Raw genomic sequence first — 72,089 nt, 5'->3', positions numbered from 1 at the left:
TCATGGCAGGGAGTATATGAGAGATATTACAAGGGGTATGGCATGTTGTTTGGGGTAACCGACTATTTAAAAATGCTAGTAAAAGAAAGAACTCTGATATATTTGCATGGTTACATAATTAGTCAGGTTATCTAGTTCAACTAATTGAAAAAATTGATAAGTAAATAAAATAGAAGCCAAAATACATGGGCTTATGTGTTAGTCTTCAGATCAATCCCTGTGTTCCTTTTGAGCCCTTGGAGCCTTGAGGCTGGATTCACACCTATGCATTTTTAGTGCATTTTGCATTTTGCAGATTTTCACTACAGAACGTGTTCCATAGGAAACCATTTTAAATGGACTGTAGTGCAAATCTGCAAAATGCAAAAAGCGGCAAAAATGCGTAGGTGTGAATCCAGCCTGAATCCTAAATCCAAACTGTCCAAGTTAACATTTGCCCCTTTACAAGTCACATAATGGGTAAAAGCGCAAATATATATTTTTTAATGATTAAAATGCGTTTCCATGTGTCATGCATAGGGCAGACTATTCACTTAAATGAGTTGCCCTATGCATGTGTGGCCCATTTTTACACATGAAGTTTGCCACAATTTCAGCACAAGAATTGCAGCAAAATTGCACTGCATTTGGGGTGCCATTAGGAATGAATGGCACCAAAATGCACAGCGCACATTTTTCTGCAATTTTTGTGCGAATTGGAATCACAGGCAGAATTGTGATGATTCTACCTGTGATTTTGAATTGCTAAGTGTGAGCAGGGCTTAAGCTTTTCTGCTCTGTAAGTGCTAAGCTCTACTTTTACTTATTTACCTGTCAAATACAAGAAATTCAGCGGGCAGTAGAGTAGCATTTTACAGTCATATGGCAGGGCTTAATATTAATTTGGAAAAAAGTAGAGGCGCAATGTATTCCTGGTCTTAGTATCCATGGTTACTCCATAGAAGCACTAGGGTCAATTTATTCTTTACACAATTTTTTTAAAATTTTGGATAAGTGGTTCATAAGGTCAAGGAAGGAAAAGAGAGGTTCCCCACGGCTCTGTTCAACATTCATGTCCCCTGAACACAATAAACCAGATGCAGGCTCCTTCATGAGTTACCTCATCCTCCAATGCAGTTTAGGAGAAAGCAGAAGTTTTTGTGATAGTAAAGTCTCGTTCTTTTTCTATAAAAATAACAAACATGTTATACTTACCTGCTCTGTGCAGTGGATTTGCACAGAGCAGCATGGATTCTCTTATTTTCAGGTCCCTCTTCTGTTCTCCTGGCTCCTTCCTCCTGTTGAGTGCCCCCACAGCAATTAGCTTGCTATGGGGGCACCCGAGCCGAGTCACAGCTCCCTGTGCCCATTCAGACACAGAGCTGCGGCCCAGCCCTGCCTCCTCTCTCTCCTGATTGGCTAACTGACTTCGACAACAACGGGAGCCAATAGCGCCGCTGCTGTGTCTCAGCCAATCAGGAGGGAGAGTCTTGGACGACCTAGACACTCGTTGACATCGCTGGACAAAGATGGGACTCAAGTAAGTATTGGGGGGGCTGCTGCACACAGAAGAGTCATGTGGAGGAGCCGATCCCCTCCATTTCCCTCTTGCAGCCGCCGAATGCCTGCGGGAGGGAAAGGAAGAGAAGCGGTCATTTAACGGCTACATGGAGGAATAGATTCCTCTACATGCTGCCGCCCCAGCCGCCCTCCTATCCAGGTGTACAGGGGGGCCGCAAGGCCCCCTGGAGCATGGGACTGGGTCACAATAGAAACCCCTTATATGTACGCCGTGGGTGTTCAAGTGTCTTGGAGCTGCGATAAAGCCTTAGGACCCATTAACATCATAACTTTGCATTAGCGCACATGCATTAGGACACACGTTAATGTGCCAGCAATTGCCTAGCACACCAAAAAGAGTAAATTCATTATTTCTGGCGGAGCACAGAAAAATATGTTAGTGCATTGTCACATGCTGCACTGCAACAGATTCCTGTCAGCACAATATATTGGAGTGCCATTCAGAATGAGTTGATACAGACAGGTCACATGGAAACCTGGATCTAAGTGGATATCACCAGATTCTGTGTGCACCAGTTTTAGTAACTCTCCCCCATTATGTACAGGTGTCTGTGATCTTTCATGGACAAACTTTATTTTGGAAAGTACATGGATCTACATTAAGACATTTGGTTAGTTATAGCCATGTTTCTGGTTAGATTTATTTATGCTATAAAGCTTTAATAAACCAATATATCTGTAAATCTAACCCATGCAAATAATATAAAGTATAGCCATTGGCTTTGTATGTAATACACGAGCCTGATACTTTTTAGCAAATGTTTGTGTGTATGTGGCTGAATGAAAAAAGTATGTTTAAACCCTATACTAACTCAAAGGTCTTAAGTAGCTGAATGAGAAAAGTATGTTTAAACCCTATACTAACTCAAAGGTCTTACTGTATTAAATCTTAGACTCATCTGTCATGAAAAGGATTGCACAAAACACCGCCTATGACATTTAGTATGAGCCAAGAACACAATAAATAATGCATTACCATTTTTCAGTTAGGCTACTTTCACACTGAAATCGACCGGCTTTGGTGTCAAAGCACCACTAGTTGTAGCAGCGCTTTACCGTTGCTTTTCGGCTGCTATTGGGGCGCTTTTCAATGGGCCAGAGCATTTTGGGAGTGCTGTAAACACTGATCCCAATACGCCCCAAAAATGCTGCTTGCGTAATTTTTTTTCCCGTCCCACAAGCGCACCGCCCCAGTGTGAAAGCACTCGGGCTTTCACACTGGGGAGGCATGACGGGAGCTTTTCAGGTGCTTTACATGTGCTATTTTTAGCGCTAAAACGCCTGAAAAGCACCTCAGTGTGAAAGGGGTCTTATAGTCACTGATTTTGTAAGTAATATCTGAGGCTGATACCTTTTAGCAAATGTTTGTATTAATTGGCTGAACGAGAAAGTATGTGTATAAGCCCTATATATGATTATCGGTTAAAATAAGTATTGAACATGTCACCATTTATCTAGGTAAATATATTTCTAAAGGTGCTATTGACATGAAATGTTCACTGTATGTCGGTAACAACCCATGCAATCCATACATACAGAAAACAAAAAAAATAAGTTCAGAAATTAAGACTACAGAGGCTACATTGTCTCTCTGGTCACTGAGAAGGCATTTGATACTTGGGAGGGGCCTTCCCTGTGGGAGACTCTTCAAAGAATAGGGTTCCCCTTGGTTTCCATTCAATGGCTACAGGTAGTTTATCATTTCCCGACAGATACCATTGGTTGGGAGGTCTTCATCACCCTTATTGCAATCGTATTGTGGTGCCCGACAGGGCTATCCTCTCTCCCTGGCTCTTTTTGCCATTGCTATGTAGCTGAAGCTCTTTTTGTATTGCCCCTTATAAAGGGCCTGAGGCTGGCATGGCTGGAGGAGAGGTAGCCCTGTATGCAAACAATCTCCTATTGTTTCTTAATTATGCTGGCCCCTCACTGCTTGGCGCGCTGCAGGTTTTAAACTCATTCTTTATTGGTGACTGGACTCAGAGTGAATTGGTCGAAGTCCCTTCTATTTGCTATTGACTCTAAGGCTAATGCCGTGTACACACGACCGGACTTAGGTCCGACAGACTTTCGACGGAGTTCTGACGGAGTTCTGACAGAGTTCTGACGGACTTTCCGAATGAACGGACTTGGCCACACACAATCACACCAAAGTCCGACGGATACAAACGTGATGACGTACGACTGGACTAGAATAAGGAAGTTCATAGCCAGTAGCCAATAGCTGCCCTCACGTCGGTTTTTGTCCGTCAGGCTAGCACACACACGAGTGGATTTCTCAGTAGGAACTGGGTCTGGCGGAGTTCTGTCGGAAAAATTTGAAACATGTTCCATTTCTAAAGTCTGTCAGACTTTTGCAAATCAAAAGTCCGCTGCAGCCCACACACGATCGAATGATCTGCCGGAATCATTCCGTCGGAATTTTGATGTTGAAAAGTCTGGTCGTGTGTATGCGGCATTAGAGTAGCATGGTATATAATCTACAGTTGCAATGGGTGGATGAATTTACATACCTTGGGGTGCAGATCTCCAGAGATGTTAACAGCTACATTCCACTGAACTTGTCTCTGCTTGTTAAACAGGTTAGGGCTAAATTGAAAGCATGGGAGAACCTTGCTTTGTCCCTCGTAGTACATGTCAATCTCATAAAAATTAAAATTCTCCCCAAATTCAGCTACTTGTTTCATAATTCCCTGCAGTGCATTTCTAAGTCCTTCTTTAAACAACAAATTAGTTTATTTTTGTCCTTTTTATGGGGGACCCCATCCTCCCAGATTTAAACTATCCATATTGATGTGCCCCATCTCTCAGGATGGTTTATCGCTTCTGGTCTGCCACAAATATTACATAGCGGCCCAGTTGGTTACTGTTGCCTGGTGGCTAAAACTGGATTTGTCCAGCCCATCTACTGTTCTGGAGGTTGCAGTGGTGGGATCAGTGGGGGCCCTAACGTGTTTAACATTTTGAGGCCCTAAAGCTCCTTATGATCCAACGCCACTCTGTCAAATATAACAGACATAAAGGTTTGTGAAATGCTGTTGATGCTCTCTGAGTACAATATCAACCAAATGACCCAAACATAAATCAGCTGTCACTTTAGGAATCTGACAAAATAGGACCCTAATAACGCCAGACTTTTCCTGAGTGTTTTGGATCTAATCAGTGTGGGTCATTGGAAAACTTGTAATACTTTCCATCCATCATTGTTTCGCTATTTGGGATATATCTAATGCCGTGTACACACGATCAAACAATCGGGTGGAAAAGTCCGGCAAACTCAAGTCCGCCGGACAATCCCCCCGTGTGTAGCCTCTGGCAGACTTTTTTGACCCGAAAGTACGGCAGACTTAGAAAGTAGTTTTGCACTCCAATCTTCCCGCCGGACTCGCATTTCGGCGGACAATCCGGCCGTGTGCACAGTCCGCCGTACCTTTGAAATGAACAGACTTTTCCCGCCCGGAGAAAAGTCCGCTCATTCGAACGGGTCTCCAGGTAGGCGGGGCCCGCGAAGGAGACGTCGCTGGCCCCGCCACCTGGTATGGACTTAAGGGGGAACCCCAACGCCGAAAAAAAAAATCGGCGTGGGGGTCCCCCAGGTCCACATCAGACCCTTGTCCGAGCATGCTACCCGGCCGGCCAGGAAAGGGGGGGCAAGCGAGCGCCCCCCCCCCTCCTGAGCCATACCAGGCCGCGTGCCCTCAACATGGGGGGTGCCTCGGGGAAGGGGGGCCGCGCGCCCCCTCACCCCAAAGCACCTTGTCCCCATGTTGATGAGGACAAGGGCCTCTTCCCGACAACCCTGGCCGTTGGTTGTCGGGTCTGTGGGCGGGGGGCTTATCGGAATCCGGGAGCCCCCTTTAATAAGGGGGCCCCTGGATACCAACCCCCCACCCTATGTGAATGAGTATGGGGTACAATGTACCCCTACCCATTCACCTGTAAAATAAAGTACAAAAAAAAAACACAACACACAAGATAAAATAGTTTATTGCACAGCTCCGGGGGTCTTCCGGGGTCTTCTCGCCGCTCCTCCGCTATTTTCTTCTAGCTCTTTTGCTAGCGGAGGAGCCCGGCATTCTTCTTCGTCGCCACGGCCTTTTCTTCCGACTTCGGGGGTCTTGTCCCCCTCTTCGGTTCTTCTGCCGGGCCACCGCGCCTTCTTATAGCTCTTTTACAGGCGGTGGCGCGGTCTTCTGTCGCCGCCGCCGCCTTCCATTCTTCTTCTTCTTCTCCTTCTTCTTCTCCTGGAGATGTTGACTCAACGCTCTCTCCGGCCACAATGCCAGGGACGCGCTGCGCGGCGACTTATATAGGGACAAGGGGTCATCGGTTGATGTCACATGGGTTGATGTCACACGGGGACCCCACCCCCTTACGATGTCACAGTCCCGGAGGATGCTGGGACTGTCGCCATGTGACATCAACCCATGTGACATCAACCCATGTGACATCAACCAATGACCCCGCCCCTTGTCCATATATAAGTCGCCGCGCAGCGCGTCCCTGGCATTGCGGCCGGAGAGAGCGTTGAGTCAACATCTCCAGGAGAAGAAGAAGAAGAAGAAGAACGGAAGGCGGCGGCGGCGACAGAAGACCGGGCCACCACCTGTAAAAGAGCTATAAGAAGGCGCGGTGGCCCAGCAGAAGAACCGAAGAGGGGGACAAGACCCCCGAAGTCGGAAGAAGAGGCCGTGGCGATGAAGAAGAATGCCGGGCTCCTCCGCTAGCAAAAGAGCTAGAAGAAAATAGCGGAGGAGCGGCGAGAATACCCGGAAGACCCCAGCGCAGCGCGTCCCTGGCATTGCGGCCGGAGAGAGCGTCGAGTCAACATCTCCAGGAGAAGAAGAAGAAGAACGGAAGGCAGCGGCAGCGGCGGCGACAGAAGACCGAGGCCGCGGCAATGAAAAAGAATGCCGGGCTCCTCCGCTAGCAAAAGAGCTAGAAGAAGATAGCGGAGGAGTCTGGCGAGAAGACCCCGGAAGACCCCCGGAGCTGTGCAATAAACTATTTTATCGTGTGTTGTGTTTTTTTTTTGTACTTTATTTTACAGGTGAATGGGTAGGGGTACATTGTACCCCATACTCATTCACATAGAGTGGGGGGCCGGTATCCGGGGGCCCCATTATTAAAGGGGGCTCCCGGATTCCGATAAGCCCCCCACCTGCAGACCCCGACAACCAACGGCCAGGGTTGTCGGGAAGAGGCCCTTGTCCTCATCAACATGAGGACAAGGTGCTTTGGGGTGGAGGGGCACGCGGCTCCCCCTTCCCCAAGGCACCCCCCATGTTGAGGACAAGCGGCCTGGTACGGCTCAGGAGGGGGGGTGTCACGTACCTAGTGGTGAGCCCGGAATGCAGAAGGAGACCTCTCTTGCGTCCCCGACTCACGGCCCCTGATGATGGTGACAGGAGGCACGGGAGTCAAAGGTAGCACAAGTGCCTGGCAGGATCAACAGCCGGTGGATGGATCAGGCTGACTTCAGGAACTGTAGCTGGATAAGCAGGCCCCAGTGGCAGCGGACAGGAACCAGTAGACAACAGGAGACCAACAGGAACAGGTGGATCACTCAGGGGAGGCATGCAGAAGAGTCAGGCAAGCCAGGTCAAACCAGACAGTCGGTACAGGAACAGATGCAGCAGACAGAGGCAGGAACGTGGAACAGGCCGGGTCGGTAACGGATGAGCACGGATGGACCAGAGGATGAGACAGGTGCAGAGTCGTAGACAAGCCGGAGGTCAGAGGCAGGCAAAAGGCAGGGAAGGTCACAGGTCAGGCCGGGTCAATACACAAACAGATCAGATTCAGGTAATAGTCTCAGGAACGCTGTAGACCAAGCAGCAAGATCTGAAGGGAGAACTGGGTTTAAATAGCCCGCCTGGCGCCGGTAACCGTGTGCGCGCGCACACGCGAACGCGTGCACCCGCGCGACCGCGTTCGCTCACAACCCCGCGACCGTGAACATGCGCACCAGGCACCCGCAGGCGCGCACAGACAGGTGACGGACCACTGTCCCCAGCCAGCCTTTCCTGACAGGGGGGCTGCTCGCTCGCCCCCCTTTCCTGGCCGGCCGGGCAGCGTGCTCGGACAAGAGTCTCATGTTGACCCCCACGCTGATTTTTTTTCGCCGTTGGGGTTCCCCTTTAAGTCCATACCAGGTGGCGGGGCCAGCAACGGCTCCTTCGTGGGCCCCGCCTACCTGGAGACACGCTCGAAATGAGCGGACTTTCCTCCGCATGTGTGGGCGAGTCCGTTCATTTCAAAAGTAGGGCGGATAGTATGGCGGACTTAGTACGCCGTATTAGTCCACTGAAAAAGTGCCGTGCGTGGGCAAGTAGCCCGTTTGGAAAGTCCGACGGACAGTCTGGCGGTAAGTCCGCCAGACTAAGTCCGTCGGATAGTCAGCTACGTGTGTACGCGGCATAAGGAGGACATCACTTTCAACTGTGTTTGACTGTTACATTGTGACATTCCACTGGAATCATCTACATAGTAATACCCATTCAGTGTCATACAATTGCAAGGCTATATGTAACATGCCCTATGGACTGTATTCAGTTGTTATTTATCTGATTATGTTTGTTATATTTGATTAGCTCTACGCAACTATGGCATTCAGTGTTGCCTCTTTTCCCCTCTTTATCGTCAAAGTCTAGGTTTATTGGTCTATTATTGGGTTGATATCCCTGCGGGGAACTTAGTACATGTGTAGCGTACAATTAGCCCAGAAGGGACAAGTACTGCTCTGAGCGCTAAGATAATTTACCCATAAGACCACCCTGGCTCGGGTAAATGGGAATTTTTGTGCTCCATGTTTAAATGCGGTTATCTTAGATTTTAACCACTTGCTTACTGGGCAATTAAACACCCCTCCTGCCCAGACCAATTTTCAGCTTTCATTGCTGTCACACTTTGAATGACAATTGCACGGTCATACAAACACTGTACCCAAATTACATTTTTTTCCCACAAATAGAGCTTTTTTTTGGTGGTATTTGATCACCTCTGCGGTTTTTATTTTTTGTTAAATTTTTTTAAAAAGACCGATTAAAAAAAATAAAATACATTTTTTTTTTTTTTTTATAAAATTTTGCAAACAGGTCATTTTTCTCCTTCATTGATGTACGCTGATGAGGCTGCACTGATGGGCTGCACTGATGGGCATCGATAGGGCAGAACTGGTCAGCACTGGTGTGCACTGAGAGGTGGCGCTGATGGGTGGCACTGATAGGTGGCATTGGTGGGCACTGAGAAGTGGCACTAATAGGTGGCACTGATAGGTGGCAGTGATGGGCACTGATGGGTGGCAACAATGGGCACTGATCGGCACTGGTAGGTAACACTGAAAGGCAGCACTGCTAGGTGGCACTGATGAGGCATTGATTGGCACCACTGGTGGGCATAGATAGGTGGCACTTGTGGGCATTGATAGGTGACACTGGTGGGCACTGGCAGGTGGCACTGGCAGGCACAGAGGAGGCAGAGGAGGAGGAAGATGGGCCTCCTTCCTCTTCGGGACCGATGTCCCTTGAGCATAAGCCGGTGATTGGCTTATGATTGCCGGGCTTTTGTTTACACACGTGATCAGCTGTCATTGGCTGACAGCTGATCATGTGCTAAGGGGACGGGATCGGCCCCTTACCCGGATCGGGATCAGCCGAGTCTTGGTTGAATCAGTGATCACAGCACACGCCTGGCATGCCCTGCAGGGGGAGTGCGGGGAGCACGCAAAGGGGAGGCCTTCCTCTGATGGCCTCCCAGAAATACAAGTCCGTGCTGTAGCCGTCATTAGGCTATGGCGCTGACGTCAAGTCGTTAAGCAGCTCCTGTGTGTAAATTATTTTAAGGTGACAACGTTGTCTCTTTGATATATATTTTTTATATTTTTATGGTGCTTAGAGGGTGGATTTTCACCATTTCATAATTTTTTTCACAATTAAAGAATTTTTGGCATACGAATACCATGGTTTGTCCTCCTTTCAACTACTTTCCCATCCCCTGTTTGTTGTCCTATCTTTTTTGCTAATTGTCAGCCAAGTTTGGGAGGTACCCCGTCTATACAAGACGAATTGGTCCCTATTGCCTTAATATAACAGTAGTCTGAGATCCATCTTTTATATACATTTCCAAGTGAACTAGGATAGCGCAAGTCTTTTTGGCATTGCAACGGCCAGGGCGGTCGGATGCACACAGGTTCTTTCAGTTACATAGTTACATAGTAGGTGAGGTTGATAAAAGGCTTACAAGTCCATCAAGTCCAACCTATGTGTGTGATTATACAGTGGTGTGAAAAAGTATTTGCCCCCTTCCTCATTTCCTGTTCCTTTGCATGTTTGTCACACTTAAGTGTTTCGGAACATCAAACCAATTTAAACAATAGTCAAGGACAACACAAGTAAACACAAAATGCAATTTGTAAATGAAGGTGTTTATTATTAAAGGTGAAAAAAAATCCAAACCATCATGGCCCTGTGTGAAAAAGTGATTGCCCCCTAAACCTAATAACTGGTTGGGCCACCCTTAGCAGCAACAACTGCAACCAAGCGTTTGCGATAACGTGCAATGAGGCTTTTACAGCGTCCTGGAGGAATTTTGGCCCACTCATCTTTGCAGAATTGTCCTAATTCAGTTACATTAGAGGGTTTTCGAGCATGAACGGCCTTTTTAAGGTCATACCACAACATCTCAATAGGATTCAGGTCAGGACTTTGGCTAGGCCACTCCAAAGTCTTCATTTTGTTTTTCTTCAGCCATTCGGTGGTGGACTTGCTGGTGTGTTTAGGATCATTGTCCTGCTGCAGAACCCAAGTTCGTTTCAGCTTGAGTACACGAACAGATGGTCGGACATTCTCCTTCAGGATCTCTTGGTAGACAGCAGAATTCATAGTTCCTTTTATCACGGCAAGTCTTCCAGGTCCTGAAGCAGCAAAACAGCCCCAGACCATCACACTACCACCACCATATTTTACTGTTGGTATAATGTTCTTTTTATGAAATGCAGTGTTCCTTCTACGCCAGATATACTTGGACACACACCTTCCAAAGAGTTCCACTTTTGTCTCATCGGTCCACAGAATGTTGTCCCAAAAGTCTTGGGGATCATCAAGATGTGTTGTGGAGAAATTGAGATGAGCTTTGATGTTCTTTTTGCTCAGCAGTGGTTTTCTCCTTGGAACTCTGCCATGCAGGCCATTTTTGCCCAGTCTTTTCCTGATGGTGGAGGCATGAACGCTGACCTTAACTGAGGCAAGTGAGGCCTGCAGTTCCTTGGACGTTGTTGTGGGGTCTTTTGTGACCTCTTGGATGAGTCGTCGCTGCGCTCTTGGGGTAATTTTTGGCGGCCGGCCACTCCTGGGAAGGTTCACCACTGTTCCATGTCTTCGCCATTTGTGGGTAATGGCTCTCACTGTAGTTCGCTGGATTCCCAAAGCTTTGGAAATGGCTTTATAACCCTTTCCAGACTGATAGATCTCAATTACTTTCTTTCTCAATTGTTCCTGAATTTCTTTGGGTCTCGGCATGCTGTGTAGCTTTTAAGGATCTTCTGGTGGACCTTACTGTGTCAAGCAGCTCCTATTTAAGTGATGCCTTGATTGTGAACAGGTGTGGCAATAATCAGGCCTGGGTGTGGCTAGAGAAATTGAACTCAGGTGTGGACAACCACAGTTATAGTATGTTTTAACAAGGGGGGCAATCACTTTTTCACACAGGGCCATGATGGTTTGGATTTTTTTTCACCTTTGATAATAAACACCTTCATTTACAAATTGCATTTTGTGTTTACTTGTGTTGTCCTTGACTATTGTTTAAATTGGTTTGATGTTCCGAAACACTTACCGTATATACTCGAGTATAGGCCGACCCGAATATAAGCCGAGGCCCCCAATTTACCCCCAAAAAAACTGGCAAACTTATTGACTCGTGTATAAGCCGAGGGTGAGACATGCCTGTCCATCCCTGTGTGTGTGTCCGTCCATCCCTGTGTGTCCGTCCATCCCTGTGTGTCCGTCCATCCCTGTGTGTCCGTCCATCCATCCCTGTGTGTGTGTGTGTCCATCCATCCATCCATCCCTGTGTGTGTGTGTCTCCATCCATCCATCCATCCATCCCTGTGTGTGTGTGTCTCCATCCATCCATCCCTGTGTGTGTGTGTCTCCATCCATCCATCCATCCCTGTGTGTGTGTGTATCCATCCATCCGTGTGTGTGTGTGTGTGTGTGTGTGTGTGTGTGTGTGTGTGTGTGTGTCCAGCCTACCTGTGTCCCGAGCCTTTGTCCCGAGCCTCCGTCCCGTGCCTTGCCTCCTTGCCTCCTTGCCTCCGTGCCGTGCCTTGCCTCCGTCCCGTGTCGTGCCTTGCCTTGCCTCCGTCCCGTCCCGTGCCGTGCCGTGCCTTGCCTTGCCTCCGTCCCGTGCCCTCTTCGTCGGCGCCTCGGCGGCCATTGTAAAATTCAAAAGCCGCGCCTCCGCCTTCGCCTGTGATAGGCGGAACACTGAATTTCCCAGCAGCCTGTGTTCCGCCTATCACGGACATCGTATCATCCTCGTCCGTAGTACGAGGATGATACGATGTCCGTGATAGGCGGAACACAGGCTGCTGGGAAATTCAGTGTTCCGCCTATCACAGGCAAGGGCGGAGCCGGAGGCGCGGCTTTTGAATTATAGAATGGCCGCTGTCTGTCTGCTCGACACGCTGATCGAGCGGGCAGACAGCGATGACTCGAGTATAAGCCGAGGGGGGCACTTTCAGCCTCAAAAAAGAGGCTGAAAATCTCGGCTTATACTCGAGTATATACGGTAAGTGTGACAAACATGCAAAGGAACAGGAAATGAGGAAGGGGGCAAACACTTTTTCACACCACTGTATATCAGTATTACATTGTTAATCCCTGTATGTTGTGGTTGTCCACGTGCTTATCTCATAGTTTTTGGAAATTGATGCTCCCCCCTGAAACCACCACCTGTGGAAGGGAATTACAGATCCTTGCTGCTCTTACAGTAAAGAACCCTCTACGCAGTTTAAGGTTAAACCTCTTTTCTTCTAATTTTAATGCGTCGTCATGTGTCTTATTAAATCCCCTACTGCAGAAAAGTTTTATCCCTATTGTGAGGTCGCCAGTATGGTATTTGTAAATTGAAGTCATATCCCCTCTCAAGCATCTCTTCTCCAGAGAGAATAAGTTCAGTGCTCGTAACCTTTCTTCAGAAATAATATCCTCCAGTTCCTTTATTCATTTTATTGCCCTTCTCTGTACTCGTTCCATTTCCAGTAGAGGTCGACCGATATGGGTTTTTCTCTGGCCGATGCCGATGCCGATATTTAGAAATCTTGGCGGCCGATAGCCGATATACGATGCCGATTTTTTTGGGCTGATATGTTAGGCCGATTATTATTTTTTTTTTAATCCCCCTTGATCTCATAAAATCTAACACACCTTTCCCACTGGGACATTTTTCAGGCGCTTTTGGGCTAAAAATAGCGCCTGTAAAGTGCCTGCAAAATGGCTCCCCTGCAGTCTGTGTGAAAGACAGAGTGCTTTCACACTGAGTGCCCGTTCACACAGGGGCGACACGACTTGCAGCGCGACTCACAGACGCGACCTGCACACGACTTCAGCAGCGACTTGCAAAACAACGACTGTATAGAAGTCAATGCAAGTCGCCTGAAGTCGCCCCAAAAATAGTACAGGAACCTTTTTCTTAGTCGGAGCGACTTGAGTCGCTCCTATTAGAATGGTTCCATAGTACAGAACGGAGCTTGACTTGTCAGGCAACTAAGTCGCCTGACAAGTCGCGGTAGTGTGAACGGGCACTAAGGCGATGCGCTGGCAGGATCTTAAAAAAAGTCCTGCAAGCAGCACGTTTGGAGTGGTGTATACCGCTCCTCCACCACTCCTGCCCATTGATATGAATGGGCACCACTGCCGAAGCGCATGCAATGCGATTTGGCAGCGGTGCTTCACGGGTGCATTTAACCTCTTCCTCGGCCGCTAGCTGGGTTTTATGTGCCCCACTAGCAGCCAAATAGCGCCGCTAAAATTATGGTAAAGAGCCGCTAAAACTTGCAGCGTTTTACCATCAACGCCTGCCCGCTCCAGTGTGAAAGCAGCCCTTATAAGTGATACAGAAAATTTCTTACATTTAAACATTTAATAAACAAAACAAACCTCCAATCAGTTTACTTGTATGTATGATTTAGATTAAAAAAAAAAATGGTAGTCAAAACTTTTGGACGAAACAAAAAAATGGGCTAACTTTACTGTTTTTAAAATATTTTTTTTTTAACCACTTGAGACCCGCGCTATAGCCGAATGACGGCTACAGCGCGGATCTCCTTTTCCGGGACTACGTCTATTGACGTAGTCCCGTGCACGAGCGGCCTGCGCGCCCCCTGAGGGGCGCGCGCGGCACGCTCTGTGATCGGCGAGTCTGATCACCGATCCGTGCAAGGGGTCAATCCCGACTCCGTTATATCACATGATCAGCTGTCACTGGCTGACAGCTGATCACGTGATATAACGGAGCCGGTAATCGGCTATTATTCCTCCTCGCGCTGACAGCGCGAGGAGAAAAAAAAAAGCCGATCACCACATCAGTCCCGATCACGGCCAGCCCTGCCAGTGCCCACCTGCCCCCTGCCAGTGCCCACCTGCCCCCTCATAACTATTCATAATAAAAAATTTGTGCCCCCGTCAGTGCCACCCAGCAGTGCCCATAGTGCCACCCAGCAGTGCCCACAGTGCCACCCAGCAGTGCCCACAGTGCCACCCAGCAGTGCCACCCAGCAGTGCCCACAGTGCCACCCAGCAGTGCCCACAATCTGCCTCAACAAAGGTGCTGCACCCCAGTGCCACATATCCGTGCCCATCAGTGTCATCTACCAGTGCCTATCAGTGCCCAGCAGTGCTGCCCATCAGTGCCCAGCAGTGCCACCTATCAGAGCCACCTATCAGTGCCACCTATCAGTGCCCATCAGTCCCATCTATCAGTGGTACCTATCAGTGCCACCCATCCGTGCCACCCATCCGTGCCACCCATCTGTGCCACCCATCCGTTCCCATCTTTGCCCATCAGTGCCGCCTTATCTGTGCCCATCGGTGCCGCCTTATCTGTGCATATTAGTGCCGCCTTAACTATGCCTATCTGTGCCCACCAGTGCAGCCTATTAGTGCCCACCAATGCAGCCTATCAGTGCCCACCAATGCAGCCCATCAGTGCCCACCAGTGCAGCCTATCAGTACCGCCTCATCAGCGCACTTCAATGAAGGAGAAAAATGACCTGTTTGCAAAATTTTATAACAAACTATTAAACATGATTTTTTTTTTTTTGCATCTTTTTTTGTTTGTTTAGCAAAAAATAAAACTCCCAGCTGTGATTAAATACCACCAAAAGAAAGCTCTATTTGTGGGAAAAAAATGATAAAAATTTCATTTGGGTACAGTGTTGTATGCCCGCGCAATTGTCATTCAAAGTGCATCAGCGCTGAAAGCTGAAAATTGGTCTGGGACTGAGGGGGGTTTAAGTGCCCAGTAAGCAAGTGGTTAAATAGTGTATTTTTTTCCCAAAAAAATGCATTTGAAAGACCTGCAAATGGCGTGTGACATAAAATATTGCAACAACCGCTATTTTATTCCCTAGGATCTCTGCTAAAAAAATATATATATATAATTTTTGGGGGGTCTAAGTGATTTTCTGGCAGAAAATACAGGACTTTTACTTGTAAGCAACAAGTGTCAGAAAAGATTTAGTCTTTAAATGGTTAAACTGAGAACTTCTACACACAGAGATGACTTCATTCATTCAAGTGTAAACATTGTATCTTTTTGTTCTTTTCTTGGCAGGCTGCCCAGAGAGGAGGAAAGTCGTTTCTATGACGACTCAGGCAACTTACACTGACTTCTATTACAGAAGTCTTTCCAAGTCCTGCTGTTCTAAATCAGACTTTTTATCAGCACAATCGTCCGATGCCGATTAATTAAAAAACGGCAAATATCGGCCGATATATCGGCCGACCTCTAATTTCCAGTGCATCCTTCCTGAGGACTGGTGCCCAGAACTGGACAGCATACTGCAGGTGAGGCTGGACCAGAGTCTTGTACAGTGGGAGAATTAAAGCTTTGTCTCTTGAGTTAATCTCCTTTTTAATGCATACCAATATTCTGTTTGCTTTGTTAGCAGCAGCTTGGCACTGCATGCCATTGCTTAGCCTATCATCTACTAGGACCCCCAGGTCCTTTTTCATTCTTGATTCCCCAGAGGTTCTCCTCCCGTGAGTAGATTGCATTCATATTTTTGCCACTCGCATGCATTTTTTTACATTTTCCCACATTAAACTTAATTTGCCATATAGTTGCCCACCCCATTCATTTGTTCAGATCTACTTGCAAGGTTTCCACATCCTGCAGAGAAGTTATTGCCCTGCTTAGCATAGTATCGTCCACAAATACAGAGATTGAACTGTTTACCCCATCCTCCAGGTCGTTTATGAACAAATTAAATAGGATTGGTCCCAGGAACAGTGGGGGACCCCACTTTCCACCCCTGACCATTCTGAGTACTCCCCATTTATCACTATTCTCTGAACTCGCCCCTGTAGCCAGTTTTCAATCCATGTACTCACCCTATGGTCTGTGCCAACCGACTTTACTTTGTACAGTAAATGTTTATAGGGAACTGTGTCAAATGCTTTGGCAAAATCCAGATACACCACATATACGGGCCTCCCTTTATCTAGAGCAGCTTGCCTCCTCATAGAAGGTTAATATATTGGTTTGGCAAGAGCGATTCTTCATGAATCCATGCTGATTACTGCTAATGATACAATTTTTATTACTAAAATCTTGCATCTAGTCCCTTATCCCCTACAAGAGCTCGCATATGTCAGAAACCATGAATCAGACCAAGACAGAAGTACAATTAAATCACACTTGTTTATTGAATAAAAGTCAGAGGTTGTGAGATGACAGCCAGACCCTGCCCCCAACCTGGTAGGAAGGCACAGGCAGGCGTCTGCGGTCAGCATGGAGTCTGTACCTATCATTAGCATGACGCAAAGCCTCCTGGACTTGTACCCAAGTGAAACGAAGACCATGGAGATGCTCCTCTAATGCAGGAATACTCTGCGGAAACAAACGAGTCAGGCAACATGGAAGGTTGGAAACCATAATTCGCCATAAATGGAGACAATCGGGAGGCAGAATTCAAGGCACTGTTGTAAGCAAACTCTGCCCATGGTAATAGATCTGACCAGTTGTTATGGTGGTCAGAAATATAGCAACGTAGGAATTGCTCCAAGGACTGATTGGCTCGCTCTGCGGCCCCATTAGACTGCAGGTGATACGCAGAAGATAAAGCAAGCTGGATTCCCAACTGTGCACAAAAAGCTCACCAGAACCGGGAGACAAACTGACTGCCCCTGTCCGAGACAATCACCTTGGGTAGCCCATGTAAGCGAAAGATCTCCCGAGCAAAAATGGAAGCCAGTTCCTTAGAAGTAGGCAACTTCTTAAGTGGAATACAATGACACATCTTTGAGAACCGGTCAGCCTTCATAAGGATAACGATGTTAAATTGGGAGCTGGGCAACTCCACAATGAAATCCATTGACAGGTGGGTCCAGGGCCTCTCTCCATTGGGTATGGGTTGTAGGAGGCCCACAGGAAGGTGTCATGGAGTCTTAGTCTGAGCACACACGGAACAGGCAGCTACGAAGGCAGTAACATCAGCCCATAGACTAGGCGACCAGAATTTTTGGGAAATGGCCCAAATGAGTTGATTCTTCCCAGGATGGCCAGCCATCTTGGGAGAATGGTAAGTCTGGAGCACAGCAGTACGGAGACTCTCTGGGACAAAGCAGCGGTCACAAGGTTTCTCAGGAGGAGCATGGACCTGAGCAGCAAGAATTTTGTCACCCAAAGGAGAAGTAAGACTGGTGTGAACTGTAGCCAAGATATGATCAGTAGGAATCGCAGGAACTGGAACTGACTCTGACTTGGAAGTGGAGGAAAATTGTCGTGACAAGGCATCAGCCCTTACATTCTTTGTACCGGGTAAGAATGAGACAATGTAATTAAAACTCAACAAGAAAAGAGCCCATTGCGCCCTTCTGGGAGAGAGGTGCTTAGCCTCAGATAGGAATGTAAGATTCTTATGGTCAGTAAGAATAAGAACCGGCACAGTGGTACCTTCAAGGAGATGTCTCCATTCTTTCAGGGCTAAAATGATCGCCAACAGCTCTCTGTCACCAATCTCATAATTGCACTCAGCAGGTGATAATTTCTTGGAAAAGTAGCCACAGGGATGCATAGCGCTCTCAGAGTTAGGGCGTTGAGACAGAAGGGCACCAACTCCGGTCTCAGAAGCATCAACTTCTAGGATAAAAGCTCTCTCAGAGTTAGAACGTTGAGACAGAAGGGCGCCAACTCCGGTCTCAAAAGCATCAACTTCTAGGATAAAAGCTCTCTCAGAGTTAGGACGTTGAGACAGAAGGGCGCCAACTCCGGTCTCAGAAGCATCAACTTCTAGGATAAAAGGCAACGTAGGATCAGGATGTGCCAACACAGGAGCAGAAACAAAGGCAGCCTTGAGAGTCTCAAAGGCCTTAATGGACTCCGGAGACCAACACTGTGGATTACCGTCCTTTCTGGTCATATCAGTCAGGGGCTTGACCAGAGATGAGAAGTTACAAATAAACTTCCGATAGTAGTTGGCAAAGCCCAGGAAACGCTGCAGAGGACGTAAACCCATGGGTCAAGGCCACTGTAGGACTGCCGAAAGTTTCTCTGGGTCCATCAAAAAACCAGCCGTGGAAATGACTTAGCCCAGGAATGTAACTTGTTCACGATGGAACTGGCACTTCTCCAGTTTACAATAGAGATTGTTCTCTCTTAGTTTCTGAAGCACACGACACACATCTGTGTGGTGGCTCTCCAGGGACTGCAACTGCAACAAATCTCGGAGGACATCATTAATAAATTCCAGGAAAACTGCCGGGGCGTTACAAAGGCCAAAAGGCATTACCACGTACTCATAATGGCCTGTTCTGGTATTAAACACAGTTTTCCACTCGTCGTCCTCCTTAATGCGCACGAGATTGTATGCCCCTCTCAAGTCAAGCTTTGTGAAAACCGTTGCTCCCTTAAGGCAGTCAAATAACTCTGTAATCAATGGAATCGGGTAGGCATTCTTAATCGTGACACGATTGAGACCCCTATAATCTATACAAGGTCTCAGTTCACTGCTCTTCTTCTTCACAAAGAAGAAACCAGCACCAGCAGGAGACGAGGATTTGCGGATGAAACCTTGAGAAAGTGTGTCTGCAACATACTCCTCTATGGCCTTATCCTCCAAGGCCAACAAAGGGTAAACCCGACCATGGGGAGGTATAGCACCAGGTTGAAGGTCAATTGCGCAATCATAAGACCGGTGTGGAGGCAAAATAACGGCTTGAACTTTGTCAAAGACATCGCTAAAAATCGCGGTACTCTTCCGGCAGGGAGGAGAGGGAAGAGGTGTACAGGACCTTTGATACGTTCAGGAAGCATGTCTCACTGCATTGTGGTGACCAGGAGAGAATCTCAGCATGGAGCCAATCAAAAGAGGGGTTGTGCCTCTGTAACCAAGGATAACCAATAGCAGCGGAAACCTGGGTGAGGAAATAACTTGGAATTGGATTATCTCATGGTGAAGAGCCCCTATGGCCATGGACAATGGAACCGTCTCATGAGTCACATGGGCAGGCTGTAAAGGTCTCCCGTCAAGAGCCTTAATGGCAAGTGGAGTGTCATGCAGCTGCAGCGGAATCGAGTACTGCGAAACAAATGCTGCATCAATGAACAGGCCTGCAGTCCCAGAGTCGATTAGAGCCTGTATCCCTATGGACGACTCAGCCCAAGAAAGGGTGACCCAAACCAGGGACTTATCCTTCTGGATAACTGGGGACGGAACAACGCCACCTAAGGTCTGTCCATGACAGGACCTCAAGGTTCGGGCATTCCCTGACGAGTAGGACAAGACTTCAAAAAGTGACCTGTATGGCCACAATAAAAGCACAATCTCTCTCTCCCTCCTCCCAAAGGCTCTCTCAACCACAGAGAGATGTGTGAAGCCCAGGTGCATGGGTTCATCTTCACTGACCGACTCGGTACCAGGCGGCATGGGAGGTGAGGGAGGCATGGGTGGGACTTCAAAGTTTGGAGGCAAACGTACAACAGGCTTCCGCAAGCGCTCCTTAAAAGAAAGTCTTTCTCTGAGTCTAGAGTCAATGAGGATGGCAAATGAGATCAAGCTCTCCAGCTTAGTAGGTATATCTCGGGCTGCTAGCTCATCCTTGATGGAATCCGAGAGACCATGAGAAAAAGCAGCCACAAGGGCCTCATTGTTCCAAGCAACCTCTGCTGCCAGAGTATGGAATTCAATGGCGTAGACGGCAACAGTTCTTGTACTCTATTTGATGGATATGAGGCACTTGGCAGCAGAAGCAGAGCATGCGGGAACGTCAAATACCCTTTTAAAGGAGGCCACAAAGTCAGGGTAACTCAAGACAACAGGTTTTTGCATCTCCCTTAGAGGGTTAGCCCAGGCCAAGGCTCTCTCAGAAAGCAAAGATATCACAAAACCTACTTTGCTTCTGTCCATGGGAAACGCCTGGGACAGCATCTCAAAGTATATCTCCACCTGATTGAGAAACCCTCTGCATTGAACTGAATCGCCCCCAAATCGTTGGGGAAGCGGAGCGGAACCAGACATACCTCTTATAGAGACAATACTCCAGGCGGGTGCCTGCGACTCAGGTTGTACCGGAGCAGCCACCGTGGGGGATTCCAGGTGAGCCGTGTGACCGAGCTTTTGTAAGGCCATGGCAAACTGATCCATGCGGTGATCTTGCTCATCCAATCTGGAAAAAATATTACCAACAAGTGGATTGACTGTATCTTCTGAATTCATGGCCTTCGCCTACTGTCACAAACCATGAATCAGACCAAGACAGAAGTACAATTAAATGACACTTGTTTATTGAATAAACATAAAAAGGTAAATCGAGAAAGCATAGTCAAAGCATAGCCAGAGTCCAGTAACCGGATCGAGTAGTCAGCCAGGCCAGAGTTCAATAACCAGATCGGGTAATCAGCCAGGCCAGAAGTCAGGGATCCAAGAAAAGCAACAGCAAGCAGGATAAGGAGCCAGAAGGGATGCCAGCAAGCCAGTCTTTAAACAGAACCGCAGGAGATGGTTTCTTGTGATGTGACCAAGGCGAAGGCAGAGGTGAAGTGAGCTGGACAGCTTTAAGTAGGCAGGTCAGACAAGCATGATCAGGAACAGCTGGTAACTGTGGAGAGAGATGAGAGCTGGCAATTAGCCGACAGCTGAGCAGCCAGCCGAGAGAAGGAAGGGCTAAGCCAGCCCTGACAGCATACTATTGATGTTAGGCTAACTAGTCTGTAATTCACAGGGATGTATTTTGGCCCTTTTTAAATATTGGTGTAGACTATAAGTAAAAATTAGGAACAATGATCTGGCAATTACTTGACTGAGTTCCCCGAGGACCCTCGGGTGCAAGCCATCTGGTCCCGATGACTTATTAAGGTTACGTTTTTCAAGTTTATTTATAATTCTGTCCTCTGTTAGCCATGAGGGTGCTTTCTGTGATGTGTCATGAGGATAAACATTGCAGTTTTGCTTACTGAAGCCCCCCGATTCTCTCGTGAAGACTCAGGAAAAGAATAAATTCAATACCTTTACCATCTTACCATCCTTTGTAACCAGATACCCTTCCTCAATCTTTATGGGGGCTAATATGGCCTGTCCTCCCCTTTTACTGCTTATATACTTAAATCATTTCTTGGGATTTTTTTTTCTCTCCTCCTGTCTTTCGTGTTCTATCTTAGCCACCCTAATCGCACCCTTACATTTCTTGTTGCATTCTTTGTAAAGTCTGAATGCTGATGATGATCCCTCAGCCTTGTATTTTTTGAAGACCTTCTCCTTTGCTTTTACATCCATTTGTACACTAGAGTTAAGCCACCCAGGACTTTTGTTTGCTCTTTTAAATTTATTTCCCAATGGGATGCACTGACTAATGCTCTTATTTAATATACTCTTAGAGGAAACCCATCTCTCCTCCATGTTCTTTTTTCCTAAGATTTTATCCCAATTAATATCTTCTAGCAAGGTTCGCAGTTTAGGGAAGTTGGCTCTTTTGAAATTCAGTGTCTTTGTATTCCCCTTATGTTTCATATTTGTGTGATTTATACTGAAGCTAACCTGTGATCGCTGTTTCCTAAATTGCCCCTTATTTCCACATCCATGATCAGGTCTGTATTGTTGGTAATCAGCAGGTCTAGTAACACTTTGTTTCTAGATGGTGCATCTACCATCTGACCCATGAAATTGTCCTGTAAACTGGCGAGCCTTATGCCGCGTACACACGATCGGACATTCCAACAACAAAATGTTTTTTTTTCCCTGACGGATGTTGGCTCAAACTTGTCTTGCATACACATGGTCACACAAAGTTGGTTGGAAATTCCGAACATCAAGAGCGCGGTGACGTACAACATGTACGACGACCCGAGAAAAATTAAGTTCAGTGCTGCTCTACGGCTTGATTCCGAGCATGCGTGGTGTTTTGTGCGTTGGAATTGTGTACACGCTATCGGAATTTGCGCAAACGGATTTTGTTGTCGGAAAATTTGAGAACCAGATCTCAAATTTTGTGCGATGGAAATTCCAATGGAAACTGTCTGATGGAGCCTACACACAGTCGGAATTTCTGACAAAAGGCTCCCATCGAACATTTTCCATGGCAAAATCATGTGTACAAGACATTAGACGAATGTTCCTTCTGCCCAGTTTATGTCTGGATAATTAAATCCCCCATTATGATGACACTTCCCATCCTTGCTGCTAATCCAAATTGTGATAGGAGGTCTGTCTTCCCCTCCTCCATCAGGTTAGGGGACCTATAGCATACTCCCAGTTTTACTTTCCCCTTAGTTTCATCCCTTTGGAGCTCTACCCATAAGGATTCCATCTCCTTCCTAGTTCCCTTAGTGATGTCCTCTCTCACATTCACTTGTACACTATTCTTGATATACAGGCATACTCCTTTTTCCCCCTCTATCCCTGCAATAAAGGGAATACCCTTGAATGGTTGCCAGCCAATTACGAGAGCTGTTGAACCAAGTCTCTGAAATTCCCACAAAATCTCAATCCTCCTTGTACAACAGTATCTCTAGTTCTCCCATCTTGTCCGCCAGGCTCCTGACATTGGTGAAAATGCAACGTAGTTTATGTTATAAGATGTTACAGTTCCCAAGGCTACATTGCATTACATATGAATCGTTTCCTCTTCCATTGGCATTTCGCATGACTGAGTCTGAGGTTCCCTAAAGGATAAATACATGCAGTGACTTGTTTCATTGGCAACCTGTAAGCAGGCTGAACAGGAGAGGCGGCTTATACCTGAAGTGAGGGGTGATTACTCACTGATGTACATACAAACCTTGATAGGTCTAATTATCTGGTAAGAGGATATATTTGCCCTGTCTATCCTTTGGGGAGCACAGGGCGTTGTATCTGTTTAGAATTGAAGGGCACTTCTTTTTCTTCACTATATGGACTCTTGCTGGTTTTCTTGACACTGTTTTTATTCGTTTTTCTGGACTTTTAATACTTTTTAATTGTGAAGTTAATATATCACACATGTGACAGCACAACACGTTTGCTTATATATTTTGTTTATAATGTTGTGTACATCATCGTAAGTGCTACTGTTGATTTCACTTTATTTATCATCGCTTTATGCACACGAAGCGCAGTTTTCCTTTTTATATATATTTCATTACATATGTTGTAGTGTTATCTTTTGCCCCCTGCATGGTCTCAGCACCTGTACCTGGAAGCATTATTTGAGGTGTATGTATGTTGTTTTTGTGTTGAAAAGTCAATAAAAAAAGGCAGGCATCCCAATACTTTTGGTAATATAGTGTATATTACACTGCACATACAATATTATTTCTGTATATGAAACCCCAACATAATCTATGTAACAGAAAAAAACTGCAATGTAAAGCTGTGTCAGTGTCCACAAAAAGGTACAACTAATTCTGCTTCAAATGTGCAAAAAGTCCAAACGTGGACAAACTGGTAACTTAAGCCTTGTACACGCGATCAGATTTTTTGCTAACAAATCCGTGGACTTTCGTCCGAAGGGCGTTGGCCCAAACTTGTTTTGCATACAAAAGGCACACAATTGTCGGCCAACAATCCTGAATGTAGTGACATACTAGACGTACTACGAGCTGATAAAAAGGAATTTCAATTGTCATGAGCCACCCTTTGGGTTCCTTTTGCTAATCTCGTGTTAGTAGAAGTTTGGTGAGTATCGAGTCACTGTTTTCAGTTCGTGCTTGTCAGTTTGTTTCTGATTTTCAGTTCCTATTTGTCAGTTTGTTCCTGATTTTCAGTTTGTTTCTGATTTTCAGGTCATGCTTGTCAGTTTGTTTATGATTTTCAGGTCGTGCTTGTCAGATTGTTTAACGGCCATTCGTCGACTAGCCATGTTGCATTCTCGTCGGAGAGATTGTGCTATCATTGGGATTTGAGTTATTGCTTTGACCCAAGTCCAGTCCAGGAACAGGAGGAGGAGGAGTTCCTGGACCAAGAATTGGTTGCTTAATTGTGACCAATTCTCTCATATGCCTTTGCTGCGGGAGCTCTAGGAGAATAATCCTGATGATTTTAGGAATTATCTCCGGATGACAAAATCCTGCTTTCACAGTCTCTTGGCATTGCTGACCCCCTATATTATGAAGCAGGGCACATGCATGCGTCTTGCCATTACTTCCAAGCAAAGGCTCATAGCCACCTTGTAGTACTTGTCGACGGGGAGAAGTCTCCGGGACCTGAAGTTTACAACTGGGATCTCCCCTCAGGCTCTGGAACTCATTATTTCAGAGACCTGTTCTGCCATTATTCAAGTCCTGCTGAAGGACTATATTCGGGCAAGTTTTAGCCTTTAACATCACATTCTATATATTTAATGTATTGTATTAATTTCTTCATTCCATCATTAACATTATTGTAATATGCTGTGAATGTCATCTTTGTCCTCATGAATGCTGTAAGCTTTTAATGCTCTTTTTTTGTCCTTCATGCATATTTTCCATCACTAACCTCCCCAGCATGCTATCCTGGGCCCATACACACCTAGCCTAGTAATTTAACAATGTATTTTGTCAGCTACATTTTTGTGCTTACCCTAAACACCCCCTAAAATGTGTACACATTATTGTTGTCCTCAAATTCAGGCAGAGTGCAAGAGGCCATTTTTTGGGGGCACAAACTCATTTGGAACCCTCCAAATGCTAAGTTAACTGATACCAATACTCTATCTGCTGACTTTGCAAAACCCATACACACTATACCTCTTTTGTCGTCATATTTCTGGATGAATTCACCAAAGTATGTAGTGTAAGGGCCTGCCTGAATACCTTCAAATTGTACTGTTGAACGTTTTTGTCTCCTATTATCTTGATAGGTAATTTATGAATGTCAAAATGAACAGTGTGTATCCATATTTTTGGATTATGACACTTCTTACCTGTCCACTGGGCTGCCAATAGTGTAAGTAAGGAGGGGCTGGCCAAAGTATCACACATTATTTATGCATTCAGCTCTCATGGAAGTGGAGAGGGTTACCTGTCCAAAACATCTATAACATAGAACCCCCACCATAACATTTTTATAATGGGCCAGCAGAGGGGGTGAGGACTCTTATAAGTTGACCTTATACTTTTGTATTTAAATACTCATTTAAATGTTATACTTATGTTGGCCAAGAATGTTTGTGTCAAATCTGCTTGCAATGTTATGTGCAACAGTAGTAATTTATTTTTATTTTTTGTCTCCACAGTTTTTTTCTTCCAACCCACAGCAATGGCAGAATGTTGCAGCCCAGTTCGAACATCAATGGGATTTTCTGAACTGTGGTGGTGCTATTGATGGCAAACAAGTCAGGATAGTCCCACTACCCAACTCGGGCTCCTATTATTTTAATTATAAGGGCTTTTGCAACATAGTCATGCTAGCAGTAGTGTCTACCAACTACGAGTTCCTGTACCTGGATGTTGGCAACAATGGCCACAACTCTGATGGAGGAGAGATTATGCAGACCAAATTCTACCATGGGCTCCAGAATGGCACCTTACATTTGCCACCTGCTGAGGACAATGTAGAGGGCCTCAATTTTGTGTTTGTGGCAGATGAGGCCTTTGCTCTGGGGGAACATGTTATGAAGCCCTTTCCTATGGGGAACCTCACCCCAGAGCAGAGAATATTTAATTATCAGCTTTCTTGTGCCAGAGGGGTTGTTGAAAACACCTTTGGCATCCTCTTCAGCCGGTTGAGGCTGTTTTTAACCTCTATTAACCTGGCCGATTATAAAATCAACCATGTTGTATTGTTCTGCTGTATCCTCCACAATTATTTATGAAGGAATGCTATCAGCTACCTTGCCTCAGTGCAAAGTGATGTTGACCTTGCAGTGTCAGGCCCAGCTGAAGAGGCTACATCTCATCAGTCGGTGGGCATGATGACAGCTCTTGAAACTGGCTGTGCTGGGTTTAACTTCCCAAAGTGCCAGAGATGTCCGGCAACAATAAATGGACTATTTTGTGGGTAGAGGGGCAGTGGCTTGGCAGCAAACTGTAGCTGAACACGAATATATGTTGAACTACTGTTTGTGTTTCTTATCCGTCTCCTAGGTTCTCAAATGGCCTTAATTTTGGCCATTTTCTACAATAGTGCAAACGTACCCTATTTGCTACATGAGGTGACAATATCTTCTTCAGCTAACTATTATGTTGTGCTGTGGGTCTGCTACACACACACACACACACACACACACACACACACACACACACACACACACACACACACACACACACACACACACACAATGTGTGTGTTGTTAATGCATTAATGTTAAAAATATTAGGCCTTTTCAACTCCTTTAATTCATTTCTTTGAAGCCATAAAATTGCCTGAGTTTGCCACATTTAAGAGCACATTGTCACTGTAACTACACCAACTTAACAAATACACTAGTATTAAGCACTGAAATAAGAAGCCACACCTTTTTTAGCAAAAAAAATATTACTCCAAGCACATTCACATGTGTATTTTAAAAGGTTTTTGAACAAACCAACATCTTGGTGTATAACATGTATGTTTGCCATTATTTTGCCTTTTTGGTGCTAAACAGGCATGTTTGAAAACATAAGATACACATTTTCAACTCAGGAACTTACAAAGTTCGACTTTGGTAAAGTGAAGGCCATATGAGACATTAGTATCCCAAGACTGTGTTGATGTTGCTTTCCTCAGATGGGGTGATTTCACCCCTCTAAAAGCCAAAATTTGAAGGCATAACTGATAAATGTCCCTTATGATCCCCTGCCTAAAATGTGTGTAGGTACAAACAGGTGAGTTTCTAAAGCCCCAAAACACACAGTGTATCAACATGTGCTATTTGCCATCACGGGATATCAATGTACGCGTTTTGGGGGTGCAACCCCTTCCTCAAAACTAAAGTAGGTGAAAAGAAGGGCTTGCGCCCCCGAAACACATCCATTGATACCCCATTATGGGAGCTAGCACATGTTGACACACTGGGGGTTATTTACGAAAGGCAAAACTACTTTGCACTACAAGTGCACTTTCAAATGCACTTGCAGTAGACTTGTAGTGCAAAGTGGATTGGCCTTTTGGAAATAACCCCCACTGTGTGTTTTGTGGCTTTAGCAAACTAGATGTAGGGAAAGACACACATTTTCGGCATGGGATCATGAGGGCAATAAGAATTTTTTGGCACAATTTGTGTGCATCTTAAATTTTTGGCTTTGCGATTCTTAAAAACACAGAATGAGTACAATTAACATTACTTAGGGCAGTATTTCCCAACTCTCCTTCTCCAGATACATTTCCAGGTTATGTCTTCTATGTTTTTTGCTTTTGGCACAGGTGATGATGTCATTTTTGAGGTTAGTAATTCAGACAGTCATTTTGAAGCTGTGGAAAATAAAGAAAACAGGACCTGGTGGTGCACCTAGAGAAGTGGAGTGGCTAAACACTGACCTCAGACACTAAAGCCTAGATCCACATTGGAGCGATTTTTCATGCACGACAAGTCACAGCCTATTGGAGGCAATGGCACTGTTCCAAATAAGTGCGACACCGATTTAGAGGCGCCACACCAATTTGCAAAAGTAGTTCCTGCACTATTTTTTCCAATTTCAGGTGCGACTTCAATAGACATCTAGGCATGAAGCCACACAAATGGCTATCAAGTAGCACCTGAAACTGACCTTGCTACTTAGAAATTGTGCTACTTCAAGTGAAGTAGTGCGATTTCAAAGTAGCAGCAATGTGAACCAGGGCTTAAAAATAATAAAAACATGTGAAATATGAATAATGCAAACAGGAGCCAACAAGTGGAAGAAAACTTCAGGCCAGATGAACTTAAAATTTGGCAAGCAAGTCGACATAATCACTGATTCTTCTCTGTAAAGCAGTGGCAGCCTCCTTTATTTGCTCTAGATCATTTAAAGCTTGCATCATATTCGGCCAATTGTGCATCTTGGAAGTTCGTGTCCTTTTAAGAAAAGAAAAAAAGTATTAAGGCAAAGCTGGTCAAGTGGCTGGGGCCCTACAGCAGGGATCACAGTGATTCCTGCACCCACAACCATCCACAGTCATAATGCACTGGCACATCCATGCATCTAAAACCGCAGCTTGTTTGTGGATGTAGGAACCACAGGGAAATCGCACGCAATTTCCCAGCCGCATGGTGCATGGATCATTTTTCTGCCCAGTCAATTCAATGGACTGCAGTGCCTTGCGCAAAAACGGGCGCACAAGCAATAGTGTGAACCAGGCTGTGCATTATCATTAAATCAAATGGAACCTGTTTCAAATCCTGGTGTTCACGTGAAGTATATTTTACAGAAAAAAATCTGATGGTTAATATTCTCCCGGGAGAAGAACAGCATTTGAGGGGTGGAAATCTACTTTATGTACACTAAAACAGCTAAAGATCTTCTCTGACAAAAATGATGTCTGATTTCAGAATATTTCCAGAAATTGTAAAAAGAAAGGGAGCTAGGCTTTTAAAGAGGTTTTCCGTTTTAAGGCAAAAAGTGAAAAAAACTATTTACATGTTAACATTGCCAAGGAGCATTGCCAAGTGCTGCTTGAAGAGCTGCTCAGCTTTCTTCAGCATGATGCAGCTCGGTCTAGTAAGTTCATTATTGTTTAATTTAGGCTTTGCTATTCAGGGGCATCTGGACTTCAGAAAGGGTTTCCAAGGCCAGGCTGAATTGCGTTGACAAAGGCAAAGTGACAGCGTCAGCAGTAACGTAAAGCTGGTCATACACATCACATCTTCTTGAGATCTACTGACAGCTGTATTCTATAAGATCATGCCTGACTGGATTCAAATTGAAATTATTGCTTAGGTACATTCCAATACCAAGTTTAGTAAAGCTAGAGGAAATGTTAAATGTTATAGAATCAGATTTTATTGTGTATGCCTAGTTTTGACAAGTGAGACCTCTTCTGAAATGCAGTTCAGATTCTGCAAATTGTATTAAAACTTTCTGCTTGGAAAATCAGAACTTCTTTAGGAAATATTATACTTCATAAGTCTCTACTAACAGCCCTGTTCTAAAATTATAGTTTGCCTAAAAATATTTAGTAAAAATATTGTCAGTTTGTTAACAAGAAATATAATTCTGATGCTAGGCAGGTTTTGGTAAAAGTAAGGCAATCGGTTTGTGCAATTTGGTGGGTATGCTGAAGTCTTGTACACACTGCTAGTTTTTTTTTTTCATTCAACCAAAGACTGGCAGCTCAGGTTGGAGCCGCTGTATTAACAATCCATTGTTAGTACTGCGATCTCCCCTGCTGTGTTATTGTGTTCTGACAGGGAGATGGTCCCCCGACCAGAGCACTCCAGTCAGAACTTTCAGCCATTGGCTAAGAGCGACGATAGGGAGCCAGTCTGTAGACCTTTTTTAGTCATGACCCTATGATGGCTGGCTTCTGTCGGACTGGCTGCTGTAAACACGGCCGAATGCCACCAGACATTCTGCCCATGTGTACTAGGCTTTAAACTGAATATCGGGCAAGGATTGGTAATACCAAAGCAGTCAATATATGTAGCGGCGACACTTTGGACAAGGTGTCTGCTATGTACAAATTTAGTTTTTCCTCAGAACAGTAAAGGGGTTCTAAGGGCTGATTGTGTAGGTTTAACTTTGGCATCGGTTTGGCTGGGCTGTGTTAGGGTTCTGCCTGGTCATGTGTACAGTTAGGTGCACATGACAGGCCTAGAACCAGGCCTGGTTGGACGCTTTAGGTATCAGCGTTCCCCGGAGCCAATCAGTGGGTGCGTCTGGCCCTGCTGAGGAGTCTGGGGAAGGGTACTTAAGATGTTGAAGTCACATGTTCAGAGTTCGTTTGTAAAGGCCAGAGCTGCCTGTTCCTGAGTCTGGACCAGGGTAGCCCGCGAGGAGTCCCGGTCATGGGAGCATGTGCCCCCCGCAACATGGTCCATTTGACTAGCCCCATTCATCCTTACCCTAGCATGGTCTAGGGTAAGGATCCATCTGTTTTCGAGCCTCGGAACCGGCTGGTCCGAGGTGCAGTAACTGAAGGAGGATTCAAGGCGTCTGGGTGTGCTCTCAACTTGGAGGAGCACTGCAGCTCGTGTAAGCGACTGGGGGAGGACTCTTCGGAGAAGGGCCAACAAGCTGGCATCCCAAGAAGTGCCTGGTTGCTGACTTGTTAAGGACACTAACGAATCCACGCTTTTCCATTACTGCCAAGGAGACAGAGAACGTTCCAGGTACTGAGGAAAGGTTCCTGTTCACTTTTGGTTGCAAATTTATTCAAGGTCAGAGACTTTGCAAGTTCCGAGTTAAAGTGCTGACTGCCATAATCTCTGGCTAGAGATTTGTTCAGCTTTGAAGTGCCCAGCTATGAGTGGCTACTCTCTGGGTTGTATTAGAGACTTTCTAATGAGCAGTTCAAGGTGCCTGAGTTTCTTCACCTTCGCCCTCTGTTCCCATACGAGACTGTGTTTGTTGGATGTTACCCCTGCAAATAAAAACCTTTCTAAAGGATTTTTATGGTGTCAGTGTTCAAAGTTGTTGGGTACTAACCCTGGGAACCCCTAGACATGGAAGAACAAGTGGAGGTAACCGGTAAGTCCAAAAGTCAAGGCCGTCCCATTGTGGGTTATGGCCGCTACATATACATTACGGTAGGTGGACATAAGCGGGGCAATTATAGCTAACATCAGAAGCCATCCATCACACCAGAGCCCCCCTTCATGTCAGAGTCATCCCATCTCACCAGAGATCTCCCTACACATCAGAGACCCTCTATACATGAGCGTCCCTCATAACATCAGTCCTCCTATCCTAGATTTCTCCCATCACATTAGAGGTCCCTGGTCACAGAGCTCCCAAATCACACAACCCCCCCCCCATTACAGTGCCCCTCAATCACATGGTCTCCTCTTGACATCAGAGCCCTACCTTTTGGCTCCAGCAGCGCAGGAGAGGGCAGGAGGAGGAGCAGGACTGAAGGAGGTGGACCTCTTGGGGCTGGTCATCTGCTGTGGCTCAGCATTTTGCATTGCCATGGTGCCAACGGGCTGGCTGCAAACACAATAGTATGACACCAGTGCCGTGGATCTAGAGGATCATTGGGTGTGATGGTGCTTGAGACCAGTTTGCCCACACTATGGCAACTAATGACATTAATCAAAGCCAATCTGGGCACCCCAGTTGAGAAGCAGTGATCTAAAGCACTATGTTGTGATTTGGGGATGTCTTTATTGTGGACTCCTGAGGACTGGAGAAGCTGGCTGGAGAAGATGCTGGTTTCTATGAACCTGTATTGCAAGAATTTCCCTGCTTCTGCTTAATTCATTCTGTGGATTTCTGTTTTTTGCTGGTCAACATATCACCATTCATCAATGGGGCAGTTAGACAAGAGGAAGCAAACCTGTGCTCCTCTGCCAAAACTAGCCATTTTCTGTTTATTTTTTTTGCATTCAGCTGTCACAGTTCAGGTCTCTTTAAATTGAGCAAGCAGGAGATGTGAATCAATTAATGGCCAGGGGTCAACACCAGCAGGGCAGTCAGTATAAAACATTGGTTATTATCAGAAGGATATTTGATTTGTTACATCTGGAAAAAGAAACTTTGATTGGTTAATCAACAAACGTTGGTATTAGCAGAACAATCAAGTAGTTATATTTTAGTTATATTTAACAAATATTTAGTTATATTTGTTTCTTTATTAGCTTAATCGACCCATATAAAATATTTTTCAGCCTAATTAATAGATTTACAGTATGTACGCACTGAATTTTAAAATATTATAACTAAGCTTTTGTTGTTTTTTCTCCAACACGTTTGTATGAATTTGTATGTGTGACTCTACATGTCCTAATTGGTTTAATCATATATGTTGTAAATAAAGAACTCTCAGCATCTAATTTTATTTTCTTTAACACATTTGTCAAATGCATAAAAAACACAGTTATACCTGTTTGGATGCATTTACATAGAGTTTCTGTAGAGTTCTAATAAATTTACTAACATGTAAAGTCTAACAACATCTATAAATCCTATGCAGGGCAGCAGAGGACATTCCAACCTAAGCTTATTTTGGGCAACAATTGGACAAGGTTTTTTAACTTCTCCAATATTTATTTTTCCAGGGAAGAGCAAGCAATGGAGTACAGTGAATGACATACTGTATATCAATCAAATCAGTGACAAATAGAATAAAAATTGGACTTCCAGTCAGTTAACATATTTTATGGCGAAACTTGTTTCTGTGTATTTGTTACCCCTGTCCCAATAATCCTGGACAGCTAACTAAGTCAGATCTTTAGAACAAGAGAGGTAGGAAAGTATTAATGAATCTAATTATGATAAACCTGGCTGTTAAGCATTGACTATATGGGATTGCTAAGCAGGAAGCAGAGCCTCCATACTCTATTTAATAAGTAAATGTGGCTGCCCACCCTGTACTTATCTGTTTAAAACAAAACATAGAAACAAAGTAAAAAAGCATTATCATTTATTAATAGAATTTTTCAATACATGGGATTTACATCTATATCTTGAAAGCTGCACAAAGTCTATTCTACCTTAAAGTAATTAAGAGCCATATCAGTAGAACTTTGGATTTTTACAAATCAGACAGGATCATCAGATAACTTAGGGATTACTAGATATGTGAAGATATACATGGAAAATAAATAACAAATAACCAACCCGGGCATTTGTGGATGGTTGACCTGAGCCTGCTGACTGGCATTAAGATTACTACTGAGGATTAGAAAACCTGATTGACCACCCATTCACATTATCAGCAGTTTAAAAATAAATTGTTAACCACACCAGCGATACACACCCACCTTTTACAACTAAGCCTTCTAGTAACTGATCTTGTTTTATGTACCTCTGTCTACAATGGATTTCAGCCTTTTTGCAATCCTGTGCTCAGAAATGGCCAGTAGTTTCATGTTACTGTTATGGAAAAGCTGTTCCTGGTGAAGCGAATATACACTTTTGTGACAAAATTCCCCTTTACTCCCCATGATCCCATACCCTTCATGAAGCACCCAACCTCTACACCCCCCTATGCTAATCTAACCTAAGACCCTGCTCACAAATGACCACTAGGTATGCCCACCAATGACCACCAGGAATGCCAGTCACCATTAGAGGTGCCAAGCAGTGCCCACTATAGATGCCAATCAGTACCCATCAGTAATGCCTGCCAGTGCCTCCTCATCAGTGCTGCCTTATCAGTGCCATCTATCAGTACCCATCAGTGCCGCCTATAAGTACCCATTAGTATCGCCTATCAGTGTCCATCAGTGTTGCCTATCAGTGCCCGTCAGTGCCACCTATGAGTGCCCATCAGTGCCGCCTATCAATGCCCATCAGTGCTGCATATTAGTGCCAGCTATCAGTGCCCATCAGAGCTGCATATTAGTGCCACCTATCAGTGCCCATCAGAGCTGCATATTATTGCCTCCTCATCAGTACCTATCAGTGCCCATCAGTGCAGCCTCCTCAATGCCCATTAGTGAAGGAGAAAACGTACTTATTTACAACATTTTATGATTGAAACAAAGAAAACTTTTTTTTTTATTTGTTTAGCAAAAAATAAAAACCTCAATAGTGACCAAATACCACCAAAAGGAAGCTCTATTTGTGGAAATTATAAACATTTTGTTTGGGTACAGCGTTGCATGGCCGCGCAATTGTCATTTAAAATGCGACAGTGCTGAAAGCTGAAAATTGGCCTGGGCAGGAAGGCGGAAAAGTGGCCTGTATTGAAGTAGTTAAACTATAATACATGCAGACCTTAGGCCGGGTTCACACTATAGCGATGCGGGAACACCGCGAATCCGCGGCGTTTACCCGCATCGCACACCTCCCGCCGGCAGTTCACACTGCCCTATGCGGACGGCTGGGAGTGTCAATGTTATGTTAATGACACCCCCAGATCCGTCGGCATATCGCAGTGCGATCTGCCGACTCGCACAGGAATCGGATCGCATGGTGTGAACCCCCATGCGATCCGATTCTGTTGCGGACCCAAAAAAGGGTCCCGTGCGAGTTTGCTGCGGGAGCGCTGCGAATTCAGCCATACTATCTGTATGGCTGAACTCGCATCGCTACGGAGATCGGATGTGATTTGCTGTGCGAATCACATCCGGATCTCCCCCCGCAGCGGTGTGAACCGGGCCTTAATGAAAGATTTCTGAGTCTTAATGTAAAGTCTTAAATTATTGCAAATTCTCCTCTGAAGACTTTCACTTTTCAGAACCCTCCCCCCTCCGATGTCACATTTGGCACCTTTCAGGGGGGAGGAAGGTGCAGATACTGTTATAATACAGGTATTTGCACCCACTTCCGGGCATAGACTCCTGCGGGAGTCTACACCTCTTCCCGTCCCCCTCCCGCTGTCTGCTGGGAAACACACAGGTCCCAGAGACAGCAGGGACCATCTGGATTGTGCAGTGCGACTCACACATGCGCAGTAGGGAACCGGGAAGTGAAGCCTCAAGGCTTCACTTCCTGATTCCCTTACCGAAGATGGTGTTGGCAGCACCTGAGAGCCGAGCGACAGAATAGCTTTGGGTGCCGACATCGCGGGCGCCCTGGACAGGTAGGTGTCCATATTTTAAAAGCAGCTGCAGTATTTGTAGCTGTTGACTTAAAAAAAAAAAATTTGGGCGGACCTCTGCTTTAAGTATCACTCTACTTCTCAATGCAGTTCTTATACAAGAGAAATATACATTTCCACCACTCATAGGTGTGCGCAGCCTATTGCACTCCAAAGCTCAAACACACGTCTTTCTCTGCAGCCTCAGCTGCACGGAGCAGTGAATGAATGGGAAGCGCTGAGTGGCTTTGTGTTCATTCACAAACTGAAGCCCAGTAAACACAATTTACTATACCTCAGTTATGAATGGACACAGGGAGCGAGAGTGTTCACTGTGTTAATTTAGAAAAGGAAGGGGCCAGTAAATTACATATTTACTAGTCCCTTCCCCCACTCTCCATCCTGAAACATTCTCCACAGCAGCCTGTGGGAGAGGAGAGGAGAGAAGCCAGCAGCACTGCGGAGCCAATCAAGAAGGGGATAGCCTGGGCAGTAGGGGGAATTGGCACCGCACATAGTGATTAGGGTGTGCCCAGGCACACCTGGCACACCCCCTGCATACACCTATGCCACCACTATAGGGCACTGCAGGGGAAAGGCTGCAGTTTTGTTTTCTTGTGTGCTATATCTTGTACCTCCTACACTTGTATGATTGTTGGGATACAGGAGATGATAATTAAGGCCCAAGAGGCCGGAAACTGACAGGTGAGAGGGTAAATTTGTCTGACAAATAGTGTGAGAAGAAATATTATTTTCCAAATGCTACAAGGATGACAAAGCACACCCTTGCATGCCATATGTCCTCTACAGACATTAAAAAATACTTTATGTAATTAAATGATTAAATGATGAGGACCATAAAAAAAAATGAAACTATAAGTAGCTTTTACCTCCAGAGTTTTCATTTCAGAAACAATCTTCCTGCTGATTCTGGATCATCACAAAGTGTTTCTTCACCAGCAGCATCTTCAAGTAAGGAAGTGTTGAAAAACACATCTCTCAAAAATCCACAATACCTTCATTCATAGATAAAATTACACCTGAAAATAAGGAGAACATTGATCAAGCTTTTTCAAGAGCAATATATGCTTTTCGATCAGCATTGTCAATGCCTGAAAATGCATATTTGCAAGGTGCTTTTCAATTATTATAAGGGAAAGGGGGGTGGCTACCTGTTCTCATAGTTGAAATCTTCTTAACATATACAGCCTTTAATAATATTTGAAATAAAAAATTATATTTTAAAAATCAAGTTTTGTTTATTTACTGAATAAGCTGTACTTTTATTTCAAGCATAAGACTTTTATACACACTGCATTTTATGTTTCCAGTGTAACAAAATTACTTTCAATTTGTCATACTGCTCCACACTGAATTTTTTACATTTTCTATCAAAAAATTTCAATTTTCTTCCGGTGAAAAAAACAGGGAAAAAAAATGTTAACGTGGCTTGGTGCATTGTGGTACCTCACATTTTTATTTGCCAATTTAGTTTTTGAATACATTTCCCACATAAGGAAACTGCAAACAGTTTTTTTGTTTGCTTAGGTCAAAATATGTAGTGATAGTGTGACACACAGATTTACGGTGGGTGTGCTGCATCAGGATAATGTACTTCCTTCTATTTGGACTGGAAACAATCCCATCAGATTAGCTATGGGACAGAGCAGGACAGCACAATTGCTAGAAATGATGTAAGGCACTATGACAACACTCAGCTAACATACTTTCCTTTCAGCGTGGTGCAAATAATTTGCCACAAATCATCAAAAGTTTGCAAATACCTGAGACCTATTTTGAGTCAGATCTCAAACCAGACATCTGTTCATCTCTGATTTAAAATATTCAATTCAAATTCATACAATATTGTCCATCCAAAACTCTCAAGGTGAGGATGATTTTTTGGAAGCTAGGTGATTATAGGTCTCCTCTGGGTGGTTTTAAACAACATTTGTTTTTTTCCACTTCCTTCAATGATGAGTCCCTTAAAATAACTCTATAGTCAGTGCCGGGAGAGGTGTCTATGGCAGGTGATAAAACATGATCCATCATGTGTGTGGGGTCTGATGAAGCAATTTCGCTTCTGACAAGCAGGTGGCGCTAACATACATGTGAAAACAATTACCATACAGTACCCTCAGGCTAACATCCTTGTACTGGAGATTGATGGAGCACTTCTAAAGCTGGCCATACATGGTTCAGTTTTTTTTAGTTCAGCCACCATACAAAACTTCTGTTCAACTGCAGTGGCCACATATGTATCAAAATTCATATCTCTATGACCACCTTAACCACTTCAGCCCCAGACCTTTTGGCTGGCCAAAGACCAGAGCACTTTTTGCAATTCGGTACTGCGTCGCTTTAACTGAAATTTGCGTGGCTGAAATTGCGGTTTTTATTTTTTGCGCTATAAACAAAAAAAGAGCGACAATTTTGATTAAAAATATGCATTATTTTTTACTTTTTGCTATAATAAGTATCCCCCAAAAATATATATATATAAAAATTTATTTTTCCTCACTTTAGGCCAATAAGCATATATTGATTGGTTTGCGCAAAAGTTATAGCATCTACAAAATAGAGGATAGTTTTATGGCTTTTTTATTAGTCTTTTTTTTTTAACTAGTAATGACGGCGATCTGCGATTTGTATCGGGACTGCGACATTATGGCAGACAGAACACAACACAAAACAGATCACAGTGCACACATACAAAAATGACATTTATCCTGCAAGGCTAGTTAAAAACACCTGAACATATTCAAAAATATGGGGGTTTGGTCACACTATATGGTCATATAGTGCTAAGACCACTTACTGCGACAAAGTACCCCGAATTAGTGGGTCCTACCCTAGTAATAGAATGAAAGAACCTGTGTCTCAACCAAGGAAGATAAACTCCTCTATGTGGGAGAACTGAAGGGATTCCTCCTATACACCGGTGGCCACTAAGGATGAGCTCAGGCGGGTTCGCATGCTCCACGTGCAGAGCCTGCCAGGAAGTCAGCGCAGTGCTACACTAATCACAGACAGTGAGACAATACCCCGATGTGCAGCTGCATACGTTGGGGGCACACCCTAAAATGCTTTACATTCAAGATGGTGCTGCTATAAGACCAAAAACAGTACAAAACAGATTACAGCGCACACATACAAAAATGACATTCATCCTACAAGGCTAGTTGAAAACACCTGAACATATTCAAAAATACGGAGGTTTGGTCATACTACATGGTTATATAGTGCGAAGCCCACTTACTATGACAAAGTACCCCGAATTAGTGGGTCCTACCCTAGTAATAGAATGAAAGAACCTGTGTCTCAACCATGGGAGATAAACTCCTCTATGTGGGAGAACTGAAGAGATTCCTCCTATACACTGGTGGCCACTAATATGTTTTAGTATATAATGGCGGACACGTTGGACAATTTGGACACATTTTTGGGACCATTGGCATTTTTACAGCAATCAGTGCTATAAAATTGCATTGATTACTGTAAAAATGTCACTGGCGGTGAAGGGGTTAACCACTAGGGGCCAGTGAAGGGGTTAAGTGTCCCAGTGTGTGTTCTAACTGAAGGGGGGGTGGGACTGTGCAGGGGAGATGACAGATCATCTGTTCATAGTCTGTATGAACAGACTAGCTGTCTGTTCTCCCCTCAGAGAACCGGAAACTGTGCAAAGGTGGATTTTTTTTCATGGAGTTAGGCTTTAAGAAAAGGACAAATAATTAAAAGAAAAGTGCGGGTAATGAAAATAACAAACCTACCTGTCCCCTGGCAGCTCTACACCGGGACCTGAGGGATAAAGGGCTGCTGATCGCTCAGTTCTTGGGTCCGCTCTAAGAACAGGGTGGTGACTGTCAGACACAGCTCTGCACTTTGCCTCTCCAGCGCTCACTGGAGCACCGGACTGTGCTGGGGGTGTGAGCCATTTTTCTAATTGTTTTGCCATTATACTATCAAAGTAATCTGTTAACAAGTGAAAAAGCATGCCATTTTTACATTAATACATTGTTTTCTTTGAGTGCACACTTTCCTTTATTGTTATATTGTACATTTGTAAGATATAGATAGAGTACCTACATCGAGAGATACATTTTAACAAATTGTGTGTTTTTTAAGTGAATTGACTATATAACAGTATTAAACCCCAAAAATGTATTCTATTGCAGCAGGGCTGTCCTAACAGCATCATGGGCCCCTATGCAATGTAATGTACTGGGACCCCTACCAGCCTGCCCTAATTTACGCACATACACTCAAGAACTAAAGCATAAATTGTTGATAGGATTAAACTTATATTTATTAGTACTTTAATAAAATCGATTGTAAAGCAGAGCAATCATTTTTTAAACTTTCCATCTATTAAATCTTCTGCTCTTGTTGTTTTAACCATGGATAGTAAAAATGTTTTTTTCTGCCAGTAAATACCTTATACAGCCCACTTTCGGTTTCCTGTCTGGTAAAAAGCCTAGGCTTATGACATCATGCACAGCTCTCACTCTCCTGAGAGCTTGCCAGAAAGGGAGGGGGGATAAATCATAAGAGAGCCAATCAGAGCTGCAGAGCTGAAGGTGTGCCTCTGTGTGTCTGTGTAAATTCAGTAAGTGAACAGGCAGCAGTTTCAGCTGCCCACAGTTAAAATGGATGCAGCCAGATTTAGTGGAGGGAGATTTCTGCATCATTTTTGCATACTTGCCAACAGTCCAGATTTTCCCGGGACAATCCCGATTTTTGTACTCTTGTCCCGACCTGAGTCTGTCCCGATTGAAGTCCCAGGATTTTGCGTTTGTTCCGGCAATCGGGACTGTTTTTGGCAAAGAGTGACAGCGGGCTACAAAATATGCCTGCCGCCGCCAGGTGTCTTTCCTAGTGTGTTCAGTGGAGAGGGGAGGGGCAGCAAATTGGCTTCTCTCTAAAGTGTACAAGTAGACTATTTCCTTGTACACCGAAATGGTTTGGCTACGCAGATTGGAGGCCCCTCCTCTCTCCACTGAGCACACGGCATGTTGTGGGAGTTTGCTCAGGTTTGCCATCCATGTACTATGCGGGGATGAAGGCCCGGGCCAGTGAAACATCATCAGCTGTGCCCCCTCCATTACTGCTATATCTCCACCATATATATGGGGACAGCAGGCATGGTGGCCTTCAGTTTACTATGTAAGGGGGAAGGGGGTATTATGTACAGGGGGTTAACTATGGGGGGGGGGGGTAACTAGCTGATTTAAGGAAGAACTGGGGCTCCAATGGGGACACTGATGTAAGGAAAGACTGGGGCTCTGCTGGGGACACTGATGTAAAGAAGGACTGGGGCCCTGCTTTGAACACTGATGTAAGGACTGGGGACACTGATGTAAGAACTGGGGCTGGGGACAATAATGTGAGGACTGGGGACACTGAAGTAAGGACTGGGGTTGGGGACACTGATGTTAGGAAGGACTGGGGCTCCGCTGGGGACACTGATGTAAGGAAGGACTGGAGCTCTGCTGGGGACACTGATGTAAGGAAGGACTGGGTCTCCACTCTGGACACTGATTAAAGTGGGAGTCCCCCATTTTTTTTTTTTTAAAAGCCAGCAGCTACAAATACTGCAGCTGCTGACTTTTAAAATAATGACACTTACCCGCCCAGCACGCCCGCGATGTCGGCACCCGAAGCCGATCTCTCGATCGTCTCTCGGGTGCTGCCGCCGCCATCTTGGGTATGGGAATCAGGAAGTGGAGCCTTGCGGCTTCATTTCCCGGTTCCCTACTGCGCATGCATGAATCGCGCTGTGCAATAAGGATAGTCCCCGCTGTCTCTGGGATCCATGTGTTTCCCAGCAGACAGCGGGGGACCTTCGGAAAGGGGCGTAGATTCTGCGGAAAGGGGCGTAGCTTCTGCAGATATCTATGCCGGATGTGGGTGCAGATACCTGTACTGTACAGGTACCTGCGCCCCCTTCCCCCCTGAAAGGTGGCAATTTGTCGCGCTGGAGGGGGGGAGGGTTCCAATGCGCGGAAGCTCCACTTTAGGGTGGAGCTCCGCTTTAATGACTGAGCTCTGCTGGGGACACTGACCTAAGGACTGGTCTCCGCTGGGTACACTGATGTAAGGACTGGGCTCTGCTGGGGACACTGATGCAAGGACTGAGCTCTGCTGGGGACACTGATGTAAGGACTGGGGCTCCACTGGGGACACTGATGTAAGGACTGGGCTCTGCTTGGGACACTGATGTAAGGGACACTCTGCTTGGAACACTGATCATCAGCTGTAACCCCCGGCATTACTGCAATATCTCCACCATATGTATGGGGACAGCGGGCATGGTGGTCTTCTGTACATGGAGTATGCAATGTACAGGGGGAGGGGGTAACTATGTACGGGGGTTTACTATGTACAGTGGGGGGTAATATGTACAGGGGGTAACTATGGGGAGGGGGGTAACTAACTGATGTAAGGAAGGATTGGCGCTTCACTGATGTAAGGAAGGACTAGGCTCTGCTGGGGTCACTGATGTAAAGACTGGGCTCTGCTTGGGACACTAATGTAAGGACTGGTCTCCACTGGGGACACTGATGTAAGGACTGGGCTTTGCTCGGGACACTGATGTAAGGACTGGGCGCCTCTGGGGACACTGATGTAAGGACTGGGGCTCCATTGGGGACACTGATGTAAGGACTGGGGCTCCACTGGGGACACTTATGTAAGGAAGGACTGGGGCTCCGCTGGGGACACTGATGCAAGGAAGGACTGGGGCTCCTCTGGGGACACTGATGTAAGGACGGACTTGGGCTCCGCTGGGGACACGGATGTAAGGAAGGACTGGTGCTCTGTTGGGGACACTGATGTAAGGACTGGGGCTACTGATGTAAGGACTGGTGCTGGGGACACTGATGTAAGGACTGGGGCTGGGGACACTGATGTAAGGACTGGGGCGGGGGACACTGATGTAAGGACTAGGCTCCACTGAGGTCACTGATTTAAAGCAGTTATAGCAACAGTTTTTTATTGCTTTTGGAAATAAAGGTTTTACAATTTACCCGTATTTATCGGACAGGCGTATAACATGCAGTTTAATTTTAAGAGGGAAGTTTCAGGAAAAAAACTTAAATTTTAAATAAGGAACTTTGAAGATAAGGGTCAGTGCCCATCTGCAGCCTCACCATTACCATCAATACAGACTGATCAATGTCCATCTGCAGCCTCACAAGTGCCATCAATGCAGCCTCATCAGTCCACATCAATGCAGCAGCCTCACCATTGCCATCAATGCAGCAGCCTCGCCATTGCCATAAATGCAGCAGCCTCACCATTGCCATCAGTGCAGCCTGATTGATTCCCATCTTCAGCCATTTAGTGAGAATCTCCTATGATAGACAGAACACTGGTCCAATGGCGGCCCAGGAGACAGGACTTCCTATTACAGAGGCTAGCAAGTAAACAGGAGATTCTCACTGTATGTAATCTGATGGCGCTTGTCCAGCCCCCCTCCCTGTTCCCTCCGAGGCAGCTAAAATTGAAGTATTGGCATATAACACATACATGCTATTTGAACCCGATTTTCATGGTGAGAAATTGAGTGTTATACGCCAATAAATACAGTAAATGAATAAAAGCTGACCATTATATGCACCCCTGTGTTAAATTGCCTCAACCCTCAGTCTGTCAGATCTTTTGAAAAAGAAAACAAAAATACTTAAAAGATGGCCATATATAGATCGTTTTTTTATGTTTCCAGCCGGCGTCTTGAACATAAAAAGCCTGAACCGATTCCTCATCCATTTGAGGTGGATGGGAAATCTTCCACACTGTGTTATCATAGCTCCCAACTGTCCCTCATTTTGAGGGTCTGTCCCTGATTTGGAGCAATGTCCCTCTGTCCCTCTTTCCCCCTCATTTGTCCGTCATTTTGGTTTGATCCTCAAAGTTGTATATAAAATTTACTTTTTATCTTTCAAAAAGTGATTCCTAGTACTAAACCTGTCATCCAATTTCTAAACTGCTGCATTTGTACATTTTAAGAGACAATAAAAAGGAATAGTACTCGTAAAAAATAATCCTTGTGTATTTAATTAACCTTTTTTGGTTAATTTTCCTTTAAGGGGTGTGGCAGGGGGCGTGTCCTATGCCTACATACGTTTGTTAGTAGGTGTCCCTCATTCTCATCTCAAAATGTTCGGAGGTATGCGTTATTGTATCCTGACAGAGGACACTCCCCAGCTGTCAGAATACACTGATCCGCACTGCAATCAGTCGGCTGCAGTGATAATCAAAGCAAAATTTTCCAACAAGTCTGTTCGAGAGCAGTCGATCCTTAAGCCGGCCATACATGGTGTGAATTTCTTTCCTGCAACCACGGGTTGCAGGAAAATTAATTTGCTTGATTCCCCCATCAACAGACAGTGTTAACAGGGGAATTCCTCCTGCCGAGCAATTGTCTTCTTCCGACCGAGGAAGGGGGAGGGGGAGCCAATCCTGCCAGGAGAAGTGATATAATCACATGTAAGATCATGCAGGCTGGTTGTACACAAGTTTATAGATTGATCAACTTGGTACATTCAGCCTGCCCATACATGTTTCGAATCTCACCCGGTTTCCTACTGAACCGTCCGAGTTTCAAACCAGCCTTAGATTGAACAGGAACTGCCATAAATGGATCGAATTTTGATCCATCTATGACCAGCTCAAGAATTGATATGCTGCTTAAATAGGTTAAAATAGGGCAATGTAATACAATCACATTTTTTCAAATGTTTTGTGTTAATGGGGGTATCTACTGTAAAAGGTCCATTCACTTAATTGCCTGTATGATAAAAGGCAGGAGCCAATAGGGTTTTGCCTAATCTATAGTAATAGTGTGACTTATGGTGGGTGTGCTGCTTCAGGATTATGTACTTACTTTTATTGAACTGGAAACAAACCCACAAACCCATCTGATTAGCTAAGGGACAAGGCAGGACAGCACAAGGAGGGTTGGAAAGGATTGAGGCACATTGACCATCTAACACCACATGTGTTTAAAAATGGTGCAAATCATTTGACAAAAACCATTTGCAAATACCTTGCTTTTTGCCTATTCTGGGTCGGATCTCAAACCAGACATTTGTTCATCCATATGAATTGTGAACTTGGAAGGACATGTCTGATCAAATAAATGAGTGATATAAACCTTTTTAGCATCAGAGATTCCAGCTGAAAACTTCATAGCTTTCATTTTTTCATTTTTTCATGGATGCTCGTTTTGCTATTCATCTCATAGCAAACCAAAGATTGATAAATAATTGCATATTTGCTAGTAGCAATCACAAAGACACACAGATGCAAAGCCTTTCCTCTGCTTCTACTTTCATGGTAACTGGATAGCACAGAATCGCATACACTTCCTGCCCAAGGTTACCACATTACACATTAATTCAGAAAACCCACACAGGGCAATAGTGTCCATTCAACACCCACAAGGCAAATATGACTTGTCAGAAGCCACCTGCTTATAGGAAGGTTTCAAGACAAACAGATTTGTTATTCTTCCACTTCCTTTAAAGTAAGGTGACCAGATTCTTAAACTGAAATCTAAGGACATTTTTTTTTTTTTATTAGTGGAAAATGGTAAACTATTGTATAAGCATACTTTCCTCAGAGTATACATGCAGTGTATGTGGTATGTGTTTATGGAATGATTGTATTATATATACGTTATTTCTCAGATTTTGTCCATGAGATAAAAAAAAAAGATACTTCTTAGAATATTTTGGTATTTGACTACCAAATGCTAAGAAGATAAGATATAAAAAAAACTTTTCAATTCATATTTTGTATTTTATTCTTACCAAAGAAGCGCAGAGGTGCGCTATGTATAGAGTACAGAGTTCAGGGGTACATCATGTACAGAGTGCAGAGTTCAGGGGTGTGCTATGTACCGAGTTCAGGGGTGTGCTATGTACAGAGTTCGGGGGTGCGCAATTTACAAATTTACAGAGTGCGGAGTTCAGGGGTGCGCTATGTACAGAGTGCAGAGTTCAGGGGTGCGCTATGTACAGAGTGCAAAGTTCAGGGGTGAATGACGTTACAGAGTGCAGAGTTCAGGGGTGCGCTATGTACAGAATGCAGGCATGCGCAACGTTAGGAGTGCAAGGTTCAAGTGTGCAGTGCACTACATACAGAGTTCAGGAGTGTGCTACGTACAGAGTGCAGGGTTCAATAGTGCATTACATACACAGTGTAGAGATCAGGAGTGTGCTGCGTATACAGGAAAGATATCAGGAGTGTCCTACGTACACAGTGCGGAGATCAGGAGTGTGCTATGTACACAGTGCAAAGATCAGGAGTGTGCTACGTACACAGTGCAGAGATCAGGAGTGTGCTGCGCACACAGTGCTGCGCACACAGTGCAGAGATCAGGAGTGTGCTGCGCACACAGTGCAGAGATCAGGAGTGTGCTACACACACAGTGCAGAGATCAGGAGTGTGCTGCGCACACAGTGCAGAGATCAGGAATGTGCTGCGTGCACACAATGCAGAGATCAGGAGTGTGCTATGTACACAGTGCAAAGATCAGGAGTGTGCTACGCACACAGTGAAGATATCAGGCGTGTGCTGCGCACACAGTGCAGAGATCAGGAGTTTGCTGTGCGCACACAGTGCAGAGATCAGGAGTGTGCTGCGTGCACACAGTGCAGAGATCAGGAGTGTGCTGTGCACACAGTGCAGAGATCAGGAGTGTGCTACGCACACAGTGCAGAGATCAGGAGTGTGCTACGCACACAGTGCAGAGATCAGGAGTGTGCTACATACAGAGTTGACAGGTGGGGGGTAGAGTGACAGGAGAGGGACAGTGTGACAGGTGGGGGCAGGGTGACAGGAGCAAGGCAATATGACAGGTGGGGTAAGGATGGCAGGAGGATACCTGTCATTATTCTCAACCCCCCCGAAGGGTGTAACCATACCTGGCATCACCCCCTTGGGAACAATGTTTCATGCCAGTCCTCACCCTCCTGGTAACTTCTCCCCGTCCCTCTCCAGCACTGGCTCCGATTACTGATTAGTACTATATATAGATGGCCACGTTAGTGAATCTGTTATTGTAGAGATCTGGAGGAAGAAGTGCCAACCTGACGAGATGGGAGACCTGAACAGGCTGGTGTTTTTGAAAGCTGTTATGCTATGCTATGCTGGAGAAGCCGGGGCGTAGCCAAGGACTACTCTACCAATGTCAGAGCAGATCCTGCATAGTCAGTTCCCAGCCTCCTCCACTTGTCTGAATTTTCTGCTCTGCATGCTCATCCTCCCGGTGTCACCACTCCCATAGCCTTGTCACCCCGATGTCCCAGCTCTGCTGGACTGCACATGTGTGGTGGGAGCACAGAGAGGGTGCCCGGCGGAGCCTCTCCCCTCCTCCCCGGTCCCCACCTACTGGTCACAAAGGCTGTACTGTAGATGGCAGCCTGCCGGAACTATACGCAATCCTGTCCTCTCCCCCAAAAAGTGACAGGGAAATCAGATTTTGCCACCCCCTATCCTTGCTGCCTAACCCGCCTTATGCTGGTGCTGGCCCTGCCTGCCGGGGACAAAACTGGGGACATACTTGGTCCGGGACAGTGTCCTCAGTGCGGGGACTGTCCCTGGAAACCAGGGATGTCTGGTCACCCTACTTTAAAGTAGTGACAACACTTTTTGTTCTACAACGAAATTGTGCAGCAACATTGTTACTTTGTACAAAAGATAGGCTAAGATCAGCATGTAGTTTCAAATAGACTTTTACGTTAGGTTCACACATATGCGTTTTTGCGGGCCACGTTTGGGCAGCCGTGCCTACCTTTCGACAAAAAAAGCACATGCACCTTTTCTAATATGGGACCACACAGAAATCACATGGTCTTTCTGATCATGTGATTTCCCTGCGGTTCCTGCACTGAGGTTTTTCTTGTGTGGGGGGTACCATTAAGAATGAATGACAGCCCTGTGCGTTTTCACAGAGCAAAGTGGGAATTGTTGCGATTCTTGTGCCCACAGCCACACGCACAATTGTGAACCAAGCCTAAGTGAGGAACAACATTTTTATTGGAATTTTTTTTTTAAACCATAAGAATTAAAAGGTGACTATTGTAAGATATATGGTTTGTTCCAACACAAGTAACTGTCACTTTTTCTGGACAAACTAGCGTGCATTTAAATGTGGATAAAAATATCAATAAAGCCATACAGAATGCTATAATTACAAGTATTAACCCCATACATTTACTAGCATCCAAAATGTTACATAGGGGTGCTCCACCTTTTGATGAACGAGGGTCACTTAATCACTTCAGCCCTGGAAGAATTTACCCCCTTAATGACTTTAACTGACAATAAGAGTATATTGTTTGGTTTGCGCAAAGGTTATAGCATCTACAAACTATGGGATATATTTATGGACTACATTTTTTTAATAGTTTTTGCTTGTAATGGCAGCAATCATCGATTATTAGTGGGACTGCGACATTGCGGTGAACAAATCTGACACTAAGTGACACTTTTTGGGGACCAGTGACACCAATAAAGTGGCCAGTGCTTTTTAAAAAAAAAATGCACTGATCACTGTATAAATGACACTGGCAGAGAAGGGGTAGATGGGTTAAGTGCGGGGTTTGCCGATCGAGCGAAGGGGGGGGGGGGATTTTGACTAATGGACGCACCGATTGGGGGGCGGCGTTTAACGGACAGACCGACCGGGGAGGGGGGATTTGTTGGGTGATTTGTTTGTTGCCCCTCACCAAAAAAAGAAGTAGCAGCAGCCACTGCTGTACCAAGATGCCCTGGAGTTTCAGAGAAGCCAGCGGGCTCAGATGAAAAAGAGCCAGCTCTTACGAACTGCTCAGATGCTTATATATGCGTTGATCTGAACTCGCAGTGCATCCCGCGGGATTTTATCGCAGCGCACCATACAGAATTGCGTGAGACTGTACAGCAACACAGCGCATCGTGTTGCTGTTCGGTGACATGCATGAAGTGTACTTTTGGGCATTTCAAATAAAGTTCAGTGAAAAAAAGAGAAATGTATGATGCGCTGAATCATGCACCAAACCAACCCTTAATGCAGCCAGAATGGACAGCTGCCAGAGAGGAAACCACTGCAGTTTACCTCTCCGGCCGCTGTCTGTTCTGTGTTAATTAGACCTAAGGGCTTGTTCACATCAGCAGCAATGGTATGCATTGTTCAACGCAGTCTCAGGCCGCGTACACACGCGGGGACTGTTCGCTCAACTTTGTCCGTCAAACAGTTTCAGCGGACAGTCCGCTCAAAATTAGCATGGACGGACTTGGCCACACACGACGAACGAACAGTCCGCTGAAACCGTGCGCGATGACGTGAACGGCACGTACGACGGGACTAGAAAACGATGTCCTATACACTGCAATGCAAACTTCGGCGTGTAAATCCTTTCTGAGCATGCGCGGAACTTAGTTTGACGAACAAGCCTACACACGAGGGGACTGTTCGCTGAAACAAAGTTTCAGCGGACAGTTTTTCGGAATTTCCGAAAAACTTTGTTCAGCAGACTGTCCGCTGAAACTGTCCGCTGAAAGCCCACACACGAGCGGACTGTCCGCCGAAACACTGTTCAGCGGACAAAGTTGAGCGAACAGTCCCTGCGTGTGTACGCGGCCTCAGTGTAAGAACCGGCAATTTGCCTTAATGTCCTATGGCATCAGTTCACACCAGCAAACTGCAGGTCATAAAATGACATAGGAAATTAAAAGAAGCATGCAATACGTTTTGACACATGCTCATACCACACATGTGTTATGCACATATTAATGCAGGCTGTGAGGTATGAATGAGTCCTTAGGAAATATCTCACTAAAATGAAATTCCTATTGCAGGGGACGACTAAAATGTTATTTGTATTGTAGTGCAGAGTTATGACAATTCCAGTTAGTCAATTCCAGAAAATGGAATATCTGTTAGCATTCTCTACACCTATGGTATAAAACAACCCCAGGTTTCCATATTGTATTGAATTTTATGATAGTTTTAGAAAAATGAAATTGAGAGCTGGTTAAAATGAAAAGGTAATTTTGAATAACATTATATTAGAAAATGGCTTGTGCAGCAATTTTATATGCTAAATGATTTTTTTTAAGGAAAGTAGGTTGTCTTCCGCTAGACAGAGTGCTTACACTACACTGAGACTCCTACACTGAGCTGATACAGCATTTGTCAATTCAGTGAGGATTTTCACTTTTCTATTTATAATTAAAACAACAGTAGTATGAAGACATTCTAAAGTAGAATACCAGTCAAAAAGTTTTTCTTATTTTAGTTCCGGTTTTAGAACGTCTATCAGTGTCTCAGTTTTCTTCCTTACCTCTGTAGTCATAAATACTGAAAATATGCAGAATCTCTGTAATAGTGGCACAGACTGCAAAAAAAGCTTTTTTTTTAGCATTTCCCCAATGAGGAAATTCCCTTCTAGAGTGGTTACTAGGACCACAGTATAGCGGGGCATACACGAAGAAATTTGTTTGAAATCTTTTATTTTGTTGTGTTTGATTTTCGAAGGCCACATTCACACCGGTAAAGCCGATTTCCATGTGGAAGTGATACAAGCAGCTGTGAAGCCACCTATCACTTCCACCACTGCTGCGATGTGCTGACTTTCCTCCCCACGCCCCCCCCCACAATATTTACCAGGCTCCGCTGTCCCACCTGTGGGGCCGGTGCTGTCATGGCGGGTGTCACTGGGAAAGGTGACAAGAGCTCCTTCATGAGCATGCGTGTATGACGTCACTTCCTGGACCGGAGGTGTCATTGACATGACATTGACAGCTCCGGGATCTATGCTGGGGGAAGCGGCTGATGAAACATGGTCTGTGTTCCATCAGCTGCAGTGGATCAAAGAGGAGGCATCCAGTGTCTAATACAGTGATGGCGAACCTCGGCACTCCAGATGTTTTGTAACTACATTTCCTATGATACTCCACTAAACTGCAGAGTGCAAGAGTATCATGGGAAAGGTAATTCCAAAACATGGGGTGCCAAAGTTCGCCATCACTGGTCTAATAGATCCTGAGTGTCTCCAAGAGAACTTGTCACCTAGATGCTATCACATCACAAAAAATAAATAAAAACAAAACCAAAAATGTTTTAAGCATTTAAAGCAGTGGTTCTCAACTCCTGTCCTCAGGCCAAGTTTGCAAGACAACTGAAATACATCACAGGTGTTATCATTTGCTGCTCAGTGATTGCAGTATTCTAGTCTGCATCCCCCCTAGGTAAAAACTGGCCTGTTAGTGGGTCCTGAAGACAGGAGTTGAGAGCCACTGATATAAGGAGACACATAAAACTTAAAAAAATGAAAACATTTTAGAGCCCCCCCCCCCCCCCCCCACACACAGACCTACAAAAAATGCATGCTTTGGTGCACCTATGTATGAAAACGGCTATTGTCCTCAACATGTTATATATCAGCGTGCCCGCCAAAGTGAGAGCAATAATTTTAGCACCTGCATTCTACTTAACCAAAGACTTGTAGGGGCTTTTAAATCATTGCATGCGCATGCAATTTTAAGGATTGACCTGGGTAACTTGGCACGACTTCATCTTTTATATATTACCAAACAAATTAGGTAATAAATTGCATTTATGTGCCCAAATTTTATCTTTAATGTATTTTTTACTGAAATATTACCTCCGCGAAACAATTGCGCTAATGTCGTGTAACATAAAAAATTAAACTACCATTTTATTCTCTATGGCGTCTGCTGTCAAGAAAAATATATTTTGGGGCTTTTAAGTAATCTTCAGGCCTAAAATGATTTTTAAAACACGTAAAAAATGTTTTTTAAAAATTGGCTACAGGACTTCTGTTGTGGAAGGGTTGGTGGGAGAACGGTGGGGGGAGGGGTGAGAGGACGGTGGGGGTGTCAAAATTCACCAAAATGCAAGTAGATAAAAATCCTTGCACCGGCTCTGTCAGTCACTAATTCCTGCTCAGATGGAGGCCATGAGAAGGAGATGCAGTACAGTACAGTATATATATATATATATATATATATATTTGGTCAATATATGTTGATTCTGGAGGGAGGCCTGCCAAGACTGGACACTATGGGGTTGATTTACTAAAGGCTAATAGACTATGCAAAGTGCAGTTTGATAAATGAGCAGAAACTATGCTGACTTCCATCATCCTATCACATGCAAGCAAAAATAGATTTATTTTTATTTTCCTTGCAAGTGGGTATTGGGTAAATATATATTGTATTGCGTTCCTTGCATTTGGGTATTGGGTAAAGTGAAGCTTTAACTCATTTACTAAGCTCTGGAGCGACTGAATTTGCAGAGGGCAGTCTATTTGCCTTTAGTAAATCAACCCCTATAATTCCTGTGTACTACTATCAGGGGCGGACTGACAACTCATGGGACCCCCGGGCAATAGAAGATTATGGGGCCCCCAGGCAATCAGAGATCATGGGGCCACACAGTATACACAAACACACACACAGTATACAATCACACAGTATACACAGACATGATTCTATAATCTCAGGATTTTTAGACCAAAAGGATGTCGGTAAGGGACATTTCAGAGACAGATGTAAAAAAAAACACAGATTTTTACATACTGTCCCTGGTTTTACTGAGGCTGGCAACCCTGATGGGGCCCCCTAGTGGCCCAGGGCCCTTGGGCAGAGCCCGAGTGGCCGAATGGTCAGTCTTCCCCTGACTACTATCTTTACATACGCTGCAGCTGGTTTTACCAGCAAAGGGTTCCGGTGATTTATTTAGCATAGCTGGTGGTGGACACTGCACTTAAAGATGGAGCATGAGAAGAATTGGGACTGTGTATACACCATTATTTTAGTGCCAAGAACACCTTGGAGTTTTTTTTGCACAGGACACTCTTCCTGGCATTTTTTGCACAGGACACTCTTCCTGCAGTGGCACTTTATAACATTTATATTTCTATATAAATATTCTATATTATATTTAATTTATATTTCTACCGATGCACCTTTTTGGAATTTTATATAGATGCACTTTATGATATATGAATTATAAATTGAGGAACTTTGTTATTTATGAATTATATATAAATGCACATTTTATAATTATTTATTGGTAAATAGGTAGCGCTGTCTTATTAATTTTCCTTTTATTTTTTGATGATTCGTTTATATAGATAGTCGCTGTACTGAGTTAAAGTAAAATTTTGTCAAATCTAAGTAGTGAATACCCAGCTTTAGTGGAAGTCTCCACAACAAAGACACAAAGCAATGAAATCCTGACAGTAAATCTCACCCTTCTACATCCAATCTAAAACCAAAACAGCAGATTGGCCTGAAAAACGACTTTAATGTTTTTTTGTCAGACCATTCTTTGTTTTAATCTGTCAGGTACTTTGTTACGCCCTTTGCTAATTGACCATGGCAATACAAGTCTTTAGTTAATAGGAAATCTATTTTAGATTTCCTTATTTTTTGAATTTAGGATATTGATCAAAAAAGGGTTCTGTTGTAGTTGTTTTTAAATTTAATTTGTTATTATTAAAATAGACTATTGATCTATGCTGTTAGCATCGCCTAGCAACATATGTTTGTATTGAAAGTAATTACTAAATTAAATTACTTAACTACGCTTTTAGTAAGACAAATCCGTTGCCCCTGAAAATGTTTCACTTGTCACTTAAGAGGATTTACAAATAGGTTTTGGCTCATCAGTGTAGACTTGACTTAGATAAAAAGCACAACAGGGTGAAAAATTTACTGCCCTTGAAAAGCTTTCCTGGCTATGTTCCCCTCATATACTTTCACTTGTGATATATCAAATGAAATATTCATTGACAGCTGCCGCTCTTTGCGGCCTCACACTGAACTAATGTAACTCCTTCTAGACAGCTTTCTGCAAGCAGTAAATTCACTCATACCATGTAGCAATATAGGATCATTCATTGCCATATTAATATTAATGATCCAAGATTAATAATGATAGTTGCTTTCCCTTTATTGAATATTAATTATGTGAAATTTATAACTTGTTAACATTTATTTCATGAGCTCTGAATCTAATTTGTTTAAATTGGTTGTGAGTTTTAAATTGTGAAGGGATATATTTTGAAAGACTGTGATTTACTGTATACACAGCTGGCAAGTAGCAATGACTTAAAGAACTGCTTCAGCTTACATATAATCTACTAAACAAAATGGTTCTCAGGAGTTGTTAAGGATATCTTTAAAAATGCATTTACAAATCTATTTTAAAATACATTTAATGATTGATTAAAGCTGTTGTAAAGTATAGTTTAAAAAAAAAAAAATCAAATAGTAAACATTGGGGGTTATTTACTAAAGGAAAATCTACTTTACACTACAAGTGCACTTGGAAGTGCAGTCGCTGTAGATCCAAGGGGGACATGCAAGGAAAATAAAAAACAGCATTTTAGCTTGCATTTGATTGGATGATAAAATCTGCAGAACTTTCACTCATTTCAGATCTACCCCTTAGATTTAGAACAACTGCACTTCCAAGTGCACTTGCAGTGCAAAGTGGATTTGCCTTTCGTAAATAACCCCCATACTGTACTTACCTGTTCTGCACAATGGTATTGTGCAGAGTGGCCTCAAATCTCCTCTGGGGTCCCCCGCCAGTGCTCTTTGGTCCTGCTCTTCTGTGTTTGCCCCCATAACAAGCCACTTGCTGTGGGGTCATATGTGTAAGCTCACTCCCAAGTTGGGCTGTGTGCATCCATGGACACGCACAGCATGGCTTGCCCCGCTTTTTGTTCCCTCCTCGCAGGATTTGATTGACAGCAGCATAAGCCTATGGCTCCTACCGCTGTCTCTGTGTCCTCTCAGGAGAGGAAAACAGACAAGCGCGGCTGCAGACGGGCACAGTGCTGGATGGAGATAGGGCTCAGGTAAGTATTTAGGCAGGTGAGGGAATCGTACAATTGCTCCATTGGGTGGGTGACTCCATTGGATGCTGTAAGGAAACCTAGGGCAGTGGTCATAGTACCAACTTAAACAAGAACATAGTCAATAATTAAAAAATAAAGAAGCTACAGGCTCAGTAAAATATTAAATTAGCTGCTGAAAATGCTTTAAAAAGCTGACGTTTTAATACTATTTTAAATGCCCTTTCTAAACAAAGGTGCCCATTTATTGTCCTTCAGGGAGGCCAAACTGTAGCCAGATGGAGTGAAAAATTTTCCTGGCATCAGCGGCAGTAAACATCACCACATTTGGTAATAGGTGGAGGAATAGAGTCCTATTATTGGCATCATTCGTAGGAATAGTATCCCATTATTGGCGTCAGAGGGAGAAATGGTTCCCCATCGTTGGTGTCTGTTGGCAGAATAGTGTCTCATATCAGTGAGAGGAATAGTGCCCCATGTCCAGATAAAGGTAAGCAAATGGCCGCAGCCAGCCCTAGGGCCGCAGTTTGGAGACCACTGGTCTAGGATATAGGAATAAGGTGAAATAATTACCTTATTACTTGCATCCACAGGCGTCTTCCTCTTCATAAGATTGTTCCCCTAAAGGGACTCTTGATCACTGCCTGACTGTTGTGAGCTTTTAGCAGCACACACTGTTGTTGCTTGTCTATGGATCAAAGCTTTTTTCAACTGAAGTCAGTGGGCTGATGCATAATTTTGACAGTCTGCAATAGAAGAAGCATGGGGAGGGAATTGTTGCAGAAACTTTGAGATAGACTTTCACAAGATTTAAAGCGGTAGTAAACCACATCATATTTTGAGGTTAAACCCTGCAAGGTAAAGGCATAATGTGCTAGTATGCATCACATGCTAGCACATTATGAAATACTTACCTTAGAACAAAGCCCCCCAGCACCACGCTGTCACTGCTGACAGGCGCATCCATCTTAACCCGACCTTCACTCTGGCCATCTGATTGGCTGCACCGCCATGACGTACATTTTGTGCATGCACGTGGAAGTTATAGACCACGGAACGGAGCTCTGAAGGGAAGAGAAAGAAAAATAAAGACCAGTATAGAGTATTTGTCTTTCTTGTGTGCTGCTTGCAGTAATATATGACTATACCATTTATTTAACGTTTACAGTGCTAACAGTCCCTGAAGCTATTAGAACCTAGTGCACCATATTACAATCACACCTTTCTTGGCCAGTATTGTAAAAAAGCTGATTAATCTCTATGAAGACAGTGTTTTCAGTGGGATTTTAGTCCAAATACCTAAAAATATATGTACATCCATAAAGTATCTGGAGTATATTTTAGGTGCTAGGACTGGAGTAAGCTACACATTTTATTTACATTGTTTTTCTTATAGGATTCGTTGCATTCATTACAGTAGGATAAATGGTTCCCCACTGCCATAGATCTGATTAAATAAAGGAGATGGGATTTACCGTGCCTCTCTCTCCTGGCTGGGACTTTGCTTGTACTGGGGCAGAGATAACTTCACCCACAGTGCAGTTCCTTCCTGTACCAGGTGCTGCTACTCGGAGAGGGTTCCAGCACCTGGCACCCACTGCCACTCTGCATGTTGGGTGCTACTTCACTCCTTTCTGTGCTGGAACACAAAGAGAGTTCCAGTGCCTGCCACCCAGCTGCCATTCTGGGTATTGCACATCAGGCGATTAGGATGTGCCCAGTCACAGCTGGCACACCCCATGGGCATGCAAATGTGTATAATTCAGGCTGCAAACTTTTCTTTTTTTCCTACGGGATCCCACAAGGAGTTATTGGTTACATTCATTACAGTGGCATGAAGGGTTCCCCACTGCCATAGGTCTGATTTATTAATGTGTAATGGGAAGCAGGATTTTAGCCCAATGACCTAAATATTTACTTACATACATACAGCATATAGTGTGTATATTTTAGGTGCTACAAGTAGTAAAGGCTGAAAACTTTACTATATTGTTTTTCTTATGGGATCCCGCAAGGAATTAATAGTTACATTCAATACAGTGGGATACGGGGTTCCCTACTGCCATTGATCTGATTTACTAAAATGTAAAGAAAGGTAAAGTGAGGTTGTATTTGATATATTAAGTGGAGAGTACAATGAAAGGAACTTGTGTGGGACATTCAGGAACAGCAGACGTTTTGCTTGAAAGATTCAGTTTTTTACATTTTCCTTGCACATGATTGGTTAATCTTTCCAAATTTAATTTTCACCACAGACACAAGGCTAAATAAACATTCCTTTTCAAAGTGAACATGTTCTACACCAGTGGTCTCCAAACTGTGGCCTGCAGGCCCAATGTGGCCCTTTTCTTGCTTTTATCCGGCCCTTGGAGCACTATTCTTCCCATTGACACCAACGATGGGGCACCATTCCCTTCGCTAAAACCAATATTGGGGAATAATTTCTTCCACTGAAATAACTATAGAACATTATTACTCCCACTAACACTAAAGATGGGGCACTTTTCCTCTCGCTGATACCATCAATGCGGTAACAAGCCTTCCACTGACACCAATGAGGGGGCGCCATTTCTGCAGCGTTTTCTACTCCCACTGGCCACAGTCCAGCCCCCCCTAAAGTCTGAAGGCCACGAAACTGGCCCTTTGTTAAGAAAGTTTGGAGACCCCTGCGTTATACCTTTAGTAATTTACCCCAGCTATTTCAGTACTTTTTGTGTTCTTTGTAATTCATCTAAAGTGAGAATGACTTGTGTTATTCATCAATATACTGTATATAGGGCTCTTTTTTAATTATGTATTTACAATTTAAAGTGTATGTAAACCCAAAACCAAAAATGTAATACACTGGAGTAGGGATGCACCGAAATTTCGGCCGCCGAAACATATCGGCTGAAAATGGCCCTTTCGGCAAATTGCCGAAAGGAAAAAACGGCTGATAATTGAGCCGAAAATGGGGCGGGGCCTGGGCGGGCGGAGCCCATCACGGGAAGTGTATAGCGCAGGAAAGCCGCCTCCGCCGTCTGGATCAATAGAGTGCCGTGAACATCACAGCTTTAATTTTAATAGCTGTGTGTTCCCTCCTCGTGCACCGTCGCATACAGCCCCTCCCCCTCATTCGGGGAACTGCGATAGACAGATCACCCGTGCAGATTGGACGGGGGATCTGTCTATCACAGTTCCCCGGACAAGGGGGAGGGGCTGTATGCGGCGGCGCGCGACGGGGGAACACACAGCTATTGAAATTAAAGCTGTGATGTTCCCGGCGCTCTATTGATCCAGACGGCGGAGGCGGCTCTCCTCTCTTTCTGCATCACTGACTACACAGGGGACAACACTGGCTGCACGAGGGGACACAAACACTGGCTGCACGAGGGGACACCAACACTGGCTGCACGAGGGGACACCAACACTGGCTGCACGAGGGGACACAAACACTGGCTGCACGAGGGGACACAAACACTGGCTGCACGAGGGGACACAAACACTGGCTGGACGAGGGGACACCAACACTGGCTGCATGAGGGGACACAAACACTGGCTGCACGAGGGGACACAAACACTGGCTGCACGAGGGGACACAAACACTGGCTGCACGAGGGGACACAAACACTGGCTGCACGAGGGGACACAAACACTACTGGCTGCACGAGGGGACACCACACTTATCTCTTTTATCATGTCGCCAGTCTCTGGCCACCTCCTGAACCATGTCGCCAGTCTCTGGCCACCTCCTGAACCATGTCGCCAGTCTCTGGCCACCTCCTGAACCATGTCGACAGTCTCTGGCCACCTCCTGAATCATGTCGCCAGTCTCTGGCCACCTCCTGAACCATGTCGCCAGTCTCTGGCCACCTCCTGAACCATGTCGCCAGTCTCTGGCCACCTCCTGAACCATGTCGCCAGTCTCTGGCCACCTCCTGAACCATGTCCCCAGTCTCTGACCACCTCCTGAACCATGTCCCCAGTCTCTGACCACCTCCTGAACCATGTCCCCAGTCTCTGACCACCTCCTGAACCATGTCCCCAGTCTCTGACCACCTCCTGAACCATGTCCCCAGTCTCTGACCACCTCCTGAACCATGTCTCCAGTCTCTGACCACCTCCTAAACCATGTCCCCAGTCTCTGACCACCTCATGTATAAAAATATTTTTTAAAAACAGTCATTTTCTGTATCGGTGCTGTTTCGGTATCGGTTTCGGTTTTCGGCCTAGTGTATTTTTCATTTTCGGTATCGGTTTCGGCACCAAAAAACCCATTCGGTGCATCCCTACACTGGAGCTCTCTGCTCTATAGATGTACTAAATTTCTTTATTTTCAGAGTTTTTCTTCCTAAATATCATATCCTGTGAACGACACACTTCCCGAGTAATGCTCACTCGCTGTACGGTATCTCCAGAAGAGCAATGTTGTCCTACTAGGCTGCTCTCCTGATTTGGACTATAAAACCCCTCCCCTCCCCTACTCTTCAAAACATAGAGAGGCGGTGTTTTGTAGTTTTCTGAACATAACTTGGAAGATATATATCATTGTTTGGGATTTCATTTCATCTCACAGTAGTTGACAAAAACATTGGGTGTCTAGCAGGATCAGTAGGTATTTTTTGTACTGCAAGAAAATGTACTTGGCTTTAAATAAAGAAAACAAATGCAGCCAGCAAGTTGATACAGTTGCTCATAAGTTTACATTCCCTGACAGAATTTATGATTATTATGATTATGTTCACAAAAAACTTTTCTTTCACTCATGGATAGTGTTTGGCTGAAGCCATTTATTATTTATTAATCAACTTTGTTTACTCTTTTTAAATCATAATCACAACAGAAACTGCCCAAATGACCCTGATCAAAAGTTTACATACCCCAGTTCTTAACACTGTGTATTGCCACCTTTATCATCAATGACTGCTTGAAGTCTTTTGTGGTATTTGGGGATGAGGCTCTTTATCTTCTCAAATGGTAAAGCTCCTCTTGGCAAAAAGCCTCCAGTTCCTTAAATTCTTGGGCTGTCCTGCATTAACTGCACATTTGAGATCTCCCCAGAGTGGCTCGATAATATTGAGGTAAGGAGACTGAGATGGCCACTCCAGAACCTTCACTTTATTCTGCTGTAGCCAATGACAGGTCAACTTAGCCTTGTGTTTTGGAACATTGTCCTGTTGGAATGTCCAAGTACATCCCATGCACAACTTCCTGGCTGATGGATGCAAATGTTCCTCCAGTATTTTTTGATAACATACTACATTCATCTTGCCATCAATTTTGACCAAATTTCATGTGCCTTTGTAGCTCACACATGCCAAAAACCTCAGCGATCCACCTCTGTGTTTCACAGTAGGAATGGTGTACCTATCATCATAGGCCTTGTTGATTGCTCTCCAAATTTAGCATTTATGATTGTAGCCAAAAAGCTAAATTTTGGTCTCATCACTCCAAATGACTTTGTGCTAGAAGTCTTGAGGCTTGTCTCTGTGCGATTTGGTGTATTTTAACCACTTGCCGACCGCCGCACGACGATGTACGTCGACAGAATGGCACGGGCAGGCATAAGGGCTTACATGTACGTCCTTGCCTGCCCGCGGGTCGGGGGCCCGATCGGGCCCCCGCCCGGTGCCTGCGGCGGTCGGTATTCGTTCGGGAGCGATCCCGGACGAGGGGACGGCCATTCATTCATGGCCACCCCCTCGCGATCGCTCCCGATGAATGAAAATGTCCCGTGACATCACTTCCTCTCCTGTAATGTAAACACAGGAGAGGAAGTGATGTATTCTCTCCTCCGTGTCGGTATTTTTCGTTCCGGCACCGAGGAGAGAGCATCGGTGAGTTGCACAAGCACTACACTACACAGTAGAACATGCCAGGCACACTCACACCCCCCCTTTACCCCCCGATCACCCCCCAATTACCCCTGCCCCCCCCAGTCACAATGACACCAATTGCATTTTTTTTTTTTTTTGCATTGGTGTCATTTGTGACTGTAATAACTGTTAGGGCAGTTAGGGTTAGCCCCCTTTAGTTCTAATGTGCCCCCCTAACCCCCCCAATAAAGGTTTAACCCCGTGATCACCCCCCCTCGCCAGTGTCACTAAGGCTGGGTTCACATTGCAGCGGTTTATGAGAACGAATGTGATTCGCACCGCACTGCAGTGCAAATCACATCCGATCTCTGTGCGATTCGAGTTCAGCCATACAGATAGTATGGCTGAATTCGTGTCGCACCCGCCGCACCCGCCGCACCCGCCGCAAATTCGCACGGGACCCTTTTTTTGGCCCGCAGCAGAATCGGATCGCATGGGTGTTCACACCATGCGATCCGAGTTTGCAGATCGCACTGCGATATGCGAACTGATCTGGGGGTGTCATTTACATTTCACTGACACTCCCAGCAGTTCGCATAGGGCAGTGTGAACTGCCGCCGGGAGGCATGCGATGCGGGAACCCGCCGCGGATTCATGGCGTTCCCGCATCGCTCCAGTGTGAACCCAGCCTAATAAGCGATCATTTTTCTGATCGCTGTATTAGTGTCACAGGTGACGCTAGTTAGGCAGGTAGGTATTTAGGTTCGCCGCAGCTTTTTATAGCGCCAGGGACCCCCATATACTACCGCATAAAGCCCCCTGATTTCCCCCTAGTTAACCCTTTCACCAGTGATCACCATATAACTGTTACAGGTGACGCTGGTTGGTTAGTTATTTTTTTATAGTTTCAGGGCACCCGCCATTTATTACCTAATAAAGGTTTAACCCCCTGATCACCCGGCGGGTGTCATTTGTGACTGTAATAACTGTTAGGGCAGTTAGGGTTAGCCCCCTTTAGTTCTAAGGTACCCCCCTAACCCCCCCAATAAAGGTTTAACCCCATGATCACCCCCCGTCGCCAGTGTCACTAAGGCTGGGTTCACATTGCAGCGGTTTATGAGAACGGATGTGATTCGCACCGCACTGCAGTGCAAATCACATCCGATCTCTGTGCGATTCGAGTTCAGCCATACAGATAGTATGGCTGAATTCGTGTCGCACCCGCCGCACCCGCCGTAAACTCGCACGGGACCCTTTTTTTGGTCCGCAGCAGAATCGGATCGCATGGGTGTTCACACCATGCGATCCGAGTTTGCAGATCGCACTGCGATATGCAAACTGATCTGGGGGTGTCATTAACATTTCACTGACACTCCCAGCAGTTCGCATAGGGCAGTGTGAACTGCCGCCGGGAGGCATGTGATGCGGGAACCCGCCGCGCATTCGTGGCGTTCCCACATCGCTCCAGTGTGAACCCAGCCTAATAAGCGATCGTTTTTCTGATCACTGTATTAGTGTCACAGGTGACGCTAGTTAGGCAGGTAGGTATTTAGGTTCGCCGCAGCTTTTTATAGCGCCAGGGACCCCCATATACTACCGCATAAAGCCCCCTGATTGCCCCCTAGTTAACCCTTTCACCAGTGATCACCATATAACTGTTACAGGTGACGCTGGTTGGTTAGTTATTTTTTTTATAGTTTCAGGGCACCCGCCATTTATTACCTAGTCTCACTAGTGTACCCCTAAATTTAGGGGTGTCTACTTTCCAAAATGGGGTCATTTGGGGGGGGGGTTTGTGCCATCTTGGCATTTTATGGCCTTCAAAACTGTAACGCCCTTAGAAAGCCTGAAGGCGGTGCTTGGTTTTCGGGGCCCCGTACGCGGCTAGGCTCCCAAAAAGTCCCACATATGTGGTATCCCCGTACTCAGGAGAAGCAGCAGAATTTATTTTGGGGTGTCATTTCACATATGCCCATGGCATGCGTGAGCAATATATCATTTAGTGACAACTTTGTGAAAAAAAAAAAAAAAAAAGTTTGTAATTTTCCCGCAACTTGTGGCAAAATATAAAATATTCCATGGACTCAACATACCTCTCAGCAAATAGCTTGGGGTGTCTACTTTCTAAAATGGGGTCATTTGTGGGGGTTTTGTGCCATCTTGGCATTTTATGGCCTTCAAAACTGTAATAGGTAGTGAGGAGTGAAGTCAAATATTTACGCCCTTAGAAAACCTGAAGGCGGTTCTTGGTTTTCGGGGCCCCGTATGTGGCTAGGCTCCCAAAAAGTCCCACATATGTGGTATCCCCGTACTCAGGAGAAGCAGCAGAATTTATTTTGGGGAGTCATTTCACATATGCCCATAGCATGTGTGAGCAATATATCATTTAGTGACAACTTTGTGAAAAAAAAATAAAAAAAAATTAAAGTTTGTAATTTTCCCGCAACTTGTGGCAAAATATAAAATATTCCATGGACTCAAAATGCCTCTCAGCAAATAGCTTGGGGTATCTACTTTCTAAAATGGGGTCATTTGTGGGGGTTTTGTGCCACCTTGGCATTTTATGGCCTTCAAAACTGTAATAGGTAGTGAGAAGTGAAATCAAAAATTTACGCCCTTAGAAAGCCTGAAGGCGGTGCTTGGTTTTCGGGGCCCCGTACGCGGCTAGGCTCCCAAAAAGTCCCACATATGTGGTATCCCCGTACTCAGGAGAAGCAGCAGAATTTATTTTGGGGTGTCATTTCACATATGCCCATAGCATGTGTGAGCAATATATCATTTAGTGACAACTTTGTGTAAAAAAAAAAATATATATTTATTTTTTGTCATTATTCAATCGCTTGAGGCAAAAAAATAAAATATTCAATGGGCTCAACATGCCACTTATCAATTTCCTTAGGGTGTCTACTTTCCAAAATGGGGTCATTTGGGGGGGGTTTTGTACTGCCCTGCCATTTTAGCACCTCAAGAAATGAGATAGGCAGTCGTAAACTAAAAGCTGCGTAAATTCCAGAAAACGTACCTTAGTTTGTAGATGTGACAACTTTTGCGCAAACCAATAAATATACAATTATTGACTTTTTTTTTACCAAAGACATGTGGCTGAATACATTTTGGCCTAAATGTATGACTAAAATTGAGTTTATTGGATTTTTCTAATAACAAAAAGTAGAAAATATCATTTTTTTTCAAAATTTGCGGTCTTTTTACGTTTATATCGCAAAAAATTAAAATCGCAGAGGCAATCAAATACCATCAAAAGAAAGCTCTATTTGTGGGAAGAAAAGGACGCAAATTTTGTTTGGGTACAACATTGCATGACCGCACAATTACCAGTTAAAGCAGCGCAGTGCCAAATTGTAAAAAGACCTCTGGTCATTTACCAGCAAAATGGTCCGGTCTGAAGGTGGTTAAGCAGGATACTTTGTGGCATTTGCGTAGTAATTGCTTTCTTCTGGCAACTTGACCATGCAGCCCATTTTTCTTCAAGTGCCTCCTTTTTGTGCATCTTGAAACAGCCACACCACATGTTTTCAGAGAGTCCTGTATTTCATCTGAAGTTATTTGTGGGTTTTTCTTTGCATCCCAAACAATTTTCCTGGCAGTTGCGGCTGAAATTTTAGTTGGTCTACATGGCTGTGGTTTGGTTTCAACAGAACCCCTCATTTTCCAATTCTTGATTAGAGTTTGAACACTGTTGATAAGCATTCTCAATTCCTTGGATATTTTTTTATATCCCTTTCCTGTTTTATACAGTTCAATTACATTTTCCCACAGATTCTTTGACAATGCTTTTGCTTTCCCCATGACTCAGAATCCAGAAATGTCAGCACTGGATGAAAGATGCAAGGGTCTGTCAGGAGTCCAGAAACTCATTCATATTTTATACACACACACTAATTACAAGCAAACAGATTACAGGTGAGGATGGTTACCTTTAATAGCCATTCAAACATTTTTGTGTCAACTTGTGTGCATGTCATCAGGCCAAAATCACCAGGGTATGTAAACTTTTGATCGGGGTCATTTGGGTAGTCTCTGCTGTGATTATGATTTAAAAAGAGTAAACACAGTTGATTGATAATACATGGCTTCAGCCAAACACTAACCATGAGTGAAAAAAAGTTTTTGTGTTATCATTCGTATTCTCTGAAAAATGGTCAAGAAATCATAAATTCTGCCAGGGTATGTAAACTTATGAGCCCAATTGTATATATTACATTATTGCTCTTGAGTTTAAAGAGGAAGTAAAACCTGATGGGTTTTACTTCCTCTTTGTTTCCCCGCAAAGGTAAAGCATATTGGGCTACTATGCATCGCATAGTAGCCCATTATGTGCCACTTACCTGACACCGAAGCCTGCAATGTCACCGCTGTCCCCTCTTCCATGAAGCGTCCATCTTCCTTTCGGGTATTGTGGCTCTGGCGCTGTGATTGGCTGGAGCTGCGATGACGTCACTCCCGTGCATGCACGCGGGAGCCGCCAGTCACGGCACGATGTCCTTTAGAAATGTCATGCTCGCCGCTTGTAAAGGAGTCTTAAGTGCGCCTGTGCCATTGTCTGCAGTGCATGCGCCATAGACATCAGCACTCATCTAATTTCTCAATATCTCCTAAACCATGGAGGTTTGGGAGATATTTCGAGCACCTACAGGTAATCCTTAATCTAGGCTTACCTGTAGGTAAAAGTGGTTGTAACGGGGTTACAACCACTTTAACTTTATCCAACCTCTATTCTGCAGCTAGATACTATAAATTCCTTGTTAGAATATTTGCACAAGTTCTTGTTCAAACTGTGTGCTTGTGACATGACACTCCTATTTGGCAACACATATTTATTTCATTTGTTTTATTTGATCTGCAAATTCAATTATCAATCTAGCACAGAAGGCCACACCTTTACCAATCATATACAATGCTTGTTAAATTGTATGGCTTGTTTTCTTTTAAAGGAATGTACTATGCGTATACAGGCTATTGCAATTTAGAGAATAGCTCAAGCCAAGACACAAACTGTGTCATAAATATTTAAAGTAAAAAACGTTTCCTCCCGTGTCAGCACTATTTGGAGGAAAATGACATTTACCAGTTTATTGGGGCTGTGCAGGCTGCCTTTTAATCTTAGTACCTTTAATATCAAACACATGTAAGCATTGGCTTATTCATTAATTGGCATGTTTGTCGTTTTTACATTATTCCCTCTCACATCAGGGGGGGGGCACAATGACATTACTGTCACCAGACTACAGCTGGAGAGCTTGGCACGGACGGATGAGGTGATTTAAGCCAAGATCTCCTGGGGTACATTTGAGTCTTCCACCAGTTGTTCTCACTTCACTACACTACTTTGTTCATATAAAATAGTTCTCTTGTGTTGCTAAGAAACCAGATTTGACAGTCACCTACATCTTCTTGTGCAGGTAAGGAAAACAAGCGCAGAACTTCAGTTGAAGAACTCCAGCTCATAAGCTTATACATACAGTAAAATGTACAGTTCATTTATTGCTCTTATAATGAGTTGTTTCATATCACTTTGTATTATTGCACTTTGACTGGTCAAAGATCTAATTATGATATTTACTGTCTGTATATTTATTATATTTATGTCTACAAATGTAACTTGCCAAAAACCTTTCCATTTCAAACAGAGCATCGGGTGAAAAAAGACCTTAAGCGGAGATGACTTAATTAATATCAATTAACCACATAATTAATAATTAATTAACCACATGCCAAAACAATCTGTAAATTCAGACATATAGCCAGATAGATGTATAAGGAAATGTTGACTTTTCCTGAAAAAGTGGCCACACCCCTCATGCCTCCCAAGCTTTGCTCATTGTTGCTGCCTAATCAGTGTACCCATGAATTAGGTCAACACATGTGGATACCTAAAGCGATTGTAAAGTCTTGGTTTTTTTCATTACGAATAACAAACATGTTAGGCCGCGTACACACGGGCGGACTGTCTGTCCAACTTAGTCCGCTGAAACGTGTTTCGGCGGACAGTCCGCTCGTGTGTGGGCTTCAGCTGACTTTTTCAGCGGACAGTCTGGCGGACTAAGTCTTTCGGAATTTCCGTAATATTGTCCGTCCAAACTTGGTTTCAGCGGACAGTCCGCTCGTGAGTAGGCAGGTTGGACGGACTAAGTATGGCGCATGCTCAGAAAGGATTTACACGGCGAAAGGTTGCATTGCTGTGTATTGGACGTCGTATTTCTAGTCCCGTCGTACGTGCTGTACACGTCATCGCGCAAGCTTTCAACGGACTGTCTGCTCATCGTGTGTGGTCAAGTCCGTTCATTCAAAAGTAGGACGGACTGTCTGTCGGATTGTCTGACGGACTTAGTTGGCCAGACAGTCCGCCCGTGTGTATGCGGCCTTATACTTACTTACCTGCTCTATGCAGTTGGTTTTGCACAGAGCAGCCCGGATCCCCCTCTTCTCGGGTCCCTCTTCAATGCCCCTGGCCCCTCCCTGCTCTTGAGTGCCCTCACAGCAAGCAGCTTGGTATGGGGGCCCCCGAGCCGAGTCACAGCTCATTGTGTCCATTCAGACACAAAGCCGTGGCCCAGCCCCACCCCCTTTCTCTCCTCATTGGCTGACTGATTTTGATAAACGATAGCCAGAAATAATGGTGCCGTGCTGCTGTCTCGGCAAATCAGGAGGGGAGTCCCGGGCAGCCGAGACAATACTGCAACATGAATGGATAGAGATGAGGCTCAGGCAAGTATTAGGGGGGCTGAGGGTAGCTGCTGCACACAGAAGGCAGCAGAACATGCGAACAGGCAAAAGATTTGTGCGAACACCGTTAAAGCCTATGGGCCGCGAACATGAAAAATCAAGAGTCCTCATTTTAAAGACTTATATGCAAGTTATTGTCATAAAAATTGTTTGGGGACCCGGGTCCTGCCCCAGGGGACATGTGTCAATGCACAAATGTTTTTGTTTTAAACTGACATTTTTTCTGGAGAATTGATTTTAATAATGCAAACAATAAAAAATGAAATATTCCTTTAAATATCGTGCCTGGGAGTCTACTTAGTCTGCCTGTAAAGTAACGAATCTTACCCATGTTTATAACAGTAGCACAGCAAAATTACATTTCTAAAGGAAAAAATGTCATTTCAAAACTGCTGGCGGCTGTAATGTATTGTCAGATCCTGGCAATATAGATAAAAATCATTGAAAAAAAAAATGGCCCTTTGGCTCTGGTATGAGCATTAAGGGGAACCCTGTGCCAAAAATGGCATGGGGGTCCCCCAGGCACTATATATTTTGAACAGCAGCATATATACTATACGGCCTGCTCTATATACTCTGCAGAAAAATTAGGCCTTAGGTGTTGGTGGTGCAAAAACACTGTAACTCCTCGTGGTTACTCTTGTTGGGCGCAGGAATGGGCCCTGCTGTGAAATATTATATACATTTTTTTTTTAATTACATGGCCCTGTTAAACAGGGGCAGAAAACTTGGGCCTTTGGCTTTGGTGGCGCCAGAACACTGTAACCCCTCACAGATACTCTTGTTGGGCGCAGGAACGGGCCCTGCTTTGAAATATTATATCAAACATTTTAATTACATGCCCTTGTTAAACCAGGGGCAGAAAAACTGGGCCTTTTGTGGTGGTGCCAGAATATTGTAACTCCCTCACAGATACCCTATCCTGCATCCTTTCCAGCTGCCAGCAGTTACATAGTGCGCAGTGAAGGAAAGGTAACGTCCCTGCCCATGCCTGCTGGACAATGAGTCAGGGGTAATATGAACCTTACTGCTGACCGCCCTGTCCAACGAGGCCAACATATTGCCTTCCACATGCTGATAAAGAGCTGGAATGGACTTTTGTGAAAATAAATGGCTTTTTGGAACCTGCCACTGAGATTCAGCACATTCCACAAATTCACTAAAGGGGGCAGAGTCTACCAGCTGAAAAGGCAGCAGTTGCAGTTCTAGCAATTTGTCCAAGCTAGCATTTAGACGCTGAGCATGTGGATGGCTGGGACCAATTTTATTTTTATGGTTAAGCAACTAGGGTAGGGAAATTTGCTTGCTAAAATCAATTGCTGGTGTACTGCTAGCAGATTGGCTGCAAGTGCTTGGGACACCTATTGCTAGGCCTTCATTCCTCTCAGTGCAGGTTTTTGAGAGGACTGGAGGTATATTAGGGTTGGAGATCCTGGATGAGGAGTAAGGAGAAGTCCGCCTTTTTCTATGATGTGGGTCTTTCAAGTGCTGTTGCCAACCAACTGCTGCATGGCAGGTCGTCATGTGTCTGGTTAAGCATGTGGTGTCCAAGCAGCTGCTGTTCTGGCCATGCTTCATCCGCTTCAGGCATAGGTTGCAAACAGCAACCGTGCGATCTGCTGCACACATGTCAAAAAAGGCCCACACCAAGGAACTTTTAATAGTCAGCAGGGAGTCAGCAGCACCGGTGGAGCTCTGCAGTGTGATGTAATAGGGTGGCTGCCCTTAAGCTGCCCCTAGAGGACATCCTTCTTTGTTGGAGTTGTGCCTCCTCCTCTCTTCTCTCAGGCACCCAAGTACAGTGAGTGACCTCATCGTCCCTTCCCCCCTTGTCACTGGAGCAAATTTGGCAGTATGCTGCAGCTGGGGGAACATGACTGCCAGTTTCTTGTCCTTCTGTGGCACCCCCTCTCTCTAGGCTCACGTTACTTCCTTCCTCCACCCGTGAACCAACATAGGAGCCTCCAGCAGCATATAACTGACACTGTGGTTGAATAGTTCTGGGGACTCCTCCATGCATGTGGTGGGGCTACGGAAGTGGTAACTAGACATGGAGCAGGTGAAATATGCCACTTTGGCAGCTGTGCTGGAAGGCAAACTACTCTGAGCCTGGGTGACAGAGGATGAGGAGAACGAGGACGCTTTTGTTATCCACTCCACCAACTCTTCTGCATGTCCATGACCACCACTGTTGACTGTAGACACAAAGGCTGCTTGCCCTCTTTTAGTGGCCTGTGAGCATCTGCCTCTTCTTTGTGGCAAATCCAGGACTCGAGCCCCCACATGTAGCACTAACCCCCGAGGAGCTGCTGGTTTTATTGGGCTTACCGTTACCTTCTTGTCTGCTTCTCCGTCTAGGGATTCCCATGGTAGATGGCCCAAAGAAATGTGGAACCTGACACTGAATCTTCTTTTGGGTTATTTATTTGAAACAGAAACAGAGTCTTTCAATGAAGGGTAGAGGGTTAGGAGTAAGTTCAGGTACTTTAGACTGCAAAAACTAAGGAAGTCCTTATAGGAAAATCCAGAGAATAGCAACCGTTTCACAACTGGATTTTACAACCCCCGGATAGACCTCCTCTCACTAGGCCTAGCAGCCGGTAGGGTGTTCGGTAAAGTCTCTGCCACAGATTTGTGATGTACACTTGAGCATAGGATGTTTGACAAAGTCTCTGCCACAGACTATTGATGTACGCTTGAGCGTTACTGAGGGACATAGACAAATTTAAAGAGCTATCATATGGTACCAGTATCTCTCAGCCGATCCCGCTATACTTTATGAGTGTTGATCCAGGCTGCGTCCTTCAACTAAGCCTCCAGGCTCCTTCAGAGAAGCCAGCCTTATGCACGGCCTTCTCCTGAAGAGTCCTCCCCTGGGGTTCTTCAGTTGCTGGGCCTCTCCCTTCAGATGAGATGGCATCACCTTGGATCAATAGGCCTCGAAATCCACTCGGGTCTGTCCCTGCAGTTGCGTTGCCTCGGGCCAGCCAGCCCTGAGACTCGAAATGCATGGTTCTGCACCCCAGGCCAGGAGGGCCATGGGGCTGGGTCAGGAGGACCACCAGACCCGAACAGACAGAAAATAATATCCTAGACCCCGTAGCACGTGATGTCAGTACCTTAAATAGCACCTCTCAGAATGCACAGCAGGAGAACACTCCCACTGGGCTGGTTCCGAGAGAACAGTAGCATTCAATACACCCAGCTAAACTGCGTTCTTACTCTTGCTGGTGGTGACAGCGACACCATCGGTCAAGGAGAACCCAGTGCAACACAGCTGGACTGGTACTGAAACCAGAAATTTAGAAAATTAGCCCCAAAGCCAACTGTGGTTTCAGGCAATATTAACTTTAGAAAAAACATAGCGCCTGCTTGTCAGGAGCCAGCGCTACATATACTATATATATATATATATATACACACAATATATATATATACCTTGTACACCGCTTGAAGTGTATTAGGCTACACTGAATGCCGAGTAATAAATACATATATTATTATTATTATTATACACGATTTATATAGCGCCAACAGTTTACGCAGCGCTTTACAATTTATACGGGGGGAAAACACAATTACAGTACAATACAAAAGGTACAGGAGGGCCCTGCTCGTAGAGCTTACATTCTAAAGGGAGGGGGTTTGGCTCGGGGACAGTTAGGTGGGTGTGGTTAGGCTTTCCTGAATAAATGAGTTTTCAGGGAACTCCTAAAGGTGGACAGGGTAGTGGCTGATCGGACAGACTGGGGCAGGGAGTTCCAGAGGATGGGAGAGGCTCTGGAGAAGTCTTGAAGGCGAGCATGAGAGGAGGTAACAAGGGAGCTACACAGAACGATTAGTTAGGTGTGTTAGTCTAGCAGCAGCATTCATAATAGACCGAAGGGGGAATAGCCTGCTTAAGGGTAGGCCATTAAGGAGAGAGTTGCAGTAGTCAAGGCGGGAAATAATCAAGGAGTGAACAAGTTGCTTTGTGGTGTCATTAGTCAGGAAGGATTGAATTCTGGAGATGTTGTGGAGGTGAAGGCGGCAGGATTTAGCCAGTGATTGGATATGGGGGCTGAAGGAAAGGTCAGTTTTTTTCCATCCAACATCCATCTTGTTCGGGTTTAGCCTCTCTCGGTTCAGCAGACCCCCCCATATAGGCTGTAAATCTCCTGAGGATGTAGCTTCCCGTGGTGCTGGTGGTACAGTATAAATGACTGGGTATTACTGGCAGTGGTCACCGGCAGTATACATTACTGTATATACCTTCGTTAGGCAGGTGCTGGCACTTTCTCCTTCCATGTTTTTGTGTGTTCAGGCAGTGGTTTGGCTTGCTGATACTTGTAGTTCACCTCCACATGTATTCCTTTCAGGAAGCTCAGAGTTGAGCAGGTGAGATCAGAGGCAGCTTCCTCTTGGCTTGCCTAGCAAATACCAGAATGCTCTCTGCTGATTTGCAGCAGGGTCCTTTAGGCTGATGTCAGCCTCCAGCTGATCAATCTGTTGCTCTGCTCTGGTAAGTCTCCTTCCAGGACTCTCATTGCTTACTGCTGTGTTACTTGTCTGTCAGAGTGTTTTTATTATCCTGTGCCTTATAGGTCTGAGAAATTTTACCTGCCTGCCTAGCTGCCTTAGCACTGAAGATTCGGATGGAGAAGTTTATTTTATTTATTTTTTGTTTAAAAAAAAAAAAAAGTTTATTTATTTTTGAAAATAAGAGAGCACAGCCTCTGTGTTTTACAGAGAGAAGGGCTCAGTCCGGGATAAACGCCTGCAAAGAGATTCCAAATCAGAATTTCAGCCTCAAAGGAGTAAAAAGGTACTAGACATGAAAAATCGCATGCAGCAGGATAGATGCTTCTTGTCACAGCATTCCAGATCTCCCTTACCTCACTTTAGTCACTCGGACCCGAGCCAAGAGAGGTCAAGACGTCAGAAGCCTCTAGAAAGAGAAAATCTGGGTGCAGACAGAGAAGAAGATCCTCTTCTTTGGATAGGTCTTCATCGCCAACCCAGGCAGAAGAAAGATCCTGTTGGGCCCGCTCAACTGAGGTCCTCAGAGGAAAGCGGGTATGCGCATCTTGCTTCAAGGAGGCGGCTCAGGACAATGCTGTGAAAGCACACCAGGTTAAACCCTACATTAAGCACGTCAAGGAAGGGTTAAATAGTGTTTCAAGGAATCCTGCTCATCCTGCTGTATCTTCAGCATCTGCAGATTCAGATCATGTGTTTTCAGTGCGTTTTAACTCTGAAGTCAATAGCGATTTGGATCCATCTGAGGCTGAGATGGTCTTGGAATCGCATACATTTGATTTTTGCACTGGTTCCCCCTTGGTGGAGGCTGTTAAGGATGTGATGAAGTGGCAGGAAGAATCATGGCCTCCAAAGAAACAGCAGAGATACTACCCGTATTTAAAGAAATCGTTAGCTTCCTACCCATTCATTTCTGAAATTAAAAAGTATTTGACAATGAGTGGATGGGGCCTGAGAAGAAGCTTGATGTGCATAATAGATTATTGAAGCTGTACCCCTTGGGACACTACGCCTAAGGTGGATGCTTCATTACGTAGATTCGCCCGCCACATTCCGCTTCCGCTGGAGGATTCGGTCTCTTTTAGGGTTCCTATGGATCGCAGAATAAACGCAGACTAGGGATGAGCCGAACACCCCCCGGTTCGGTTCGTACCAGAACTTTCGAACGGACCCCACGTTCGTTACGAACGTTAGAACCCCATTGAAGTCTATGGGACTCGAACGTTCGAAATGAAAAGTGCTAATTTTAACGGCTAATATGCAAGATACTGTCCTAAAAAGGGTTTGGGGACCTGGCTCCTGCTCCAGGGGACATGGGTCAATGCCTAAAATGTTTTT

This window comes from Lithobates pipiens, unplaced genomic scaffold (assembly GCF_037356315.1).
Source record: "Lithobates pipiens isolate NorthernLeopardFrog02 unplaced genomic scaffold, aLitPip1_a1.2 Scaffold_13, whole genome shotgun sequence".
Classification (NCBI taxonomy): Eukaryota; Metazoa; Chordata; class Amphibia; order Anura; family Ranidae; genus Lithobates; species Lithobates pipiens.
The sequence above is the reverse complement of the archived record's forward strand: the minus strand, read 5'-3'. Positions refer to the sequence as shown.